At 45.5% G+C, this 71,680-nt stretch overlaps 2 protein-coding genes across 2 annotated transcripts; both read left to right on the top strand.

The window, feature by feature from the left end:
• The first annotated feature begins 15,541 nt into the window (after positions 1-15,541).
• Positions 15,542-16,562, top strand: LOC129332601 (myb/SANT-like DNA-binding domain-containing protein 7). Its single transcript, XM_054983819.1, has 2 exons — positions 15,542-16,100; positions 16,349-16,562. Exons 1-2 carry the CDS (start codon positions 15,635-15,637, stop codon positions 16,387-16,389), a joined length of 507 nt encoding a protein of 168 aa, XP_054839794.1. The 5' UTR covers positions 15,542-15,634; the 3' UTR covers positions 16,390-16,562.
• Positions 16,563-55,574: 39,012 nt separating this feature from the next.
• On the top strand, positions 55,575-70,983 carry TMEM254 (transmembrane protein 254). The gene is made up of 4 exons (XM_054983772.1): positions 55,575-55,773; positions 60,578-60,681; positions 61,005-61,064; positions 68,458-70,983. Exons 1-4 carry the CDS (start codon positions 55,612-55,614, stop codon positions 68,576-68,578), a joined length of 447 nt encoding a protein of 148 aa, XP_054839747.1. The 5' UTR covers positions 55,575-55,611; the 3' UTR covers positions 68,579-70,983.
• The last annotated feature ends 697 nt before the right edge of the window (positions 70,984-71,680 follow it).

The raw sequence follows: 71,680 nt of genomic DNA, 5'->3' as shown, positions 1-71,680 counted from the left end.
GATGAAGCACAGGATTGCCCCCCCTTCCTGCCGTATATTATAATTTCTATGCTTCTTTGGGGCTTTGTTCCTGTTTTTTTGCTTGTATGTATTAGTGTGTTTATTAAGAATTTATCATTTTTAAAAGGTATTGCAGTTTGTATACACAATTTACAAATAAACGTTGCAGAAGAATTAAGAGACTCTGATAGAAGATATTGGATTTGGAAAATCCGGCTCCCGGAAGGCAAGATTGACACACTGGCAACAATATAGGCACCAAACAAGGCAAGAGAAAGTTTTTATGAAAATGTTTTCCGATCCATTTTCATTTTTCAAGAAGATAATGATCTTCGGAGACATGGATGGGGTAATGGATCTAAGAAAATGATAGGTGGAAAAAACAAAAACAAAGAAGGCAAATTTCCCCAAAATGTGCTCTCTCCCCTCCTATCAAGAAACTATTTTTTGAAGTAATATCTTAAATAGTATATGATGGCTTCAGTGGGTTAAATGTCTAAAAGATTTTGGATCCTACAAAGGGAGCACAAAGCTTACAAACTATCAACCAAGCTTGTGTCTCTTTTACATTGTGGGCGACTGAAGCACTTGAGAGCACTTTACACACTTTTTACTTCCTTTGAGAGGGGGGCAAACTTCCCAACCATTGCACAAATATTCTCTCCCTAGCTGTGACAAAAATTATTCCGCACACTTTTTAGAAATGCCCAGATTCTCCATCCTAATCTCAATTTAGAAATGTGTTCAGCACTGTCTCAAACCACCCTCCTTAGCACTCACACCTTTCTCGGTCCACTGACTTCAATGGACATAAAACACCACCCCCCGGACATCTACTCAGAATCCTACTTGGGTCCATTCAGGGAGGTTTACTCCCAGGAAAGTGATCTTAGGAGCACACAGTTAGAAGAATGCAACTCTGTTTAGGATAGTGGCGTGGAAGGCTGTAGGAAAAACATGGATCCCAAAACCATGAAATGGTTGCCATCTTTTAAAATGGCACATTTTCGCTCCCACACAGGCCTTAGAATACATAAAGTACGTACTTGGCTTTCATAATGATGATTCCTGTGCTAGAATCGAAAGCGCTTCACGTGTCATCTTGCTGCAAGTAGATCAGCCTTATCCCCCTGCTGCAGACAGGCCTTGCCTTCAGCTACTCACACATTAGGGTACAACTGGACAGGAATACAGGGGAGCCATTTAAAAAAGAGAGATAACTTGAGGAGAGGGGGCCAGGGGAAGCAGGGCTTGAAATCCTGAAACATTTTTGCATTCTAGCAGTGCAACCCGAGCGAGATCCTTGGATACCACAATTTACTTAGGACACTTGAGATGCCTGCAACTCTGAGAACTGCACCCTCTACGTTTTGCCTTACAGAAATGAGACAGGCAGCAAACAGAGCAGGGTAGTATTTTTTAAAATCTTGCTCCACTGCAGTGAAGACGCAGCCCGGAGAGTGTGAATTTGTAAAAGAAAAATTGGGGTTTTGAAAGAAAAGTCCCGCAAGGGCACGGCTACATCTATATAGCAATAGGCTGTGTTTTTTTTAAAAGGAGGCAGGATAGTAGATGTAATATTTCTATTTTAACAGGTTTCTTAGGCATTAGGCTTTTGATTTCTCTTCTCACCAATTCAAGGCTACTTATTGTAAACATTTCCATCCCCTTGCCCATCAGAGGATGAACCCCCACCCCCCACCCTGCAACTACCTGTATATTTTAAATTGGAAAGATCAACTGAAGCTGTTCTTTTGATGTTTACCAGACGTGGATGTGGGTGTGATGCGCACATCTCCCAAGCAGTGGCTTGGGAGTAAGATACGAGGATTTGTTCATTCAGAAGGACCACCGGAAGGAGGACGCCACACCAGCTTGTGTTGCAGTAGTTGATAATGACCTCATTCTCTGTGACTTTGGCTAATGACCTCATTCTGTGGTTTGGCAACAGCAGCAATAGTTAAGATAAGTAACTAATCTTTAATGGGTAGTTAGCATTTAACTCCGGTGCCATTAGCTCAGATGGCCATAAACCCAGAGTCATCAGCCTTTTGCCCGTAGTCCTTCCGAGGGCTCAAGTGGAGACCGATTTGCAGCCAGTGTCAGAGGGAAGCACTGGACCCCCTCAGCAAACACGAAGAAGCCCCCCTTCTAAGACGAAGAGATTGATGGCAGGACAAACATTCATGGACTAGAGAATCCAAGAGCGGGGGCGACAGTTCACAGAACCTCCAGCCACGATAGGCCTGTCTAGCCTTTAAGGTGCCAGAGTACGTGTCGCAACTGCCAAGAAAATGTCAGGAAGCGACGTCCCCCCATGGGTCAATCATGACTCGGTGCCTGCACACCTTTACCTTGACCCTCCCTTCCATTCACTTTCTGATTCAACCATATCGTTGCAGGTGGGTAGCCGTGTTGGACTGCAGGAAAATAGCAAGATTTTGCCTAACTCTCCAATTGAAAAAGATCCTTGAGGAGAGGGGTCTCTAGGCAGGGATCTTCTGGGTTACACAAGACCTCTTCAAAACAAAGGGCTTTCAAGTACTTCTGATAACCAGAGACTAGAACAGTTTACCAGGTCACTGGATTGTAACCAGTGTTTGGGTTACTTGACAACTGCATATCAATTAATTTTCTGATTCAAAAGACAAGTTCTCTGCAGTCTCTTCATGACTATTTTAAAAAGAAAAAACAGCGTTCAGGTTAACACGAATGTTGCTGGCTTTCCCATACCGCCTGCCATCTTCTCTGGCTCTTTTTCCAGCATCCTAAATCAAGAAGTCCACGGTCACTGGACCGAAGCAGGCCCTGTCAAATCACCTCCGCTGCTTTCTAAAAACCCTCTGGGGCCGCTGCTTGAGAGCACTTTACACACTTTTTACTTCCTTCGAGAGGGGGGCAAACTTCCCAACCATTGCACAAATATTCTCTCCCTAGCTGTGACAAAAATGATTCTGCACACTTTTTTAAAACGCCCAGATTCTCCATCCTAATCTCAATTTAGAAATTTGTTCAGCACTGTCTCTAACACCCTCCTTAGCACTCACACCCTTCTCGGTCCATTCACTTCAATGGCCATAAAGCGCCACCCCCAGGACATCTACTCAGAATCCTACTGGGGTCCATTCAAGGAGGTTTACTCCCAGGAAAGTGATCATAGGAGCACACAGTTAGAAGAATGCCACTCTGTTTAGGATAGTAGTGTGGAAGGCTGTAGTAAAAACACGGATCCCAAAACCATGAAATGGTAGCCATCTTTTAAAATGGCAAATTTTCGCTCCCACACAGGCCTTAGAATACATAAAGTACGTACTTGGCTTTCATAGTGATGATTCCTGTGCTAGAATCGAAAGGGCTTCACGCGTCATCTTGCTGCAAGTAGATCAGCCTTATCCCCCTGCTGCAGACAGGCCTTGCCTTCAGCTACTCACACATTAGGGTACAACTGGACAGGAATATAGGGGAGCCGTTTTTTTAAAAAGATAACTTGAGGAGAGGGGGGGCCAGGGGAAGCAGGGCTTGAAATCCTGAAACATTTTTGCATTCTAGCAGTGCAACCGGAGAGAGATCCTTGGATGCCACAATTTACTTAGGACACTTGAGATGCCTGCAACTCTGAGAACTGCACCCTCTACGTTTTGTCCTACGGAAATGAGACAGGCAGCAAACAGAGAAGGGTAGTATTTTTTAAAATCTTACTCCACTGCAGTGAAGATGCAGCCCGGAGAGTTTGAAGTTGGAAAACAAAACTTGGGATTTTGAAAGATAAGTTCCGCAAGGGCACGGCTACATCTATATAGCAATACGCTGCGTTTTTTTTTAAAAGAAGGCAGGATAGTAGATGTAATATTTCTATTTTAACAGGTTTCTTAGGCATTGGGCTTTTGATTTCTCTTCTCACCAATTCCAGGCTACTTATTGTAAACATTTCCATCCCCTTGCCCATCAGAGGATGGACCCCCACCCCCCACCCTGCAACTACCGGTATATTTTAAATTGGAAAGATCAACTGAAGCTGTTCTTTTGACGGTAGGAATTGTCCAGAATATCTTTTCTCCTCCCACCCACATGTTTACCAGATGTGGATGTGGGTGTGATACGCACATCTCCCAAGCAGACGTGGCTGGCCAGGGCGATAGGGGGATTTGTTCATTCAGAAGGACCACCGGAGGGGGGACGCCACACCAGCTCGTGTTGCCGCAGTTGATAATGACCTCATCCTGTGGTTTGGCAACAGCAGCAGTAGTTAAGGTAAGTAACTAATCTTTAACGGGTAGTTAGCATTGAACTCGGGTGCCATTAGCACAACTGGCCATAAACCCAGCGTCATCAGCCTTTTGCCCATAGTCCTTCCGAGGGCTCAAGTGGAGACCGATTTGCAGCCAGTTTCAGAGGATAGCACTGGACCCCCTCAGCAAACACGAAGGAGCCCCCCTTCTAAGACCAAGAGATTGATGGAAGGATAAATATTCATGGACTAGAACGTCGGGGGGGGGGGGCTGCAGTTCACAGAACCTCCAGCCACGATAAGCCTGTCTAGCCTTTAAGGTGCCAGAGTACGTGTCGCAACTGATATGAATGAGATAAAAACAGGAGTCCCAAGGCACCCTGCAGACTAAATAATTAATCCAGCAGAGACCAGAACTCGATTGTATCTCAAATAAATTCTGACTCAAGAAACTTTTTGTTGGAGTAAGTGGGGTAACTTGAAGGTGCCTCAGAAAATCCTGTTTCACCTTGATTACTAGAGGCTCATCACGGTTGCCCACCTGAAAGGACGGATTCAGCTACCACCCTGAGCTGAAAGCCTCCGAGCGTTTAGTGAGACTCAGCAAGGGAAGGGTTAAAAGGGAATCCTTGTCTGGGGCAAGGCCAGCTAGATACGATTCTGGGCCGTTTTAAGAAGTACACATACACAAACCAGATTTCAGTTACTTTATTACAAATCAATAAATACAGAAACACCCTAGCACCTTTATTATCAATCAGTATACATGAGATAATGCCAAACGTGCAAAAAGTCACAAGCTTAAAATGTTTGATTTACAGCCCACCACCATAAAAACATGTTATCCCAGAACGCTCCCCCCCCTCAGTAAAACATTAAAATATTAAGTGCCGGCACGAACAAAACTGTTGCTAAGTATTCTTGTCATGTGTTTAAGTGTTTATTGCTACCACTTAGTGCCATTTTGTTTTATCCATAAAGTTATTGCCCAGGCCCTTCCCCTACGTTATTGCACATCATATCTCAACATATAAAAAGCTTTTGTTTTTCAAATGAGCTGGGAAGGTTGAGGTTGGTGCCATTTGGGTTGAGTTGTGGCCTCTGTTCTGGGCTAGACTCCCCAGTCCCCAACCCTCATTCCCTCCTGCCACACTCTAAGATGCTTCTAGTGGGAGGTCAATAAGGAACACCACTAGACTTCACTTCCACCAGAGCCAAGGCAGTCCCGATCGTCTCTCTGAGTGCATGAAAAGGTTCAATACATCACGGCTTGTCAGTGCTCGGCAGTCTCTGCAGTCGGCAGGCAGTGGGAAGACTAGTCAGGAATCCAAAGCAAAGGGGTGTTAAAAACCAAAAGGCCACCTGCAAAACACGGACTGAAGTGATCCAGGCGAGAGGGCCAAGGCTGAAGTGCAGAAGAAGAGGAGTCCCGGATGCCCTCATCTTTGGTAGGGTCCAGCTGGCAGCTCCAGAATGCGGAGATCTTCGCTGCTCAGCTCGGGCAGAGGGGCGCCAGGCTGAAGTCCCGCCACTGGCTGCCCAGGTAGGACAGGCGGCATGGCTTGCTGGGGCACTCCTAGATTGATACAGGGGGAGGCTGGAGGAGGAGCCATGCCAAGAGTTGAGCCAGTGGAGGAGCTGGGCATGCGTGGTCCCTGTTCCGCATGGGCTTGAGTTTCAGAAGGGCCCTGTGGGGGTGCCCCGTAAATGTAGAACTGGCCCCCCAGAGCTGGATTTCCAGGGGGCCACTGGGAGAAAGAGGCCTGGGGCTGCTGCGCTGGCACCCGGACAGGAGACACGCTTCCGTTGGCCCGTCTCAGAGCTAAAGCTGGGTCCACTGCTGGCTGGGCCTGGAAACGTCCTCCCTGCGGGTAGGGGAAGGTATCCTCTTTCTTCTTCGGGGGATCCCTGGCCCGACGGTTCTGAAACCAGACCTGCAGCAAAGAAAAGGGGAGAAGCAAAGTGTTCATTGCCTCTTAAGGGAAACGCCCACTTTTCGGAACCGACAACTGTGACTGCTCATCACCAATGCTGACCCTACATAGACACCCTCCATGTAACACACATAAAATGCCCCAGCCTGTCCTCTGCAAGTCTTAATGGACAAATAAATCAAAGATATTCTATGTGCTCCTTTGAATTCATTTAATTCCCTTTTGTGACATCAGTATTACCTATAATTCAGCATGCACACGTTTTGTTAGCCAGCTGCAGAGAGAGAGAGAAGGAGAGAGAGAGAGAGAGAGAGAGAGAGAGAGAGAGAGAATATTCCTCCTTAAACATTCAGTTTTGCAGAAAGCCAAGAGAGCTCAGCTCTTGATGTTCTGCGAATCATGCAACACTCTGGGAGGACACAGATGTTCAGCCAGATGTTGATTTTGCCTACGCCATTCAGTTATTCAAACGGCACTTAAACACAGGCTAACGAGGTAAAACAGACACAGGAATACCCGAGGAAACAGAAGCTCGTCACCTCCCTCCTCACCTGCACTCTGGCCTCGGAGACTCTGATCAGGGCTGCGATGTGCTCCCGCAGCTCAAATCCCGGGTAACGGTTCACTTCAAAGAAGCTTAACAGAACCTCCACCTGTTGCTTGCTGAACGAGGTCCGCTTCCTTCTGCCGCGGCTTCTGGAATCCGCCCCCAGCAGCCGAGGATCCCGGGAAGGGTCTTCTGCAGGGAAAAGACACAGAGGGGCATGCATCGTGAATGACCGCCCGGCTGCCTGAACCCGGCTCGGCTCATCCCCAAATGAATCTGCCCTCGGATGGCCGCACGGAACAGACACGCCCTGAAGACCCCCCCCCCCGGACCCGGCGTCTCTCCCCAAGGGGGACCCAAAGCGGCTCAGCTCAGTCTCCCCTTTTCTCTTTCGTCCTCACTGCCGCCCTGCGAGGGAGGCTAGTTTGAGAGCGCCTGACCAGCTCCCAGCTCGCCCAGCAGGCTCCCAGGGCAAAGCAGCGAAGCAGATTTCCTGGGGAGCAAACCATGCTGCGTCCAAAGAGGTTTATTTCCACGTCCCCCAATCCCAGAAGCAAGGCGTCCAAGGAACCAGCAATTTGGAAAAGTTTTTTTTTTAATTACGAGTTTTATGTAAAAAAAGAAAAACCCGTGCAATTACAAAACAAATAAGAAACAAACCAACAAACCAGATAAAGAAAAGTAATGGAAAAGATAAAGAAAAACTCTATAAACCTTGGAAGCTTCCAATTTTGTCAACAAATTAAACCTTGGAAGCTTCCAATTGAAATTAAACCTTGGAAGCTTCCAATTTTGTCAACAAATTTTAGTGTTCTCAAAATTTCCTCTCACTCTTATGTTAAAAATTAAGGCCGTTTTCCTAATGTCCACATTCCTTAGTTCCTAAGTCCACAAGTCATGAAACCATCACTGTCCATTTCATGTCAAATATGAAACAATAAAAGGACAGTGAAATCCTCAGCAGAGTCAGTCCATCTCAACTCATGGAAACTAATGGGCTCAGCCTGGAGCAATCCTGCTTAGGCTTCCCCTGTTCCCGCCTTCTCTCCAATCACCACACTCTGAAAACCCGGCCCGCCCCGCTTCCCCCCGAGGCGCCGCGGCTCTTACCGCCTCCTGGCCCTGCTCCTGCGCCGGCTGCTCCTTCCATCGCACGGTGCTGGGGGCGCGTCTCCTGCTCTGGCCGCTCTCCCGACGGGGCTCCCGCTCAGCTCGACGGGACCGTAAAGAGGAAAGAGCCAATGGGGCGGTCCAGGCCAAAGGTGCTCCTGCTGCGCCTTCCAGGCCTCGGAGATCCAGCATGAAGAGCAGCCCCGCCGGCAGCCTTTTATTGCCCCTGGGCCCTGCCCCCCCTGCCCCTGCCCCTGCCCCGCCCCGTCCTCCTCCTGCCAATGGGGCTGGCCTGGGAGGGCTTTGACGCTCTGGGCTGGGGAGGGGCTTTGCTGCCCCTTGTGGGAGCTGCTCAGAAAGGATCTTGGCCACACAGCGCAGCTGCCAGGGCCGGCCTCCCCCCCTTACTTCTGGGAGACCCTGGACACTTTCCTGGGAGTAAGCACCCTGGACTCAGCCCTGAAATGGTTCTTGCGCTCTCTCTATATTTATGTATTGGTGTCAGTTATTGTTCGCCTTTCCCAGAGGGACCCAAGGCAGATTACAGCATATTCAAAAGTGCCGCGCAGCAGCATGCGGGACCCAATGAATAATGCAAACGGGTCTAGGATGAGAGAATGAGACACGTTTGAAATGGGTCGCCCTGTTGGTCAGCGGTAGAACAGCAAGACTCGAGTCCGGTCGCACCGTTTGAGCTCCTACACGGACTTGTTGGACTGCGGTGATGTAAGAAAGTGTGCAAAGTTTGGCTTTGGTCCCTTATTTTCCCAGGGGAGAATCTGGGGCTATTCATTGTGGCAAGCGGAGCTTTTTCCCGGCCCACCCTTGCAATGAAGGGAGAAGCTTCCCTTAGACAGCCCACACCCACCCAGGGGGCTCCCCGGTATTCAGACCCGGTGCAGAAGGAGTGAGCCCACAGCCGCAGGGACAGAAATATCGAGGGTTTCTATTCTCTATGTTTACCAATATCCGATTCTCAGTGGACAGAGTGACCACGTGCTTCTATAAATACTGAAAACATTTTAAAACTCTTATAGGAATGATGATGAGGGTGTTGATTGGTCTTTGGAAGAGTTTTTCGTAAGAGCACGTAGTCACCTTGTACACTGAAAATAGACACCAGTGATATTTCCTTCCCCGCAGCTGTGGGCTTCTCCCTTTTTGCATTGCCCCTCATATGTCCTGGCAGCAGCCCCGAGGAGGGCTCCTTTCCATGCACCACCCCTTCGCAGCAGCCCTCCCGAGAGACCCGCATTGGTGGACGCCTTCAAGCAGCCCCTTTACTTTCTAGCCCGAAAAAGGCCCTGCCGAGACGGAGAACTATCGATTATTCAGCACCATGGACAACGGCCCTCCAAAGGTCCTGCCTGCACTTTCATAGGAGGTCCATACGAATAAACCGCCCGGACGAAGCAAGGCACCGTCACCCAGAGTGCCAGAATCCCAGCAGGCCTGCCCTAGAACTCTTTCCCTGCCTTTGAGATGTGGTGTCCCCCTCCCCCCCCCCCCCGCACACGGATGAGCCAACGTGGGATTCGACCCTGAGCTGGAACAGAAAGTTTCAACGAGTCTGGAGATGGCCGGGTTTGGGAAGGGCTGGAGCCTCAGAGGGGTCTCATAAATACTGGCCGTGCTTAGACTGCTACAGAGCGGCATTCGAGGGAAACGCAGCCATTTTCTCCCAGGGAACTGGCCTCTGTCATCCGGAGATCAGGCGTCAGTCCGGCAGATCTCCAGGCTTCCCCTGAAGGGTGGCAACCCCAGGGGGTGTGGAGATGCCGGTACAATACCGGTCCAACAGTACGGACTGATTTCATTTTCAGGCTCCGGTTTTAGCTCTGAAGAAGCTGCCACTCCCCCTTTTCTGTGCACGCACACACACCCCCCACAGTGAAAAAATAATACAAGCGGAATGGTTTGATTCAGCTTCTCTGGTAACAATTGTAAATATATTTGTGTCTGAATAACCAAAGAATCTGCAGATGTCAACCCTGCGCAGGCTCTCTTTCCTTGGTCCACTCATGTCTGTTTCAAGGCCCTTTCCTTGTCTCTGCTGCGATGTATTGAATGTCTGGATTCTGGCTTGCTGCTCAGAGGGTCCCCCACTGGACGGCAGGGCAGAGCAGGGATTCACGCCCAGAGCCTGGCCTGGCGCACTAACCACTGCACCGTGCAGCCTGGAGAAGCGCTTCCCTTGGCCGGGCTCAGCGGTCAGGACTCGCCTGCGCTCCCTTTCTCTCTGGCTGCGATGGAAACGAGCGCCTTGAAACTGCCACGGAGCAGCAGCGCAGCCCTGAGCTGGACCCGCCTGCAGCCCTCGCTATGCGGGCTCCAACTCCCCGGCCGCCCTGCCCTGCCCTGCCCAGGGGCGCCTTGGCCTCTAAGCGCCAGAGGGGCGTCCGATCCAGCCACGCGACCCAGTCGGGGCTGCCCCAGAAGGGCGCCTTAAAACTACTGAACGGCTCCACATTAACCTGAGCTGGAGATGTGCAAAGTGCAAAGTTTGTGATGATGCACAAACTTTGCACAAAGATGTGCAAAGTTTGCCCAATGGAGAGCGCTTTCGGTTGGATTCCAGTAATGATAAAAAAAAAGAGAACACAAAAGGGCTCCTGGATGGGGCTCTGCCGCCTCCTTCTTTCCTTTTCACTCCTCGGTGGGAGGCTTTTTTCCATTCAGGCCCTTATGACGTCTCCCCCCCCCCCCCTTTGTCTTGCATGAGCCAAAGGAAGCCAGATAAGCAGCCCAGCGTTCGTCACTATGAAAGTGTTCGAATTCAGTGGGGCAAGGTGAGTCAGCCTGGCCCATTCTGATGCTGTGATGATGGGATACACCTGGAGGGGGAAGGGAAGCTCTCTGCTTTTGCTGCTTCTGCAAAACTTAGCCCCGTTAGTCCGTCTGTAGCAGTAGAAAAGAGCAAGAGTCCAGTCACTCCTACAAGACTAACAAAATCGCTGGTAGGGTGTGAGTTGTCCTGAGCCATTGCCCAGCCCACTCCTCAGATACAGCTAGCTACCACACAGTTTGTTCGTTTTATCGGTGCTACTGGACTCTTGCTCTTTTCCGGAAAACGTGATGATCTTTCAGGGGTTCCTGGGCTCAAAACTTGCTCTTCTGCTGCAGACCAAAATGGCTCCCCTTTGGAAACTGCTGTCGATGATAACACAAGCCTAGATTTCTGTAACAATAATGGTAAACTGGCACACCAGTACTGGAAAAATCAGTACTTGAAACATCAATTTTTTTATTCCTGTGGTTTTTAAAAATTCTTTTCAAATGATTTACAAAGGTATGTCCTGCTTTAAAGCAATTTACACGAGGACATTTTAATACATTTTAAAGGCAGCAAAAGTATGTGAAAAGGCAAAGAGTGATTTGTGACATGTATTTGCACCCCAGCCTTCCCCCAAGGAATTTACGCAATCCAATCTTCACCAAACTCCTGTAAGGTGGACTGGCTTGCAAGGGAACAACCTATTCAAAGTCTCCCTCTGGCTAAGCAGGGATGTGATCCCCACCAGAGTGTCCAGTCCAAGACCGATATTCAAACAGCCGCTGTGTCCAAGAGGTAAAAGGGACAATGAAGATGAAATCTAGCCCTCAAGTCAGAGTTGGGGTTTTCTTGGCAAGAGCCAACAGAGGTGGTTTCCCTTTGCCTGCCTCACAGGCCTGCTCTTTGCTGGAGGTCTCCCATCCGGTTACTAACCAAGGCCGATTCTGCTTAGCTTTCTAAGATCTGACATGATTAGGGACTCCTGGCCTATCCAGATCAGGGCAAAAGAGACTTTATAGGACATCTAATACTTTGTAATACCTCCAATACCTATGACACATTTGACTTACAGGCCCTTCTCAGTTCCCAGGTGTGTGATGCCAGGTAAGAGCGTAAGAACTCGGACCGGCGATCCACCTACTTCAGCCTCCTGTTTCCTGGAGCAGCTAAGCAGGGTTGGGCAGTGACTGCGGCACTCGTATTTTTAAAAATGGTTTTTACTTCACTGATACCCCACCTAAGTGCGGACCCAAAGCGGCTTACATCATCCTCTCCTCTATTCCATCTCCACAACAACAACCTTGTGAGGAAGATCAAGATGGGTCGTGAGCTCTGGCTCCCCAAAGCTCCTGCCCTGCCACAAATTCGGCGAGTCTTGTCGGTGCTACTGGACTCTTCTGCTCTCTTCTGCTTGTGGGGAAGGCGAGCCTGCAAGGGTGTGACTGGCCCAAGGTCACCCAGCAAGCTCCCCTGGCAGAGCGGGTGTTCACACCTGACTTGCCCAGATCCCAGTGTAACCACTGTACCACACTGTCACAGGGAAAGGGCTTCAGCCTCCCCCCTCCCCAGTGCAATTTCCCTGACCTGCTGTGCTCCCGGCTGCACACTTGTGGGTTTCCCCACCAGGCCCGAAGGGTTTTTTTTTTAAAGTTGTGTTTCATTTATACCCTGCCGTTTTCCAATGGGGACCCAAAGCAATTTACATCATGCTCTTCATTTTTGCTTCACTACAAACCCTGGGGGACAGGTGAGGCTGAGAGTGTGTGATTGGCCCAAGGTCACCTAGGGGGCTTCCACGGCAGCGTGGGGATTCGAACCTGGGTCTCCCAGATCCTAGTCCATCACTTCATTATGCTGGCTCATACAAAGTACCCCCGGAACAGTTTCAAGTCAGACAAACGGTGGGGAGGAGAATCTGGAGTCCCCAGTTCCCTGCCTGCTGCACTCCCAGTCAAAATTGGACACTGCACACAAAGGCGTTGAGGCAGATCTCTGTTGCATGCGACTGTTACACTGAGGCAAAGGCCTTTTCGAGTGACTTAATACAGAAGCTGAAAGGTGCTTTTGAAATACCTGACCTCAAGTTCGTCATTATGAAATAGAAAGGAAGAGGATAGCAGGATCAGAAATGAAGGCACTGTAAAGCTAGGGTTGCCAACAGGCCAGGAGAAAAAAATGTGCTGTCCCTTTGAGAGAGGCAAAATATGTAGAAAGAGGCAATTGAAGCTTGTCATGGTATCGAGATAAATAACATAACTGGGTAAATAACATACCATTAAACCTCGATTTAAAAAGTAGACATTTGTTTTCTTCATGCAACCATGTAGTTAGAGTTGTGGGCAACCTTAACCGTAGCATCTTTTACTCAGACTGTAAAATGCTGCATATATCCCTTGGGATCACATTGTTTCTGGTGATCTCAGAATTTCTAAATTCTTTACAAGGCAGGCGTTTGGACAGGAAGAGAGTGCTACAAAGGCAAGCTTCAGTTCCATTAAATAGAAACTGCTGTTGTTGGATTTTGTGGAGTGGCTCCTTTCCAGTGTGATTGGAATTGCGCAGCATCAGCGGTGCCTTTCCCTCTTCCCCTCTGGCATATTGAAACCCCCAGAAATCCCCCCCCCCGTGGGCCACTGGAGGACGGCAGCAAGAGGGGGGGAGGAAGTAGCAAAAGCTGCCCCTCCCCTCTTCCGCACAAGGAAGTGCCTGCTGCAGGCAGGAAGGCATCTTAGGGTCCAAGAAGCATATTGCAGAAGGGGTGAGGGGCCGGGGGTCAGCGGGAGAGCATTTGTTCTGTGCACAGGTTCAATCTCCAGCATCTCCAAGTTGAAAGGATTAGTTAGTGTGAGGTCACGTATGAAAGACTTGAGAGTCTGGAGAGAGCAGTCCATCCGAGTACACCATAGTGACCTATTCTAAGGCAGCAGCTGGGTGTGTGCTTGAAATATACCAACAGGTATATGAAACATGGCATACCATCAACTATCAAAGATGGCTTGTGTATGAGCATAGTATGAGCCATATCAGGCCAGTTTCAGTTAGGTACCAATCTTCTTCCCTCCAGGAATAAGCCCCTGGTTGTATGTGGCTAAGGCTCAGAGCCCTCTTGGGGGAAAGAGGTGCGGGTGGTAATGGTGAATGCAGCCGGACATATCAGAGTCCCCCCAGCCCACAAGATCCTCCCTCTCATCCAGAAATTCACCCCCTGTTACTGTTAGAGCGAGTGTAAAACAACGCTGCGGAATAAATGCCGAGCTGGTTAGAGAGGCAAAAGCTTTATTTGACGAAGTTACATACTTGAGGGAAAGGGGGAGAGAGAGATTCCTTGCTATCTGACTACATCTTGCAGAGAGAGAGAGAGAAGAAGTGTGGCAGGAGAGAGAAGAAGCAGGATATTGCCCTGTTTAGCCCAATAGGAGACAAGACAAGGAAATGACCCCCAGGAAACAAGAGAGGTGCTGCTCTCACTGTCCGAACGAAGTGACCCTTGCTGCCCCCTGCATGGGAGGCGCTTCTTCCTTCTTGCTGCTGCAGTACACCAGACATTGTTATTTCTAACAAAATTCACCCCCTGTTACCAGGTAGAGATGGGTCTTTGTGGACTCGTACACAGGAAAGAAATACGGTTCCCACTGTTCTGTGGTCTTGGCATTGGGACCTGAGTATATCCATAGCTCCAATTCATTCCCAGTGCCACTAAAGAAAGACCTCTTCTTCTGGAGGGGGATGGGATGAGGTTTAAAGTCGCTGGGACATCCTGTTCCGGGGCGTGGCTTTGATTCCCAAGGGAATGGAAGCATTTTAGGAGAGCTCTGTCCTCCTTAACCCTCAATCCCCTGTAAAATAAATACGCCTGTACTCAAAAAATTCTTAGTATGATAAAACAAGCCTCTAAGAAAAAGAAGTTACTGTTTAAAATTGTTAAAGACTTAGAGCACTGTTTTTTCTGACACGAGTGACTCCAAGCAGGTGAGGAACGACAGTGAAGGACTGCTTAAAATGGCTGCTGAGAGAACAGAGATCGCTGAGGCGCAGGTAACTCCCTCAGAAATGACTCTGGATCCCCAGTTGCAGTATTTGGAACAAAGATTACTCAATCAAATGGCCAAACTGTTACAGCCTCTAGCAAATCAATTATCAGAAATAAGATTAGAACTGAATAAAACAAACCAGAAATCAGAAATGGCTCTGAATTTGTGTCAGGAATCTCAAAGCGATATAAAAGATCTTCAGCACCTGACATGGGTGCATTTCGCACTCAGTTTTTAGATCGCGTTTGCACCTGTATTTCATCCCATGTTTCTGTGGATTTCACACTCAGGAAGGAGTCATGGAATGCCAATCCGCAGCATGTCAGTGGTTTCTCCGATTTTTCCTCCTGCGGACATACTGCGAAGTTAACGTTCATTCGCTGCAAAACGGCTCCCAGCCCGCAGTATGCTAGTGTGAAAGCGTTTGTCCCTTTTTTGCATCCCTAACCCCCGATTGGACAGTCTGCCGGTCTAGCCACTCCCACCGGCCGCAGCTCTCAAAAATTTTATTCCGCCATTTTTTTTTCGGTTCAGTGGGGGCAGTAACGTTTATGCGTTTACTTCATTCCTGTCCTGACCTATTTTCCCTGACGCTCCGGTTGTGCTCTTTCCAATTAGCAGCCTTCCAGCACAGCCACAAATCCCACTTTCCCTTTTTTTTTTTTTGCTGAGGGGCATTGCTCGAGAACCGAAAATCGGGTCATTTGACCAAGGCGGACCAGTGAGAGCTCGAGCAATGCTTGGCGGGAGAGTCGTTCATGTCGTGATTGTGCGCACATGTTTTTTCCGACAATCAAACTCCCGATGGCCACAAAATCCCTTTTTTTTTTCTCACCCTTTAAACTGAACATTTTAACGTTTAAACGTTCATCACACAACAAAAACGACATCAGGAGAGGGTGTTGCGTGCTGCGAGACACGAAAATTGGGTCATGTGACCAAGCCGGACCACTGAGAGCTCGAGCACTGCTGGGCGGGAGAAGTTCATTCCTGGTCTATCTAACGGCTCAGATGGCGATGCAGAAAATGGCTGGACGAGGAGTGTCGTGGAGGGAGAGGGAGACACTGGATCTCATCGACTTCTGGGGAGAGGAGAAGGTCCAGGAGTCACTGTCAATGTGCCACAGAAACATAGACGTCTTCGAAAAGATCGCGGAGCAGATGGCGGCAAGAGGGCACAAGCGCACGGCTTTGGAATGTCGGACGAAGACCAAAGCGATGCGCCAAGAATACAAACGAGTGGTGGCACACAACTCCAAATCCGGAAATGCACCCACAACGTGCCCATATTATGCCCAGCTACATCGTATCTTCAGGGGCGATGCCAGCATCAGGCCACAACGGGTGGCCAGAAGCCTCTCCCTTCCGCGTGCCGACACTCCGAGACCAGTTCAATTTGAGGGGTCCGAGGAACTGTTTAGCCACCCGATGGTGACCCTGAATCTACAATCTGTGGATGTCACAGCAAACGATCAAGGTAAGTATGTTTCCTGCTGTTGTGGGTCAAGCGGCAGAATCCTGGGGAGGGATGTGACCACTAGGCGAAACGTTATAACGTTACAGATAGACAATGCCCATTCTTCCTATGAACTTTGCCGGTGTCAGGCCCTTGCCAAAGCAATCTATCTGTGTTGGCACTTGTAATGGTGGGTGTGTGAAGAGGGGCCTAGGGTGGGGGGATGTGGTGGGTATGGATTTTTCAAGTGATCCTTTGCTCACCTGCAGATTTATTCCGTGAAAAACAACTCAAGCAGAAGCGACCCTGAAGTCACAGTAATCAACAAGTTTGGACATGCACCGGTGACATTAGATGTGTGGGAACCTGTTATCCTGTGACATCGTCAAGCCACTTGGGAGTTCACATCACTGGACAATACATGTTATTCTGACAAGAGTCTTCCATTCATACTCGCATCACTAATATCCAAACTTTCCTAAATATAACTTACGCTTATGTTTCTCCCAGGGGCTGCATCTGACCAGGAACAATTGATGGAAGCATGTGATGGGGGAGAGGTGGGAGAAGAAGGTAAGATCGAGTGCCATGATCCTGTTTGGCAGAGTGGACGGGGTGCATAAGGCAGAGACACCGTTGGCGTGAGGATTTCTGTTCTTTCTAGATAAAGGTGGTCTTAGAAGGGCATTAGGATCATACTGTCAATGAATTAACTTAATTGATTTGAATTACTTTGGATGATTGATTTAGAGGGCCTCCACAGTAGAGAAGACAGTCAGCTTAAAAATGATGTTTGCCAAAGTCATTACAGAAAGAAAGCCACAAAACTGTCTCTCGCTTGACGGTGCACGTGGGTGCGCCCAACATTCACAGTGGAAGGTTGGGCACCGACAAAGCACATAACTCAAGTTCTGCATTGTCAAAGAACATAATTGTTTTCTATTACCTTGCTCTTACTTGTATGCCACTTCAACTGTTCGAGCATTTAAAGTTGCCAGTCTCCAGAAGGGCTGGGAATCTTCCAGGAATTACGGCCAATCTCGGGACTGCAAAGGGGGTTTTCCCTGGGCACAATGGCATCTAAGTAGGACAGATTCTATGGCATAACATCGCATGCTGTGGCTGAGCTTCTGCCATGCACAGGCACTGCACCCAAATCTTTATGGATTTCGCAAACCAGAGCTGGCAACCACACATGAAGGTTTGGGAAAAGCAATAATTTCTTTGATCACATCACAGCCTCTATTTTTCAGAAAATAAACTGAAGGCGGAATTGGCTGCCTTGCCAGTCCCACCTTTTTGGGGGGGGGAAAAACCTGCTTTTTCATGATCAAAGAACTATTGCTTGGCCCAAACATCCATGTTTTATTGCTTGAATATATCTTGCATTGCCTTTGAGAACATGTGCGCTAACTTCGTGATGTTCCCTCTTCTGAGTGCGGATGGTGTCCCCGGAAACCACAAATGCTGGTTCATTGACATGTGAAGTGGCATAACCCCAAGTGCTGTCACTCATTATATTGCTTTCTGGGCTGGTGACATATCTTGAGGTTCTTAGACAGAGAAATGTCAGTCTCAAATTCTGTCTACAAGACTCTTTATCTGGAGATGCCAGGGATAGAATCTGGAACCTTTCACATGTACAGCATTAGCTATAATAATTTGGGCTGAATTGTGGCAGCATCCACACACTGTGAGACTCGCCTCCGCACTTGCCCTTTCAGTCCACCTCGCTCTAGTTTTGTCTGCTCTCACTGGCTGCCGCTTTCAACTAGAAAACCAGATTCAACCTCTGGCATCTCTATTCTGACACAATCATCAGAAAAATTTTTTCCTTTGAATTCCCACAGATTCGGACTTGACTCAGGTGGATGAAATCCCGGAGGAGCATGAGGACGGCGGTCGTCAAAATGTGGGTGAGTGTGCTTTTGCGGTCGTGATTCCTTCAACCCTTTCTAGAAACAAATTTCTCTCTTACAATCACACCAATTTCTCAATTCCTGGTTTCAGTCGCTGAAAATCAGCCCGTTGAAACCGCACCAAAAACCACGGCACAGATGTCGCCTGCATCTCGGCTAGAAAAGGCTAGAACCCGAAGCAGACGTGTGGCCTTGCTTAGCACCGTGGCAGAAAAGATGTTGTCTCAGGCAGAGAGAGAGGAGAACAACAATGCCAAGGAAAGAAAACAGACATTGACGGAGAGCCGAGAGTGGCGCATGCAATTTCTGGAAGCGGAGCAGAGAAGGCATGAGGACACTATGAGGGAGGCACAAGAAGACAGAAAGGCTTTCATTGAGGCGCAGCAGCAGAACTTTGAGGGCATCAACAGAGCGGTCAGTGCCTTAAGCTCCCTAACCGAAATTTTGCTGGGGGGAAACCGTGAGCAGAGTCACCAAGCCATGCCAGGACCATCATGTGGAAGGGGAAGTGTGCATAGATCTTCACAGGAGAACCCACCCAGAAAGAGGTGCCGTGTGATTAAACCCAGCAAGAAATTTGATTTGTGAAAAACCTTTGAAATGTGAAATATTACTCCTTTCTGGGGAAGTTGAGCAGGGCATGGGCCACGGCCAAATTCATTTCCCCTTTCCCTTTTTTCACTCTCCCACAAACCCGCTGAGAGTGTGGAATTGCCTGGATCAACCCATCACAGCCCCAGGGACACAAAATTGGAGGAGGGAAGAGGAGGAGAGGCAGGGGGAAAGAACAACTCAATTGCATTGAGTCATCAGAAAAGGGAGATTGTTTGGTCCCGGTCACTTCATGTGAAAGTTGACTTCGGCAATAAATAAACATTTCAGATAGGTTTCACAGTTTGATTGTGGATAGGTATTATTTGGTCTGAGAAATTTTAAAACATGACTACCATATTTATTGTGTGTGTTTTTTGAAAAATTTTTAATGTTAACTGCTATAACATAACCAAACTATTTATTGTTTGTGCCGTTTAAAACTTTTTACTGTTAATCATTAAAACATGATCACTGTTCCTTTGATTGATGGATTATTTTGTCCAGGTCATTCCTCAGCTTGCCGATATCCTCCTTGGTTTCCTGTCTCAAAATCCTCAGCTGCCTCTCAAGGCCGTCAATCCTCCTGTTGGTCTTTTTCACTGGGAAAATAAAAATCACAGTCACTGAAAGGTAGATCACTAACCATCACCTCCCATTGAACCCTGTCTTTGGAGGGTGTCCAGCACGGTAATTTGTAGTAGCTGGTTTTTTTGTCATGACAACTTTTGCCGAAATCAAACACCATTGCAGTGCAATCCTTTGACTGAAATGGCATGCGTCAGGGGAAATTTGTGGTTGTTCCTAAGGCAAGGAAAAAATTCTACTCTTCCCCAGCCATTTCCCTTTCCACCCCAATTTTAATCTGGCAAACAATGCCCAACACATTGGATAAGTCATGGTTGATATGGTGCCTTTAAATTTTTTTTTCATTTAAAATAAAAACTCACACACACGGAGACATGTTGCCACCACCTGCTTCACTTTCCCAGCAAGCTCGACAACATGATCCACTCTGAGGGAGGAGGAAGCACCCGCAGAGGGGCTGTCTGTGGTCGTTTGGGGTTCCTCGGGAAGGTCACCGAGCTCGGCCACTCTGTGCTGTGATGAGGTTCCATCTGAAGCGGAAGTTTGGGGTGCCTCTGCAAGCAGGGTTACCGGATCCACTGTGTGGGATGATGAGGTGCCTTCACCGGGGCTATCTCTGCCAGTGGTGGTTTGTGGTTCCTCAGCAAGGTTTGTGATCTCCAACGCTCTGTGGGAGGATGAGGTAACCTCTGATGTGTCATTTGTGGCACCAGAAGCTTGTGGTTGTTCAGCAAGCTCGGGAAGATGTTCGACTCTGTGGGCTGCTGAAGTGCCTTCAGAAGGGCTGTCTCTGGCCCTTGTGGTTTGGGGACCCTCAGCAAGCTCCATGAACTGCTCAGCTATGCGGGAGAATATGGTGCCTTCTGAGGGACTATCTCCGAGTGCAGTGGTTCGGTGTTCCTCCGCTTGCACGGCTAGCTGTTCCACTCTGTGGGAGGAGGTGGCTCCATTAGAAGGGCTGTCCCCGGCATCATCATTGCGGGAATCCTCTGTCAAGTCAATGAAGGGTTCCATTCCGTGGGTGGAGGAAGTCCCTTCTGAAGGGCTATCTGCTGCCGCGGTGGTTTGGGGCTCCACAGTGAGATCTATGAATGCGTCAATGCTGTGGGAGGACGGGCTGCCCTCTGACGGGCTTTCTCTTGCATCAGTGGTTTTGCATTGCTCTGTGTGGGGGAGAAAAAGCAAGCAACGTCTAAAAGAGTCCAGTGTCACCTTTAAGTCTAATCAATTTTATTGTTGAATAAGCTTTCGAGAACCACAGCTCTCTTCATCAGATGCCAGATCAAAACTGTTTTTATCAGGCATCTGATGAAGAGAGCTGTGTTCCTCGAAAGCTTATGCAACAATAAAATTGGTTAGTCTTAAAGGTGACACTGGACTCCTTTTTGTTTTTGCTACCACAGACTAACACGGCTAACTCCTCTGGATCTGTAAGCAATGGCTGTAATTGTGGGTGAGAGAAAACATACACCCTCCACGCATGAGAGAAACATGATAACACTAAGCATAATTGATGGCCCACCTTGGTCCTCAGACGAAGAAACCTCAGAGGGACCTCCCATCATCGCACCTTCACTGCTGCTTTCCTCCTCCATTGATTGAATTTCCTCTTCCTCGTGCCCCTCATGCTGGCGTGTTTCGCTGGCCAAGATGGTCACCTCATCCTCTCTGCGGTATGATGTTGCTGCAGAAAAAAAAATTTGTGGTGTGTTTCAGCCCCCAAAATGAATAGGCGAAGTTATGAAATCATCCATCCAACAACGCAATCACTGTTCTCGACCAGGAGTTGGTGGCTTAGATTAGGGCAGAATTTCTGTGGGTTTGCATGTGTCTGGAATCCAACCCCTCTATACGGGAAACAAGGCTCTGCTTCAAGGGAGGGGATTCATCAGCATATATGCACTACTTGCCAGGCTAGGACTTTGGCACATGTCTCCCCAAACAACTCTGCCATCACTTTCCTCCTACATTGCTAAGAAGACTCCGACCTCCAAAAAAGGAGGGAGGGTTGCCAGCATTGCAACGTTACCACTTTTCCTGATTTTGTTTTTGTGTTTTTAAAAAAAAAGTTATAGCAATGTTCCAACATATGATGATACTTACCCTCATGATGGCGGTCCTCCCAACGAGGACGGCCAGCAGCAACCCAAAGCCGCATCAGGGAACGGTGATGAGGTATCTGCCCGCTCCGGCGCGGCAGACCTTGCCAAGCCTCGAGGGAGTCGTAGAAGTCGCACTTCAGTCTTTTAAATTTGGTGCGGCACTGGTCTGGTGTCCTAGCATAGCCTTCTGCCCGGAGCTCCCTCGCAATAGCAGCGTATGCCGATCTATTTCTCTGATGCGTGCTAGACATGAGGTCGGGCGCGAAGCCCAGACGGAGCACAATATCCAGCAGCAAGCACACCTCTTCGTGCTGCCAGAAGGTTCCCCTTCCTCTCCGGTACGGCATTCTGACTGTCCGAAACTGATGAGAGCAACGCTGAAACGTCTCGGCAGAGGGCTCCTTCAACGTTTCCTTGCCCCTTCCCCGAAAACAGTTTCTGCCAGCAAGGATCAGGAGGGAACACTCTCTCAAGTATCGATTACCGATCACCCGCAGGAAGTAACGCACGCACGCACAGAACATTGGGCCGAAAGTCATTGGCCGTCCAGGATCTGGGCGTGGACACGTCGACAGGCATTTTCTTAACTGCCTGGCCTTGTGACTAAACGTTTCAACGTTTATCCCTTTTAGATTTAAAAAAGAGATGGTTCATACACGTCCAAACACGCCACGAAAAAATGTCATGCAGACAGGGGTGCGATCATGGGGGGAAAAACCATGAACATTGCGGGAACAATGGGGCAAAACTTGAACAGTGGGGAATGGAGGAAACCACACAGGTGATTGCACAGCAACCTTGGGTGACAAGGCCAACTGTCAATCCAAACCTGACATTCTCATGCTGCCACTGCTTTTTTGAAGGCCACCGCCGGTGGCCCAAAAAACCGCCCAAAACAATGTACCAATTTGTTGATTATCAAGATCAAATAACAACTACAGGCAGTCTGGATGGACAAAGGATTTTGTTCGTGGCAAGGAATACTCTTGACATGGAGTATTTATTTTTCTTATCACATTTAGGACCGTATTGCTATGGTCCCCTTCCTCAAAATGTATCTTTGTAGCAGTGCAGTAATGCGGCCCTGAAAAGTACTTTTGGGGTGACTGCTGCGGTCCATTTAAACTGCCTCTTGGGCAAGCTGCAAATTGTCACCCACAATTATCGATCACCTCTGCTTGCCACTGCATTTAGGCAGGTTCGGTGTGTGTATTGGTGGGTGGATGACCAGTTTAAGAAACTTGGCGACCCATGCAAATTTGTTCACTTGTCTGCCACTGTTGGCCAAGCCACTATTGACAAATGACACTTGAAGGGCAAGTGTGTTTCTCCCAGTTCACTTGTCCTCCACTCAATCCACCTGCAGTTCAAGCGTCATTTGAAAATTTTTGCTTCGTCCTGATTGTTGAGGAGAACGCGCATTCAGTGGTGGGAACTCAAAAACAGCAAACAGTTTTGAAAAACTGTTCAACATCACTCCTGCCAATCTTTGCATGGGAGAGAAAAACCACACACTCAATTCAATCTACAGTAACTTGAAAGAACCAGACCTGATTGCTCATGAATTAAAATGTTCAAATCAAATTTATTTGTCATTTCTTGGTGACGTTACAGAACATTAATTCAACACTTCACAGCAGCACGAGTCAACCTTTATTGCTGTGATCGATTTCGTGATGATTGCTCAACATCAATGCTTGATGTCTTGGTGAACATTAATCACTCGAAAGTCACAAACTGAAGCCCGCATCCAAGCATGCGGAGCAAACCTGGAGGTGGCACAAGATGCTCTTAAACAAACTAAAGCTCAGCTACACAAACATAAATGGCTGTAAAAACAGTTTCGGTTATAAGAGGAATTGAGATTGCACACATGACATCCGACGCTTAAGTGGTGCACTAATCCAGAAAAAACAAAGCACACCCGGGGAACATGCAATGGCAAGTGAATTACTGATGCTGCACTTGACTCAACATATGCCAGGCGAGGACATCGCGAACCACCTTTCCCTGCTCCAGGTGACGTCTAGGCCACACGGGGACTGGTGGTTGGTCCTCTGTGAGTTGCACCTGCTGCAATGGTGCATCGTCCTCTACATAGCCATGTCCCTTTTGCTCGCACAGATTATGGAGGACAACGCATGCCACGGCAATGCTGGTGACATTCTCCTCTGCAACCAGCAGGCATGATCTAAGACACCTCCAACGGCCCTTCAGCCGACCGAAAGCATGTTCGACCACATTTCTGGAGCGGGTCAAACATTTGTTGAAGTGCCGCTCCGCAGGGGTGGATGGTGTGCCGTAAGGCTTCATCAGCCATCTTCTCATGGGGTATGCCGCATCCGATATTATTAGTGGAGGCACAGCAACCCCTTCCAAAGTGAGACATGGGTTCCCCGGCACAAATGCCCCAGCATCCATGGCTTCACAGATGGCAGAATTGGCAAAAACAAAGGCGTCATGGTTGCGGCCACTCCAACCGACCTCCACATCAATGAATCGCCCTGTATGGTCCACTGTTCCCTGTATCAGGATTGAGTTGAACTTTTTTCTGTTGCTATACTCATGACCTCTTCCCTTGAATTGGCAAATGGCGATGTGCGTGCCATCCACTGCCCCAATGCAGTGTGGAAATCCAAGCTGCTGAAACCCAGCCATGATCTGTAAAGAGAGTTAAGTTTAAAGCATCTAGAAAGTTTCAATCAGCACACAGACAGTCAGACAGAATCTTGAAAATCTAAACACGAGTATTGGTTTCAATCATATTTATAAATTTAAAAGTCTTCATATCATATTCATATTCCTTGTTTTAAACAGCCGAAACTTAAACAGGTTAAAACATGCCGCCAAGGTCCAGGCATGAGATAGGGGGAAACTTACCTTTGCCACATCTTGTCCCAAGCAGACTAGTTTGCTGAGCAGCTCTGCCTCGATAGCAAAGCAAACCTCCAGAACTATCCCTGTGACTGTAGACAGTCCCACGCCGAACTGGTTCATGCAGCCCCGGTAGTGGTAGCAGTTGGCCAGGTACCAGATAGCAATGGCCACTCTCTTCTCCACGGGGATTGCACGGCGAAGTCTGGTATCCTGCCTTGCCAGTCTTGGGCCAATGCATGCCACCAGCTCATTGAAGGTGGACCGGGCCATGCGAAAGTTCTGTATCCATAATTCGTCATCCCATATAGCGGTGACAAAATTGTCCCACCAATCATTGCTTCTGGGATAGACCCAGTAGCGTCTTGGAACACGGATACCTGCCAGCGCGATCCATCGTGCTCGTGCTCTGCTGCTTCGGTGGACTCGCTGTGGTTGTTGGTGTATGTCATGCAGAGCCCACGAGGAATGCCTTGTCCTCCTTCTTTTGACCACACGGAGCCAAAAGCTGTTCGTGGCTTCAATCGATCGCCTCAGATAAATGAGGATTATTTGAAGCCAGGCCAAAATCAGAGCTTTCACAGCAAACATCGTTGCACAATTTCGAAACGCGGAAACGCATAAACGTTACCACGCTTGCGCAAAATTTAAAAAAAAAAAAAAGAGAACATTCCCCTCCCATCGGAACACTGCGCATGCCAGCCAAAAAAGAGCGCAACAAATGCGAGCCAATTGAGGCGGGTGTGAAAGCGGTGGGTGAGAAGATTTGTCAAACGCCAACTCGAAACTTTCTATAAGTGTGAAGAGCGCAGGTGCAAATGCGATGCAGACGCGATCGCATTTGCTGCGCAAAAAAGGCGCGGTAAGCTCCTAGTGCGAAATGCATCTGAGTCTCACCGGGAAAGAATTCTCAGTCTTGAGATAAAGGCCCGGCAGAGGAATTTAAAGATAAAGGGGGTGGAAGACTCATTTGCCCCCAGTGAAAATCTGAAGGCAGCCCTGACCATGTGGCTAGTCAGGCACTTCAGGCTGGGAGAGGAGGCCCCCCAGCCCTTCATCAGCAAGGCCTACAGGGTCGGCTCAGAGAGGCTCTTCAGAAACAAGCCAGGCCCGAGGGACATTATAATCGAGATTACAGAGGAATCAATGCGACTGAAAATACTGCAAGAAGCCAGAAGTAAGGGCTTTATCCCTCTTAAAGGAGCCTCAATACTCATTTTTGAAGACCTGCCTAAAGAAACCTTGACAAAACGAAAAGAACTGAAACCTACAACTGAAGCTCTTAGAAAATCCAACATACGCTACAAGTGGCTGAATTACTGCAAAGTGTTAGTGATTATTCAAGGCAAGCGATACACAGCATCGGATTTCGAAACGGGGGTGGAGCTTCTGACTGCTTTGGGAATAGAAACACCCATGGAGGTCAGCAGGGACAGCAACAAGAGGAAGCAGCCGTTAACTCCGTCACCCCCACAAGGGATCCCAATGAGAGGCTCTTGAAGCAGCATTTATATATAAAGAATGAGAGACTGATAGTTGTGATTTAATAGGAGTCAGGGGTAGTCAAATATTGAAACGGGTATGATCACAGGGGTTTGGGGGAGGGAGGGTAGAGTTCTGCTAAGACAGCTCCGGTTTTGTTTTTTGTTTTTTTAATAGCTCAAGACTTGGGGACTTTTCCTCCTCCAAAGCTAGAGTCTAACTCTAGCTTAAGAGCTATTTCTGGGGATATTGGGTAGTTTTTTGTTCTTAAAGTCATTAAAAGTTTTATTTAAAAAAAAATTATAACTAAAGATCTCAAATTAATATAAAGGGGAGGGAGGGTGTGGGGGGGGGAGTTAACGTTTGCATCTTACAGGGCTTTGAATAAGTTTTCCAGGCTATACAGGTTTACAACTAAATAATTTTAATACTGATCAATTGTTATTGATTGTTATTTGAGTAATTGCAGGATTTAATAATTTGATTAATAATCACATAACTATTGTCTTAAATACATTGATTAAGAAATTGATTAATATTTATATACCTATTAAGTTATTTACAGTGATTAATTACTTGATTAATTGTTATATATCTGTTTGAGTAAATACAGAGTTATTTATATTACCAAAGTACATTTCTTCCATATTATAATATTATATTATATATAGATATATATTTTTAATATTTAAATAGTAACCAATCAATTTAACATACTATTCAATTGTAATATTGTTATCAATTGTTGTAATAGGAAACATTTAAGGGTTGTTAACTACAAGTTAGGAGTTAATATTAAGTTCTGGGGATATTCAAACAAGTTTATAAACATAGTAAGACAAAAGATTCAGTGAAATACAAGAAGGGTTAAAGAGATCTTAAATATTTGTGTCAATAGTTTTATAACAGGGTGTTTGCCATTTTGGCTTTAGGCATTCTATTTTTTGCTTAAACTCTAGCACATATTTATTGGATTTGTGTTTATAACAAACAAGGTTAGCTTTGCTAATTTTTGACTTTATTATTAGAGGGGATTGTTTTTAAACTAGTTGAGTTAGGGTAGTTAATTTGGACAAAGTAAGACAAAACTACTGCCTCAGTTTACAGTCATTAGGGTTGTAAAATAAGAAACAATTGTTATCACAGTTAGGTAGTTTCTCATTAGACAAATTTGAATAATTAAATAAATACATTAAGTACAATAATAAATAAATACAAAATAAGATCCCCTTGGTGGGTTAGAATAATTCTAGATCCTATCACTTTATAAGGGTATTTTAAAGCATAGTATACTCTGTTACAAGTACACTGGGACTAATAAATAGAAAATTGTTTAACTCTTTAAAAGAGGACAAGAGTGCAGGATGTGCACTAAACTTAAAATAACATCTTTTAATGCTAGAGGATTGGGAAACCCCATTAAACGTAAGCGCATAATTTCCACTCTAGCAAAAACAAACTCACAAGTCATTCTACTACAAGAAACTCATTTCAGACCAGGAAATTCCAACATATTAAAAGCCAATTGGATAGGTTCGCAATTTCATGCAGAAGGATCATCCAAATCTAGGGGAGTTGCCATTCTAATAACTAAAAACCTATCTTTCCAAAAGAAAAAGCTTCTCAAGGATCCCAAAGGGAGATTTATTTTTGTTAAAGGTATGATAGAAGGACAAGCATACACTTTTGCTTCAATATATGCACCAAACAAGCAACAACTTGTCTTCATAGAGGAAACTCTTAACACCTTATCCTCCTTTCAGGAAGGTCAGCTGATAATAGGAGGAGACCTGAATTATATCATTAACCACTCTCTAGACAAAACAGTGCTCAATACCAAAACAGTTAAAAGCAAAAAGAAAAAACAAAAAAGGAAATCTATTACAAGGCTTGCCACATTGCTTCAGAATAACAATCTCCTAGACGCATGGAGGCACACTCATGTAGGAGAAAAAGACTTTTCATATTACTCCCCCAGACACAAAATTTATACGAGGATAGATTATATCCTTGTTTCTTCCTCTCTAGGTGATAAACTTTTAAGTTCTGAAATGGGTAATATATTAATATCAGATCATGCATGGGTCAGCATAACGTTTGAAAATAAGTGGTGCCAATCTCAGAATAGGCGGTGGTGCTTTCCTAAAAAATTATTGTATAATCAACAAAGTTCAGCAGAAATAGAAAAATTTTTAGAGACAATCATAGCAGAGAATAGTTCGCAAGAGGTAGACCCACACATTTTCTGGGATACTATTAAAACAGTAGCTAGGGGACATATAATTTCACTAACTTCCAGAATTAATAAGGAAAAAATAAAGCAAAAACAGGAACTCTTGGCCGAAATTAAACAGTTGGAAACAAACCATAAAAAAACAGGTAATGAAAAAAACTATAGAAAACTGCTTAACAAACGTAAGGTTTTGGAAACATTAGAAACAAGGGATATTCACAAAAACTTGTTATATCTTAAACAGAAATACTGGTTCAACTCGCCTAAGGCCCTTCGTATGCTTTCTAACAGAATAAAAAAGAAAAGAGGGTCTACCATGATTAATAGTCTTAAGGCTAAAAAAGGAAATGTGCAAACTACTACTAAGGAAATCTTAAACATCTTCACTGATTTCTATTCTAATTTATACTCCTCAAAGGCCCCGGATGAGGTTAGAATTACCAACTTTCTAGGAAAGATTAGAAATTTTACTAAATTGACTATGGCAGATAGAGAATTTCTAGAAAGACCAATTGCCCAACAAGAAATTTTAGAAGCTATAAAAAATGCCAAAAATAATAAAACAACAGGTCCAGATGGGTTCCCTGTGGAATTTTATAAAAAATATGCAAAGTTACTAGCCATTCATCTAACAAAGACATGCAACGCCATAGTAACATCAGGGAAAACACCACCTACTTGGGAAATGGCTACGATAATAATAATTCTAAAGCACGGTAAAGATCCATTAAATCCAGCTTCTTACAGGCCTATCTCAATACTTAATCATGACTACAAACTTCTTACTGAAATAATGACAAAACGTCTTAATACTTTTATAGACAAATATATCCACTCAGATCAAGCAGGCTTCATCCCAAAACGTGACATAACTAATAACATTCATAGAACTTTAAATCTCCTGGCTCATTGTAAACTCAATAAAATAGAAGCGGCCTTTCTGTCCTTAGATGTGGAAAAGGCCTTTGATTCGGTTGAAATCAAATAACTAATTAAAACTATGCAAATGATGAACTTTGGCAATAACTTTCTATCTATAATCCAATCTATCTATAATCAACCAAAAGCAAATATCAAGGTAAATGGGCAGTTATCAAATTCAATCAACATTGGACGTGGTACTAGGCAGGGATGCCCGTTGTCACCTATACTGTTTGCCATCGCCCTTGAGCCACTAGCGATAGCGATTAGAGAAAATGACTCCATAAATGGTATAGATATAGGGACATCCAAGTATAAAATCAGCTTATTCGCTGACGATATGTTGCTCTATCTGAAAAACCCCAATCAGTCTTTAAAGCATTTACATCACCTTTTAGAAATCTTTGGTAGAATTTCAGGACTGATAGTAAATCAAGGAAAATCCCAAATTTTGTCAGTGAATTTGCCTAGTCACAGGATAACTCAGATAAAAAACTCATACAACTTCCAGTGGACTAATAAACAGTTAACTTATCTAGGTATTAAAATATCAGTGGATGTTAATGATCTTATTAAAGTTAATCATGATAAAATAATTTCAGACATAAAATCAGATATGCAAAATAAGAAAAAAACTGAACCTTTCTTGGTGAGATAGATTCCACATAATTAAATCCTTCTATGTACCAAAACTTCTATTCCTGTTTAGATCTATTCCGGTGAAAATATCAACAACCCAATTGAAAAAATGGCAATCAATTCTGAATAGATTTTTGTGGCAAAACAAACCTCCACGGGTCTCTTTTAATATCCTCTCGTTGAAACATTCAAAAGGAGGTTTAAACTTTCCTGACTTGGCAATTTACCAAAAAGCAGTTAGTCTGTTTAACATTCTACAACTCTTATCAGCGCCTGAACTCTCTAGTTGGAATATACCATTGTGTTCACTCCCAAAATCATTCTCACTTGGTGACTTGATTTGGAATCAAAGAAAGGATCGCCCTCCATTACATAATAACATATTCCTGTCAGCAGTACTATCAGAATGGGATTTAATAAGAGATAAAATAGTTCCTAAGATTTCAAGATTCTCTTCTTTTCACAATCAAACATGGTTTCCACCAGGAAAAAACAGTAATTATAACTTGGTCCTCAAAGACATGCAACTCAATAGGCTTATAGACATAACTTCTGGGAAAGATATTATGTCAAAACAAGAACTGGAAAATAAAACGCAAAAGAAAATTCATTGGTATGTTTACATGCAGATTAAAAACATGACAGAGAGTATAAATCTTTAAAAAATTATGAGTACCCCTTTGACTGATTTTGAACAAATTTTAAACTATACACAGAGGGAGAAAAAGGGGATGGTATCTAAAATATATGCTATTCTGCTCTCTTGTTTAAAAAGTACTGATTTACCTTGCCAATCCAAATGGCATCAGGATTGCAATACTGAAAAAAACAGGAAAAATGGGAGGAAATCTGGTCATCTTCAATATTTACATCAAAAGTAATTTCTATAAGACTCCAAACATTTAAAATTATTCACAGGTGGCACTTGATGCCTAAAAGATTGTCTACAATGTCATCCTCTTGCTCTCCCCTGTGTTGGAAGGGTTGCAATGAGGTAGGATCCTTCTCTCATTGTTGGTGGGGTTGTCCGCGGATAGCCACATTTTGGAAAGAAATATTGGAAGTAATAAAACAGATTATGAGTTACGATATTCCATTATCACCTTCAATTATATTTCTAGACCAATGGAATATTCCGCAGATCCCAAAAGCTATCAGGAATCTTATAGCAATATTTTTAGTTGCAGCGAAATCAGTGATAGCTTCAGTCTGGAATCTGAAGAAAGTGCCAACTAAAGAGATGTGGCTCTCTAAGATATGGGACCATTTCATCCTGGATAAAATTGATGACAATCTCCTCAATGCTGAACGCTTTCCCGCCAGGTCCAATTTCTATGACAAATGGTTCCCTTTTCTTGAATTTATAGACATGCACGATTTACATCCCAAAATAAGAATTGCTCAGACGTTGACTCAGTTTTCTGATATTTGGTAATATTATGTATGCTTTGTTTAAAAGTTATTGTAATGTTCATATTCTTCAAAACTTGTAAACTATTATTGATTAGTTGTTGTGTTACAGTTGATGTTCATCGTTGATTTCTATTTGTTGTATGTTATAAAGCTTAATTAAAAAAATTATTTAAAAAAAAAAAAGGACATCATGTTCCTTCAGTCCCGGGGCCCTGCCTTGAGCTGCCTTGAGAGGGTCCGGGATAGGAGACTGCCTGAACCCGACTAGTCTTCAGCCCAGTGGATGGGGAGGGTGACTTGACTATGGCTCCTCAACGGGAATTATTCTTTGGTAAATTAAATGTGAAGGAGTCACTAAATACTGCACAAAGGAAGAAGGGGTGACAAATACCCACAGAAGAACTTTGAACAAGAGACAAGAGCTATCTTCAATAGAAGCCGAGGGGCTGCAAACCGATATCTCAAAACTGGGAGAGTTAAGTACATGTGTAGGAATATGCAGGGCAAGTTTTTTGGGGGGAATTGGAACAGGGAGAAAAGAAAGATGCTCTTTCCTTCATTAGTGATTGCTAAACAGGCAGAGGGAGATCTCAGGTTGGGGGCTCTTTAATGAGGTCCAAGTACGGCATGTGTGACTTGTGAGGGATCTGAGAAGATTATGCGTAACATACCATTGTGGTTTTCCCCCTATATTAATTGTCAATTGATTAAATGTGTTATTACCTAAGGAAAAAACAACCAAAACAAATATATCAAAGAGCGAACCATTTTTTTCTTCCAGCACAAGTATGAAACCATTTACAATAGTAGCCCAAGTCGGCAATATATGTCATTATAACTACACTAATCTTTGGCTTAACCGTGAACCCCAGAAGGCTGAGGGACAAATCAAGTCGATTCTGAACATTTGTAATCCAAATAAGTCAAATATCCTTTATTTGAGAAACAAAAGATTCATAATTAATAAAGCATTCACATAAACCTAAGAGAACAGGCATGTGAGCTCTAATTCATAAATGAGCTATTCTTTCTTTCTCATTCTTTTATTTTCTCGTCACACACACACACACACACACACACACTCAAGGAAGAGACATTAGAAATATCAACATATAGTCAATACACTGCCGAACCACATCCTTTAACATATTTCTTTACAGGCCTTTCTGGAAACGGAAGTACTTTGTCAATGTCAGAGATGTAGATACCACTGACCACAGCAATAATGTACATAGAATGCTCTTGGCTGACCAGCTGGAATGAATTAGGGTGGTAAAGATCAGGTGCTCACTCTGGAGTTTAGGAGCTGTGCCGTAGGGTCATTTCTGTCTCAACTTCTCATACGAAGATATCCATTCACAATTGTTCTGGAGGGAAGTTCTGTCGCTTCCGTATCCATTCTGGCTCCCCGTCACCTTTCCAGGTCTGCAGTCTACTTGCTCTAAACTTCCGCCCTTCTCTGGTATGAAAGCAGGCAAACAGATGAATAACAAGCTGTTCCTTCTTTGTTGCAGGGTTAAGAGCCCCAAGGAGAGCCAATGAACCACTAAAGTTGCCAATTTCTTTATTAAGATAAGTCTCAACTTGTGGAACCTGCAGCTACTGGTTGGCATTATGGCTACTTGCATAAATGGCTGGAAATGGAATTTGATAGATTCATGGAGGAGAGGTCCACGAATGGCTATTCACCCTGCGGACTGAAGGGAGCCTCCCTCTTTCAAGCCAGCAAATCTCTGAGTGTCAGTTCTAAAAGGTGACAGTAGAGGAAGGGAATGGACCTTAGGCCCTGTTTGTTGGCACCCAGGACAGCTGGTTGGCCACTGTGTGGAAAGAGGATGCAGGTCTACGGAGCCCACTGGTCTCATCTAGCTGGGCTCTTCTTATATTTCTCAATCTGTTTTTATTCAACTAGTTCCTGTCAAAAAGATACTTGGCAAGTTCTCGAACGCGACTTGCAATGTGCGAATAAACGCAGGATCAGCCGGGGCGCTCATTTCCGTCTCCTACCCTCCCTTCTCTTGGACGGGGCCATCTTCCAACACTACCCATTTCTCCACACTGCCTCTCATTGATGGTGAAGTTTACCAAAAAACCATTAAAAAAATGATATTCTGTATCAGGCTTCTGAGGAGTCTTACAAAACAGATAAATACTAAAGCCCCACTAATGTATAACCACTTACAGTGGCTAGTTGTTCAAAATGAAGGATAAAACTCACGGGGGGAAAAAGATTCAAGGAGCCTGCAAGATAACCCAAAGCTTGAGCCAACAGAACATTTTGCAGGTTTTTGTAAACTTCAGCTTGGTGCACCAGCAGCTGCAGGGAAGGAATTTGGCAATCCAGGATAAGAAGACAAGCCCAGGTTTGTTGGTGGTAATGTACGTCTCCTCTGCTTGCCCAAGAAAAGCCTAGAGGGGAAGAGGTACCAGACTGTGCGCTTCTTGCAGGGGTTATATCATGCAGAAGACTCTCGAAAGTTGAGTCCAGTGGCAAACGTTTATTTCAGCAGGAGCTTTTGTGAGTCAGAGTTTGAAACGAGCCGAAAGGAATAGACCGGTATAGCTCATCGCCACCTTGGAGCTCATAAATCTTGGACGCCACCGATTAACTTCAACTGGCACCGTTTGCAGCCTGTGATAAAGAGGTTCCGTTAACATATGGGACTTGACTCTTTCAGTCTATTGGAACAAGTTTGCAGCCACATTGAATTGAATGGAATCGAAACTGTTGTGTTTATATTGATTGTATAATTTACTTGTCCTTTCTTCCTAGCAAGCCAGGGGCACAAATGGGTACCAGCTGACCATGACCTGTGCCCATGGACGTCTGCCAGAGCACCCCACACAGAATGTGGGACAAAGGCCTGAACCTCAGGGCTTGAAGCAGCCTTTCTTTCACACACTCCCTTTGACACTTAGCCCGATGAAGAGTTGGCTTGAAGAATAAAAAAGCCTGCCGTGGCTTTTGTTTTCAAGCATGCTGTGTTATCTCCTGGCAGGTAAGCCTACTGACAGACCCTGTAGCCAAAGGAGGACCCTACGCTGAAGTTGACCTCTCTGGGGCTGTGATTAAACCTCAGGGCACACACTGTCGCACTCACACCTCTGTCCTGGAATACTACAAACTGTCAGGCCTTTTTGCAGCTTTGTAGAATGAATCTATAGAATTTACAGAATCTGTAAGAACAGGTTGAAATTAATTAATATAAAAGATTCAATTCAGATCCCGTTTGCCTGCCAGAACTCTATCCTGCAAGATGGATGCTCAGCTAGCGTTTCCAGGAAGTCATTTTCCTCCTCCACCCCATTTTCCTTTTCCTGAAAAACTGCTATTCCACTGCCCTCAGCCTTCTGTGGCTCTTGGAGACAGGGGCATCTTGCATGCTTCTTGGGCTGTTTTGAGTGTGGGCACATGTTTGTAAGAGTAATATTTTTCTGCAAATGTAAGGGTTCTCCCCTGAGTATGCGGACAGCTCTACTGAGAGGCGCAGGATGGTGGGTTAAAAGGAGGATTTCCGAACACAGTGTAATGGAAAGGGAAATATTCCTGCCGTGGAGCAGAATGGAAGGTGGAGGAGAACTCTCAAGGCACAGGACATGTTTTTAAATGCTTTTCCCCAGACAATCCCCAGGATGCCTCACCTGTCGGCCAGGCCAGTGTCATGGAAGCAGGAACACTGGCCTTCCACGAAGGTCCCCCCCTCATGGGAAAACGCACCGCCCTTTGTTGTGTTACTCTGGTCTCCCCTCCGTGACTCACCTGTGACCCTGGATGCTGAGGAGGACACCAAGAAGATACGGGCAGGTTAGAGGCAGCAATTGTATCTCAAAGGGCACAGATTTCCCATGCAATAGCGCCAGATCTGATCAGACAACACAAAGACCCCCACATTATTTTGCCAGGCCTCTCCTTCGGATACCTCTTCAGCAGGAATAATCCCAACAATATGTGTTTATCCTCCCCATTTCCCTGGCATGCCTTTTCTCTTTGCGCAAAGAACATTTTGGCACGGAGAAGCATTAAATCATGTCAGTCCACAGCAAGAGTCTGCAAGGGCACAATCTCAGAAGAGTCCCGCATTTGGCAATCATTTATTTATTTTATTTATTTATCATATTTGGGATAACTAAATTGACAGCTCAGTTTCCCATTGCTAAAAAAAGAATATTTTGCTAACTACCTCCTTTGGTTTGTGGGGAGCAACAATGAGCTCCCCACCTCTATAAAGCTCTTTGCATACAATAAATGTCAGAGAAATAATGAAAAAGCAAAAAAAACCTCAAGACCTTCGTCTAGTGAGAAGAAGCTGCTGCCATAAGTTGCACATCTGCATTATGTTCCCACTTTAGCAAAGGGAATGAACTCACTCTAGGAGAGTTCCATATTTGCAAAGCTTTTTCCTTCACTAACCTGATGTGCAACTGCCCAAAAGCAAACAGAAATATCTAATGTGGCGAGATTCTTTTGTTTAAAAGAATTTTTCATGTAAATTAAAAAAAGCAAGAGAAAACAAAGAAAAACAGCTCTCTGCCAAAAAAGAGGGGAGAAAAACACAGCAGAAATTAGGAATAATTACCAATTTTCTCTGTCATAATAAGATATATAAATATTTCATATTAGATCCTAACTCCAAATTTACCTTTACCATCAATATCATACCTTAACTCCAAATTAATCCTAAATGACTGCATCTCTTTCCCCTCCAGAACTTTTTTCTCCGCCTCCTAATCTTCACACAAACAAACCATCTGTGAATTTCTCTCTGTTTTCCGCAAAAAGTCTCAAAGGGGCTTCCTGGTAACAATATATTTATACAGTGACTTTTCCCTTATCAAAGATGTAAATTTGGCCATCTCAGCATACTCCATCATCTTCTCCAGCCATTCCTCTGTTGTAGGTAATATTGTAGCTTTCCACTTTGGAGCATATAACTGTCTCACTGCTAACGTCACCCCCCAAAAAGTGTACCATGAGTAACTTCCAACTGTTTGTCCATTAGTCCCAGCAAGAAAGCCTCTGGTTTCATTATCAGTCTTCAAAATCTTCTGGATAATTGAATGTATTTGTATCCAAAAAATGTTGGCTGTTGCATGTCCACCATAAATGATAAAATGTCTCCTCCTGCCATTCACATTTCCAACATCTACTCAAAACATCCTTATACATTTTTGCTAATTTCTCCGGTGACATATACATCATTTTATAAAAGTTCTTTCAAACCCGCATTTAGTGTAAATTTAAGGCCCTTCAACCACGTATGCTCCAATTGTTCAAGTTGTGTATTATAACCAAAGTTCTTCCACTTTATCACCCATTCTTCCACCTCTTCGTCTTCTGTTTCCAATCTGAACAAAAATGTATATATTTTAGCAATAACGTGTCCATCATTCATACATCATTCTGTTTCAATTACCATCATAATCTGATCAAATCATACACCCTTTTGTCAACTTTAAATCATTCAAATCAACTTTAAATCATTCTGTTAATCTCTCAATTTCATTTTACATTCACCTTAATGTGGCAAGATTTTTAATATGTGCTTGAGTAGGCAATCCCTTTCTATAAGCCTCCTCTCTGTTTTTCTTTTTTCATTTGGCCTTTTCTGGCTTTGTTTCGTTTGCAGCGGTATATACTTTCAAGAACAAGAGATGTTTTGACCAAGTGGCTGTGATCCTGCATCCACGTCCTCCAATGTGGCAGAGCCATCTTCAAATAAGATTTGGGGATGGTTTATTTATTATAATTTATTCAACATTTCTTTATCTTGCCTTTCAGACAAAAGGTCCCCAAGCCAGTTAATAATAGCCTTAACATCTTAGCAAAACAATCAAAAATCAGATTCAGTTAAAACTACAAAGCAAAACACAATAGATTAAGCAGCCTACGAACAACAAAAATAAATCCGTTCCATGCCTGGACAAAAACACTGTTTAAACCTAAACATGTATTTATTTACTTCATTTATACCCGGCCTGTTTTGCTGAAACTCAAGGCTCATTACAAAATGTAAATTCAATCAGAAAGCAAGGTCCTCCAAGAAGCAAGGCAGTATGACTGGGATTACAGAACTAGAAAACAAAGCACGCCGCAAAACAAACAACACAAAAGTCGTTTTAAGGTGTGACAGCATGCAGAAAATAGGTTACAACGTAAAAGGCAATACAGTAAAAGCAAGACGATACACACAATAAACAATGTAAGAGGTTACGAAATCCTTCTCTGTTGTAAAAGTGGCCTCCTGAACATTCCACTGTACCTCAGTTCTAATCCCTTTATAAAAAGGCCTTCCTGGAAATTTCTTTTTTATGCATTCTCTTTTGCAAAACGATAGAACGGTGGGATCCCTCCTGGCCTCCTCAGGCAAGCTTCCAGTGACTGTAATAGGAGAGGCGCTTTCCATGGTCATAGATGCAAAGGAGTTAGCCGTGTTAGTCTGTAGTTGCAAAATAGTAGAGAGTCCAGTAGCACCTTTAAGACTAACCAATGGTATTGTAGCATAAGCTTTTAAGAACCACAGCTCTCTTCATCTGACGATGCATCTGACAAAGAGAGCTGTGGTTCTCAAAAGCTAATGCTACAATAAAGTTGGTTAGTCTTAAAAGTGCTACTGGACTCTTTAGGAGAGGGTTTCCACAACTGTGGCACTACTACTGAAAATCGGTCCTGTCCCTAGCTGCCAGTGCCAACCCCCTCATTTTAGAAGGGGTGTGTGTGTGTGTGTGTTATTCTGAGCAGCTACATGTCTCAGCTAAGAGTCTCCACACGTGGACAGGTTCATACGGGAACAGGTGGTTCTTCATATAACCTGGATTTTGATGTTGGCCAGTGAAAATCCATAAGGAGGACAGGCTAAATTCTGCTAGCCCTAGTAAGCAGCCTAGCTGCTGTATTCTGGACCAGAGGAGATTTCCAGACACTTTTCATAGGCCTTCCACAACTAGGGTCGACAACTCCGGGTTAGGGATTTCCTGAAGATTTGGGGGTGGAGCGTGGGGAGAGCAATATTTGGGGAGGGGATGAACCATAGACGGATATAATGCCACAGAGTCCGCCCTCCAAAGCAGCCATTTTACAGTGTAATCCTAAGCAGAGTTACTCCTGTCGAAGCCCATTGAAATCAATAGGCTTAGACTGCACTAACTTTGCTTAGGATTGCATTGTTAGTCTTGCTACCTGTTGTAATTCCAGGTAAACCTCCTCACAACCTATATACACTGCCAACATTACACTAATAATAATAAATAATAATAACATTCGATTTATATACCACCTTTTAAGACAACTTAACACCCACTCAGAGTGGTTCACAAAGTGTTGTTAATAACAACAACAATGATATTAATAAAGTGTTTTTAACAACAACAACAAAAACAACAATAAGATTTATATACGGCCCTCCAGGACAACTTAACATCCACTCAGAGCAGTTTATAGGCTTGCCAGCCTCCAGGTGATAGCTGGAGATCTCCCAGAATTACAACTGATCTCCAGGCGACAGAGGTTAGTTCCCCTGGAGAAAATGGCTGCTTTGAAGAATGAACTCTGGGGACCTATGACCCGCTGAGGCACCTCCCCTCCCCAAGCCCCACCCTCTTCAAGTTCCACCCCCAAAATCTCTAGGGACTTACCAACCTGGACCTGGCAACCCTCGTGGTTTACAAAGTGTGTTGTTATTCTCCTCAGGACAATCACCCTGTGAAGTGGGTGGGGCTGAGAGAACTCTGGAAGAGCTGTGACTGACCCAAGGTCTCCCAGCTGGCTTCAAGTGGAGGAGTGGGGAATCAAACTCAGCTCTCCAGGTTAGAGTCCCGTAGCTCTTAACCACTGCACCAAACCGGCTACACCAGGCTGATGTGGATATTCCACCCCCACCCACCCCCCGACAGAAATGCACTTGATGTGCCAACTGAACAAACACTCGAAATGGGGGCACTGTCAAAGAGGACAGTGTTTTCAGGGCAGAAATCAGTGATTCCTAATATGGTGCCTGCTAATGTGTTTTCTGGTGCCATTTCCTTCCTCCTCAAAGCCAACGGCCCGTCTTGGTTTTCCTCCACCTCAGTGGAGAAGGAGGCGCTTGAGAAAACCCCAGGAGGCATCACCTTTGAGTACACCTGCACCCCCTTCAGAAACAGCTGCCCCATCACAGAAAGTCATTTGGCACCAGACTCCATGGCAGCCACTACACGACTGGCTGTGTCCTCCATCACGGCAGCCATTTTATGACGGCACTTGCTCTCTGCATTCCAGATTCCAGAAAGGCCCTCCGGCTCAATAAGGAGTCCTGCTCTCAATCATGTGAAGTTTCTCAAGTCAACAGATTGTGTTTGAACAGGGCACTGAGGTTCAGCGTTATATAAACAGACTCTAGAGAAATAATCACAACAATAATCGTAACTCATATATATATACACACAGTGCTTTGGTATGTTCACATATCCTCAGGAGGTCTTACAGAAACTTTGGAAAGAAGATAGTTTCAGGTGTTGGTCTGTAATAGAAGAGCAAAATTCAGGTCCAGTAGCCCTTAAAGAGGAATTAGGTTTTCCGGGTATGAGGTGTCGAGAGTCAGATCTCCCTTCGTCAGACAACGGTTACTCCTTTAAAGAAGGGCAGCGTTATTATTGAGAGAACCTATCCAGTGGGTTCATGGCTTAGGCAGGAACTATCTATGGTACTATCACCTATAATTCCTGCTTGTACCATGTGGAGATGGAGAATCCACAGTATTGTGGTACCTTTCACCCCAGAATGCTGGAGCACAGAAGTCTGGAAGAGACACCTGTCTCTTCCACTGAGTAAAGATTCTTTTAATTTGCAAAGTTACTACTGTACACAGGCTACTATGTGCCACTCTTTGGGCCTGGAGGAGAGTTTTTAAGTCCTCTGTAGAAGCTTCAAGGTTGGCTGAGAATTGGGGCTCTGTGTGTCTTGGAACCAACCACCCTCTGCCATTCCTAAGGTGGGATAGCCAGTCCACCTTCCTCCCAGTTATTGTTTATCTACTGATTTATTTAAAATGCCTATATTCTTATACACATATCCAAAGTTCTCAAAATGCTGAGTGAAGAAGTAGCTGCTCCATAGAGGTGAAAAAAATATCTAATTTTTTAAAATAAAAATGGATAGCAAAAAAAAATAATAATGGAATTTTTGTGTGTGCACAACAGCTAGAAATTTGTCCTGTGGGATATGGAACTATAAAGAAAGCATGTATGGTGCATTATTGGCTGAGAGGCAGTGTGGTGCAGTGGTCAGAGTAGGCTCTGAGAGACCCAGATTCAAATCCGCACTTGGGCTCCAAACTCATCGGGTGCTCTTGAAGAAGACGCTACCTGCCAGCCTCACAGGATTGTTGTGTGGATAAAAGAGGGAAGGGTTTTTGCCACCCCGCGCTCCTTGTAAGACACAAGGGGAGATACAAGGAGCACTCACAAGGAGGTCTACTTGGAGCAAGCCTCATTTTCTTCAATGGGGCTTACTCCAAGGCAAGAGGCTTTAGGATTCTGGCCATGGTGCATTAAACGGAGAGAGATAGTCATCTTGAACTGCTTGGTTGGGCCTGGGCCTGTATTTGTCAAAACTTGATTAGTGCGATTATAAGTTATTTCCTACATTTGGTACTTGAGAAAAAGAGAGAATGCCGTTAACAAATAAAACGAGGCAAGAGCCTTCTTCCTTGAACTGGTCTGTGTCACACAGAAGGACTGACTTAGCTCTGGTCATGAGAGAGCCCGTGGGGGTGAACTCATGAGAGTGCGGGAGAAGGTCATGGGGGGCTGGAAGCTCTCTGGGGGACCTGGGCCAGTCACATGTTCTCAGCCAGCCTACCCCACAAGGTTATTGGGCTGTGAGACTCACTGCCAGCACACTCCCTCCTACTGCAAAGTAAAATGGTGCCAACAGTGACAGTCTCAGACACGGATCTGGGAGGCGCAGGTTCGAGTCCTGTCTGTGTTCTGAAGCTCCTCTTCACCTCTCAGGCTCTGGCAGATTACTCTGCCTCACAGGCTTGTCGTGAGGAGGAAATGTGGGAAAGGAGAAAGATCTCCACCACCCCAGTTCTTTGAAGGATGGTGAGGAAAACATGCACTAAGAGCCAAGCTACAAGTGACGCCTGCCACAGGTTGGACACTTGTCAGCTTCCCTCAAGTTTTGATAGGAAATGTAGGCATCCTGGTCTTGCAGCAGTAATGGAGAACCAAGCTGTAAAATCAGGACGCCTACATTTCCCATCAAAACTTGAGGGAAGCTGACAAGTGTCCAACCTGTGTAAGGTGTCACTTGTAGCTTGGCTCTAAGCTGCTTGTATTATCCATTGTCTCTGCCACAAGCTTAGAACTTGCTGGAAAACTGAACAAACCCATAAGTATTTTGTGTTGCATCCTGGTCCCAGCCTGTGTCAGTTGTTGCTTTGATGGAGAGGTCACCTTTTCACTGACATGAAAAAGCATGAAAAATTAGTCCCCACCTGGCTGAGTATGGAAAAGTTGTTGATGTTTTTCACCTGTTAATGAAAGTCTTGATCTTGGTAGAATTGCGGCTCATTCCACATGATGAGAATTTTCTCCGTTTGCTTTTATGCCTGTGCCTTGGTGAGAGGCATGGAAACTGTGTGCAGGGAAGCTTTCATTGTCGATGGTGGTGATGATGATTTGATATAAACTGCCCTTCAGGACAACTTAATGGTTTACAAGGTATGTTATTACTTATTATCATCCCCACACAATTGAGGTGGGTGGGATTGAGAGAGCTCTGACAGAGCTGTGACTGACCCAAGGTCACCCAGGTGGCACTCCATTGAAAGTACCTCTCCAGTGGAGGTGGGGCACTGTTCTGAATTTTTAAAAAAGCCTTTTGGCACATAAAAAATGCCTGTTGGATCCATAATTTTCAAAAGTCATACACTCTGCAATGACATTGAATGAAGAAAACCTGGCTGCATCCAACCATACACCTTTTATTGTAGAGGTTCACTTATTCCAACAACTTCCGAAAAGATCTTGGGGGGGGGGGTTGTGTGTTTTATTTGTGAGAGGGGGAGTCAATAAAGAAAAATGTTTTGCTTCAGCCTCCTGAATTTGGATTCAGAGAATATCAGCCAGGATGAGTGAGAAGCTCTCAGCTGAGAAACGTGAAAGCCAGATTACAAGCACAAATGAGACATACACATGTGTGGGGGTGGGGGGACATTTCTGTTTCCAACATCAGTTACTGACTGCTCACACAGAAATGGGCTCTTGCGTACAAAAAGTGTCCTTGCCAGCTGAAAAAAATCCCACTTGGCAGTTCTTACCTGCACAAAGAGGATGCTGGACAAGAAAAAACCTCGGGGTGGGGGGTGGGAGATGACACCCACCGGGCATTCCTCTTGGGAGTAAGGAAACCTGTAACAGCCCTTGACTGCCCACAAAACACAATCAAAATGCAAAAGACGCCCCATGGCAAGAGGACTGGTGTGGTTCTTGTCCTCCCCCCCACCCCGCCCTTCAAGCCATTGAACAGGAGGACTGGCATTCAAAGAAAGACCCGCCCCCTGTGATTAGGTTAGGGTCCCTGGAGATAGAGAAGGCGAGAGCCTCGCCCCCTGGAAGTTAGAGGGAAAGGGAGGTGGAAGAGTTGGCACAAAGGGAGCCTCTCCATTACCCCCCTCCCATTCTAGTCCAGGAATTACACAGGGCCACCTGGCCAAGACCCCAAGATAAGTGGAGAGACCATGGCAATATGACCCACCCCCTGAAAAGGGAGGTCAAGAAGATAGATTTCAGGATTTTTAAAAATTAAATTTATTTAAATAAACATTTATTTCTTTATTTTTTAAAATGTGGCTCAGGAGAAGCAGATGACAAGAAACAGATTTGCACCCATGCTCAGTGGTGTCTCCCCTCCCCCTCGTGAAATGCTCTGCCTGGGGAGGGTCGGGAGGCCCCCCCCCCATTTCTGTCCTTCTGCAAACTGTATAAGCCAAAATGTCCAGGGGGGCATTAGAACTGGCCTGACCTGGATGGCCCAGGCTTGCCTGATCCTGACAGATCTTGGTCAGCCCTAGTTAGTACTGGGATGGGAGACCACCAGCACTGAAAGGCTAAACAGACTTACTCCAGTCTGGTGGGGGAGAGTGCCTTCAAGTCACAGCTGACTTCTGGCGACCCCTAAGGGGCTTTCATGGCAAGAGACTCAGAGCGGAACTACAAGTGACAAAAGGCACAGGTTGGACACTTGTCAGCTTCCCTCAAGTTTTGATGGGAAATGTAGGCAGCTTGGCGGAATGTTGGACAAGTGACAGCTGAAAAGCCCCTTGGACAGCAGTCAAAGAGCCAAGCTGCAAGACCGGGATGCCTACATTTCCCATCAAAACTTGAGGGAAGCTGACAAGGGTCCAGCCTGTGCCTTTTGTCACTTGTGGTCCCGCTCTAAGAGAGATGGTTTGCCATTGCTTGCCTCTGCAGCCCTGGTCTTCACTGGAGCTCTTCTGTCCAATTACTAAGCAAGGCCAACCCTGAGATCTGATGGGATCAGGCTCACCTGGGCTATCCAGGTCAGGAAATCGATGGGCTTAGACTGGAGTAACTCTGCTTAGGATTTCACTGCAGGGAAGCCTAGGGTTGCTACACAGAGGCAGGCTCCTGAAAACCCCTGCAGGGGTCACCATAAGTTGCCTATGACTTGACAGCACTTTCCACTGCCCGAATTGCAGCGGAGTGGAAGAGTCCAGGAGGGCACTTTTCGAAAGGAATAGGAGTGACTAATAGGACTGTGCCTGTGATGGTTATTGCGGGTACCGTCTTGCTTTTGCTGCACTGTCTCTTGACGTAGGTGTGATGCCCCTAGCACTTCATCCGTGACCCTACCTGAAAAGAGAAGAAGTAAGTCGCATTGATGTACCCAGAGCTGGAACTCTGACAACTGGGTCCCTCCTTACCTTCTGCTATCCCAGTCTTTGGAAGAACAGCTTATCTTGGCATGTCTGCAATACAGAGGGGAACATTGACATCATTATTCTTGTGGCCAGAATGAATTCTTGTATGTTTTATTGATCGAATCATCTATTGAAATGTATATTAACAGTGTAATGTTTGTTGTTTTGAAGTCTTTTAAATATTTATTGTGAGAATCTTGTAGGGTTTTTTTTTAGAAGCAGATTTGCACCCATGCTCAGTGGTGCCTCCCCTCCCCCTCGTGGAATGGTCTGCCTGGGGAGGGTCGGGAGGCCCCCCCCATTTCTGTCCTTCTGCAAACTGTATAAACCAAAAGGTCCAGGGGGGCATTAGAACTGGCCTGACCTGGATGGCCCAGGCTTGCCTGATCTTGCCAGATCTTGGTCAGCCCAAGTTAGTAGTGGGATGGGAGACCACCAGCACTGAAATGCTAAACAGACTTACTCCAGTCTGGTGAGGGAGAGTGCCTTCAAGTCACAGCTGACTTATGGCGACCCCCAATGGGGCTTTCATGGCAAGAGGCTAAGAGAGATGGTTTGCCATTGCCTGCCTCTGCAGCCCTGGTCTTCGCTGGAGGTCTCCCATCCAATTACTAACCAAGGCCAACCCTGCTTAGCTTCTGAGATTTGATGAGATCAGGCTCACCTGGGCTATGCAGGTCAGGAAGTCAATGGGCTTAGACTGGAGTAACTCCGCTTTGTCGTTTGGAAGTCTTTTAAATATTTATAGTGAGACTCTTGGGATGTGACGTGGCATATCTGTCGAGAGGAATTTGGAGAAGTGCTTGGAGCGCTTTGCACTTTCCTTCGTGTCCTCTTTAAAGCTATATATATAAAAAAATAAATTCTTAAAATTCCTTATTGATTTGGGATACTAGTTTTGCTTGATTGTTTAACTACAATTGAGAAAGCCAATTAAGGCCCCCCCCTGGAATAGAAACAACAAGGAAAGCAAAGGAACAACCTGCCAGAGGGCAGAACACAATATTACTATATATAAGGCTGGGATACGTATTATTTGATTTTTTTTCTGTTTTATTTTTGTATATTACTTTCTGATATGAAAAGTGCCAAGTGCTGTAAGTACAATCAAAGAACAATAAATATCATAATTACTATAAATACAAATTATTACAAAGGTCCTTATCAACAATAAATACACTACTTAGAACCACAACTGGATTCAATAATCCTACACAGTACAATTTTTAAAGTCCAACTGGTAAAGACACAATCCAAAGGAACTTATGAAGGTAAGCCACTATTTCCAAATCTTTGTTCACTGTTTTTTCTTCTTTTGCAGGTATATGGATGTTGCTCAAACCACTAGGAAAACTTTCCAGGGATTCTCCAAGATGAAAGAAATCTTATGAAAAATTCATAGTCACAGATGGGCGGAACCTAACAGGCATTGCCAGTACCTACTTCCCGTTTTGTGATCAAACTTTATTAAAGGCTCACAAATAACAGAACATCCAATAGAACTTTCAACCACTCAGTCTCATGTCACCAAGTTGGTGAGGTGTGGATGGAGTCATTCCCGTAAAGATCACAGTAGGCAGTAGCCCTGGGAGGGCAGATCCCCTCCTGCTTCTAGCATTGTCTTTTCAGCTTTGTAATTCCACTTTTTGCTTTGTTTATAGTATACCTTGCCTTAGACAGTTTGTGTGTCATCCTTGTCCTATGGCATTGTTGGTCTTATGGTGTTTGATTGTATCATTTTATATTCTGTAATCTGCCTTGAGTGTCAGCAAGAAAGGCTGAATATAAAGCAAGTAAATAAATAAATACATGTAAGAAGAGAGGCAGGCAGGGGGGGCACTACATTACAGAGCACACCCAGGTTAGGCCTGTGTCAGATACAACAGAATTGCTCATGAATCCTGTGGGTGCCCCTCAATTCCTGTGTGCACAGTAAGCAAGGACGATCAGGAACATGATGGACATGCAGAAGCAGTTTCATTTCCCAGCCTGAAATGGTAACTCGCTTGTCCCCCAGTGAACATGTGGATTTCTTCAAATAGCACACCCTGTCTCAGGTGAGGAAGATGGTGTGAATTGCCTTCTCCATGCGCATTCAGGTCCTGATCCTAATCAGACACCACACATTTGGGAATGGAAGAGGACCCACAACCGACATGTAATCGTATCACGTCGAACACTGGGTGGGGTCTCCTAGATCCAACCTTTGTATTCCATAATGTGTGAAGAGGCCCCCTTGGGCTTCTCCACCATTGACTGGGGTCATCCTATAGTATGCAAGAGATATGCACCAGGATGCTTTGCAGCAGCTGATCAAATCAAGGGATGGCAGCTGGGAATTGAGCTTGGCAGTACAAAGGAGGAAAGAAGCAAATAAACTGGAGTGGATGAATCATCGAGTCATAGGGTTGGAAGGGACCTCAAGGGTCATCTAGTCCAACCCCGGCACCAGGCAGGAAATTCACAACTCTCCCCCCTCCCCCTCCGTGACCAATGCTCCATGCTCAGAAGAGAGGAAAACACCATCGTGATCCCCAGGCCAAACTGACCTGGGGGAAATTGCTTCCTGGCCCCCAAATGGCCATTGCCATTACCCTGGGCGTGTAGGAAGGGGCCACAAGAACTAAGCCCCGATGTGATTCTTCCCGCCCTCCCTCTCACCCTCTGCCTAGGTTCACGGAAGCAGCATTGCTGTCCGATGGCCGTGAATGGAGCGTATTCCAGTAAAAGAACTAAGGAAATGTTGCTCAGGCAAAGTTATCAGGTTTTGGGCAATCCGGTGCATCAGGAGATTTGAACAGGGCCATCGATTAATGAAGTGGCATAGTGCTTAACGTGACCGTGATCGGATCAGTCTGGGAGGAGTCAAGGACAACAGAGGGAATGACGAAGTCTAATAATAAAGGGCAAATTGCCAGCCTCACATGCTCAAGGAACCACGGCTGGAGTAGGAAGAAACATTCTTGTGGGGATACTAATGATATACTTTGTAAACCGCTCTAAGTGGGCATTAAGTTGTCTTGAAGGGAGATATATAACTTGTTATTGTTGTTGTTGTTGTTGTTACTGTTACTGTTACTGTTACTGTTACTGTTACTGTTACTGTTACTGTTACTGTTACTGTTACTGTTACTGTTACTGTTACTGTTATAATATGTTGGACCCATCCAGCTATGCAGGAAGTATGAGGAACTCAACCTCAAGTATGAGGAACTCAACCCGTGCGGGGCTGTAGCAAGGGTTGCCAACAAGGCTGGGGAAAATGCCCTGTCTCTTTAAGAGAGGCTTAAAGTGTCGAAATGGGCGGCGGAATTGCTCCCTGGTGTGTCGGTCAAGAACATTCCCTTTGCAGCCAGGGGCAGAGGAAACGAAGGACGCTTAAGCTTCAGGGCCCCAATCCTGGGGGGCCCTCAAGCACCTTTTTTGGAAATGAGTGAATGTTTCAACAAAATCGATGGCGTTTTTCTAAGTGTTTGTTATTAAAATAAGGCTATTTGAGTGACAGAATCCTAAGCCAATGGGTAGAAGTGCTTAATATTGATCATAGAATATTCTCTGACCCCCATTTCCTGTGGCCTCAAAACGGCCCGGCTAACTGGTCAGGTTTCAGAATTTTCTCGGGGGCTTGCAGCATCGGAACCCGCAGCTGTATGGGCTCACTGTGCTGGCCAGAATCTATTCACAGCAGCCTGCAAGGGCGGATGTTGCCCTGTTGTTGCTGGCTGAGAAGGGGGCAGGCCCCCCCCCCAACACTTCAAGCTTCAGGGTCCCCAAAATGTAGGCCCACCACTGAGTAAGCCTCCTTTAAAGGGACGGGGCATTTCCCCCCCCTCCTTCAAGGCAGTTTGTGACCTTAGCTGTGGTCTGCCTTCCTTGCTAGGTGCAATTACCACATTTCCAGAAGGGGTTACAGAGAAATTAATGGGGAAATCAGTGATTTCCTCCTAGGCAGGGGAAACTTCCCTCCAACTTCTATCATAACTTAACATTCATGTATCATTTGTATCAGATATACATAAGCTGCGTGAGATTTTTTTTAGCAAATCAGAAGCACTTAACTACCATTAACTCCATTAACTATCATTATCTCTTTTCTAAAATTAATGTTTATTTTTATACTCTCATGCCTTCCTTTCTCAGGACAGGTTATGGAGGATTCCCATTGGATTTCCCATATTGACCCTGACAGAGCCGCTCAGTTCAGGTGCCTGGTGAGGGGGGATCTTCTTGAATGGGATAAATGAAGGATGGTATTTTACACCTACTCTGGAGTGAGTAATCAGCCCTCCTTCCCTCCTTTAAAATGCTAACAGCTACGCAGGAAGGGTTGACGCCCTTTTTCTCCCCCCCCCCCAACAGCCCAGAGGTGAAGGGAAGCCAGTCATTTGCATTGGGTGAATGGAACCAGACAGTGTGATCTAGATTTTTGCCTCCTCTGTCTGAGCCCTTCTGATCAGAAGTCTTCTCAGATCCTGAGCTGCTAAGGGACAGCATTTTTTTCCAAGTCAAGAAAAGATCCTCGCTAGGTTTGTACCCAGGAGAAGAGAAGCCCGCCCTGATGCTAAATAGAGAGGCAGGTTTGGAGAGACCCAAAGATAAGGCTTTATTGCTCGACTAAAGACGCCTACCTTTTGTCCCCCCCTCTTGTTTACATTTTAGCCAGGCTGCGATGGTTTTCTTTTGTGAGCCCTCTTAGGAAACACTGCCCTCTACTGCTCATAAGCTAAAGCCTGAGATTTCTGTGCTGTATTACTAAACTTCAGCTTTATTGACTTCATTTATACTCCATTTTTCTCCCCAATGGGGACTCAAAACATCTTACATCATTCTCCTTGTCATCTTCACAACAACCCTATGCAGTAGATCAAGATGGGTTAGGGTTACCAGCCTCCAGGTAGTGGCTGGAGATCTCCCAGAATTATAACTTCTCTCCAGGCCACAGAGATCAGTTCACCTGCAGAAAATGGCTACTTTGGGAGGTGGACTCTATGGAATTCTGCCATGCCAAGGTCCTTTCCCTCGCCACAACCCACTTTCTCCAGGTTTCAACCCCCAGATCCCCAGGAATTTCCCAACTTGGAGCTGGCAACCCTAAGATGGGTAGCTGTGTACATCTGTAGCAGTAGAAAAGAGCAAGAGTCCAGTAGAGCCTCTAGCACTAACAAAATTTGTGGTAGGGTATGAGCTTTCATGAGTCACAGTCTGAAGAAGGGAGATTGGGATAAGAGAGAATAACTAGTCCATGGTGGTTGTGAGGAAAAAATGGTTGGGATTTTAACCCAACACTCGCCAGCCTGGGACCTCTAACCACTATATCGTACTACCTGCGTAGAGATGGGTGATGGTTTTCTTCTCTCAAGAAGTGAGCTGTGACTCACAAAAGCTCAGACCCTACCACAAATCCTGTGAGGGAGGTTAGATAAGACAGCATCCACGGGTTCGATCAAAACAGCTGTCGGGTATGGGTGTTGCAGCTGTTTTGGCAATTGAAAAGGCACATGGTGGTGGTGGGGAGACTCAAGAGCACCCCATCCTAATGTGCTGTAGGCCCAATCAGTATCAGGCCCTTATGGCATTTTTCAATCAATTGGAAATGGTAGCAGCATTCAAAGGTCATGTCTAGTTTGGCCCTGAGAGGGTGTGTAACTGTCCCAAGGTAGCCTAGCTTGCCTTTTTAATAATAATAACAACATTCAATTCATATACTGTCCTTCAGGATGACTTAACACCCACTCAGAGCAGTTTACAAAGTATGCCATTATTATCCCCATAACAAAACACCCTGTGAGGTGGGTGGGGCTGAGAGATCTCCAGAGAGCTGTGAGTAGCCCAAGGTCACCCAGCTGGCTTTAAGGGGAAGGGCTGTGGTTCTAAGTGGGCAGAACATCTGTTTTGTGTGCAGAAGATCTCAGGTTCAATCCCTGACCTCTCTACTTAAAAAGGAGTCGAGGAGTACAGGCTGTGAAAGAACTGCCAGTCATAATAGACAATATTGACCTTAATTGGGGGGTGGGGGTGATGTTATAAGGTGATTTGGGATAAAAGTACAATAAAGTAGGTCAGCTAATTTCCTTGATGCTGCAGTTTTATTTCTAGTAATTACATCTCTGTACAAGTACCACAGGAAAAAAGCTGTTTTTCCCTCAGTAAGTAGCCATTAAGTGTTTGAAGCTGAGAGAGAAGGCATTGTGCTGAGAGGTTATTTGACTGAAAACTGATGATTCATTTGGCAGTTAACACCAAGAATAGTGGCGTTCCTACCTTGGGCAGTATTTCCCCATTTATTTGCATAGTTGCCTGAAGTGTGAGTCTGTTTGTGGATGCATCTTTCCCACCTACACCTTTTGTTTTGCTTCCTTTCTTCAGGAACTCACCTGCTGATGCTATCCACCCTCTCCTCCTGAATTTCTGAAACTGAATGTCTGAAACTGAATTTCTGCCCCTCCATGCAACTTTTTAAAAGTTGTATTGTCGAAGGCTTTCACGGTTGGAGAACGATGGTTGTTGTGGATTTTTCAGGCTGTATAGCCGTGGTCTTGCCAAGACCACAGCTATACAGCCCGGAAAATCCACAACAACCATCATTTTAAAAAGTTGTTATTAGATTATCTTATTTATTGTGTATTATTGATTTTGCTTTGTTGTTATTTTTGTTTGTGATTTATATATTTTGAGTAATGAAATTTGTGGCTGAATCCACACATACCGGCATAGCGCTAAACTGTCGGAAGGCCAGCGTCTTCCTGGTGCGATCGTGCCACGATGCCGCTCTTGTGGTGTGATGATGTCAGAAATCGCGCCAGGAAGACGCTGGCATTCCGACAGTTTAGCGCTATGCCGGTACGTGTGGATTCAGCCTGTGATAGGGTGTGACCTTTTGTGAGTGACAGGTCACAGATGCCTGAAGAAGTGAGCTGCGACTCACTGGAGCTCAGACCCTACCACAAATTTTGTTAGTGTTATAGCCGTTACTGGACTTTTGCTCTTTTCTACTGCTACAGACAGACTAACTCGGCTACCCGTCTTGATATATTTTGATGTTATTTTGATGTTTTTAATAGTAACAAATATTTACATTTTAAGTATTTCTGTAGCCCAGAAAAAGGGGTGTTTGGCAGTTTGATTGGTCACATACATTTTTTATAGCAAAGCTTAACCTGTTGAATTTCTGTAGCAGGTTCTAGAGTCCAGTCAGGGAACAGAGTGGAGAAGCGACCAATAACTCTGTTAGTAAAACCAAAAGGACTCTTGCGGCCCTTTAAAGATCAATGAGCTCTATTGTGGCATAAATGTGGGGCGCTGTGGGGGGTCCCGTTCATCAGAGGCTGATGCGTAGGAAGATATGGATGGGATGAAAGAGGATCTAGTCCACAAACAGAATCTTCAGGCTTCACGTAGCTTCTTGTTTTTGCTTCAACCAATGATTACCTCTCTGGAACCCATTGTATTACCAAGTAAAATCAAAAAGAGTCCAGTAGCACCTTTAAGGCTAACCAATTTTATTGTAGCATAAGCTTTCGAGAATCAAGTTCTCTTCGTCAGATGCATGGTACAGAAACTGGTCAAATATAGAAGAGGAGGGGGGAGGAGGGGAGGAGAGAGAAGATGCAATTAGGGGGGGAGAGGGAGGGTGCAACCAAAACATTCCTTTGCTAGTAAATGTAAACATCTCCTCTTGGTATGGAGATTAATTGGCTTGTGTGAGGCTTCAAAGGAGTTGGCCGTGTTGGTTTGTGGCAGAAAAACAAACCAGACCATCCAATTCCAATGCAGCATAAGCCTTCGATAACCACAGCTCTCTGCGCCAGATGCATCTGACAAAGAGACCTGTGGTCCCCGGAAGCCCACGCCAGGTGCCACTGGGCTCCCCCAGACCCCGCCTCTGTAAAGGAAATCTGTTACCTGTGATAATGTGATAACCATTCATAGTCCCTATTCAGTCCCAGCTTGACAGAGTCAAATTTGCATATGAATTCCAATTCAGCAGCCTCCCGTTGGATCCCCCCCTAATTGCATCTTCTCTCTCCTCCCCCCCCCCCTCTTCTATATTTGACCAGTCTCTGTATCAGGCATCTGACGAAGAGAACTTGATTCTCGAAAGCTTATGCTACGATAAAATTGGTTAGTCTTAAAGGTGCTACTGGACTCTTTTTGATTTTGCTACCACAGGCTAACTCCTCTGCATCTATTACCAAGTAAGACTCATATGATATCTACACAGGTAGTATGGTATAGTTGTTAGAGGGCTCAGACTGGCGGGTGGTGGGTTCAAATCCCAACCAATTTTTCCTCACAAACACCTCGGTCTAGTCATTCTCATCCCAATCTACTTCGCAGACTTCTTGTGAGAATAGGTTTGGTGTGGGGGGAGGAGAATCCTGGACACCACTATATGACTTATATTCATGGTGGAAAGTTTCTTCAATGGCTACTAGGCACAGTGACTAAAGAGAACCAGGAAAAAACAAACTTAGAGGTAAAGACAGTTTGTTGTCACACTAACAGCTGTGGCTTGCAGCAATTCTGTAAAATTAAATGCCCATTGTACCAGGCAGTTTAACATTTTTTGCCCATGAGAGCCCCAAATATAAATACACATATAAATACATATTTATAAATATATAAATTTATTTATAAATATATAAATATAAATACACATGCAGATGATGTGAATGAGACAAGACATTGTAAGTGTGGGCACTTCTCCAGTGGATTGAAGGTTTATCAATTGAAACAATTCAGTAATTGCAATTCGCAATACATTGTCTATGTTATCATATGCCTTACTAATCTCTTATGTGTTGGGGCAAACTTCTAGATCATTATGAAATTGGATTTTTAAATATAAGAGGAAAATTTGCAGGGGCACTCTTGAGGCTTCTTTAACAGAACATTTTCAAAATACCTACCTCAACAGACATAAGATTTTTTTTGCTCTAGAGGAAGTATTATCTAATCCCTTCAAGTTTATGCCTCTGGAAAAATACACTTCTAAGATGTGAGACATACTGGATGTACATCCTTAACACATTATCTGATAAGAGACTTAATGATAAATTGGAATTTTGGGCATTTAAGTAAGATATTAATATGTTGGGGGGGGGGTTGGAATATGGATTGTAATAATGCATCTTTAGGTTGTGCCTCAGTATGTTCCGTAGGGGAGCAGCTGTAATTCATTATTATTGAAATTCCTTATCTGGGGACTAGGCTGCTTGCATGTTCGACTGCAGTATTTGAAAAAAAGTTTTAGTGGGAAGATTTATCTGCATAGATTTGTTATATTTATTATGTGATTAGAGATCCAGTATTATTTCATATAATTTGAATTAGCAGTAGAAAAGAGCGAGAGTCCAGTAGCACCTATAAGACTAACAAAATTTGTGGTAGGGTGGGTATGAGCGTTCGTGAGCCACAGCTCACTTCTTCAGATACAGACAGAATGTGAGTCCATCTGTCCTTATATCTTGGAGAGTGAGTGATCACAGAAGCTGTTATCAGTTGATCATTGCAGAATTGCAACTGATAATGAAGCTCAAGACAATGTATCCACCTGGACTGAATTGTGACACAGGCTTTCTGTCTCATTACCAATGCTGATTTCTCCACGCTCAGTACCCCTCTGCATACCCCACCCTGTTTAATCACGACAGCTATTGTCATTCACCTGCTATTATCATTCGGCTTCTGTAATCACTGCACTCTCCAAGATATAAGGACAGAAGGACTCACATTCTAGCTGTATGCCTGTATCTGAAGAAGTGAGCTATGGCTCAGGAAAGCTCAATTTTTCCTACACAATTTTTCCTAGTCTTATAGATGCTACTGGACTCTTGCTCTTTTCTACTGCTACAGACAAACATAGTTACGCATCTTGATCTATCAATTTGAATAAGGTTTATCAGGTCCCCTGGGGCTGAAAGCAGGAGGAGATGGGGCGTCATGGCAAGTGTGCTAGTGTATCCTTACCTTGCACATACATGCTGCGCCCACATGCTACAGAACACTCCTGCATCATGCTGGGAATTATGTCATTCTCAGAGTGACACTGGCGAATGCTGGAACATGCATGCGCCTAAGTTTCCAGCCCTGTTCCAGTGCTGCTGCTGGCCAGGGGAGAAGTGGCAGGGGACAGAGGTTAGGCGCAGGGGATTCTTGCCCCCATTGAGGGACTAGTAACCCTAAGTTGAATTGTAAAATGTAACTTGGTATCATGGTGTGGTTATTATTTTAACTTTTATATAATTCTCTGCAACATTGGATAATCTTGTGCATTAAGAATTGTTGAGCTCATCATGGTATGTCCAAATAAAAGATGTGAAGTCATTAATGAAGGAGTAACATTTCTGGCTGTAGCAACAGTAGTTAGCTCTGATTAAATTCTCTTCCGTATAAAGTATAAAATATTTATGGTTGGTATTCTCATGGCCAAAATATGTTAAACTGCCTGGCAACAATGGGCATTTAATTTTATAGAATTGCTACAAGGCACTGCAATTAGCGTAACAACCTATGTGTAGCTGTCCTCGTTTCCAGCATTTTTGGGAAGTCTTTAAGTCTTGGTCAGATGTACTGAAGAAGATGCCTTAATTAGAACTGAAATGAGTCGTATTTATTCAAAATTGTATAGGTTTCACGTGAACACCCTGTGGCACAAGTATCCCGTGTTAGATACATGAACATTTGTTTGCACTCACTTTGTATATAGTTCATTGGAGGTCTTTATTTAAAACATTGGTTTGGTTCCTTTCTACCCAAAACACGGTCCCAAGGAGGTGAACACTAAAATACTAAAAACGATTTAAAACCATTTAAATTTAAAGCAATATTTAAAATAGTATGAAACAATTCTCTCAATTCACACACAAAATAGGAAGGAGGCCCATTTATTTACTTCATTTATGTCCCACCTTTCTCCCCCATGGGGCTCCGAAGAGGCTTGTATCAGTTGCCTGTTTTCCATTTTATCCTCACAACCACCCTGCGAGGTAGGTTAAGCTGAGTTTGTGGGACTGGCCCAACGTGACACAATGAGCTTCCGTGGCAGAATGGGGCTCTGAACCTGGGTCGGCCAGATCCTAGTCGGACAATCTAACCCCCCACCCCCCCAACCAGGCTTGGTCTCCCAGAGTTGTGATCGTAAGGATAAAATGGAGGCGGGCAGTAGATGCTGTAAGCCGCTGGTCCCTATGGGGGAGAAAGGTGAGGTTAGGGTTGCCAGCCTCCAGGTAGTGGCTGGAGATCTCCCGGAATTACAACTGGTTTCCAGGCCACAGAGATCAGTTCACCTGGCGAAAACGACTACTTTGGGGGGTGGACTCTATGGAGTTATGCCATGCCAAGGTCCTTTCCCTCCCCAAACCCCACTTTCTCCAGGTTTCTCCAGGTTTCACTCCCCAGATCTCCAGGAATTTCCCAACTTGGAGCTGGCAGCCCTAGGTGAGGTATAAGTGAAGTGAATATGAAGTGAATATTTACAAATAATTAACAACAAGCCAAATTATTAAATATAGCCGAAGTGCAATCGTCGCTGTGGAATTATTCTCCGTAGTCTGGGCTTGGGTTCTACAGGGAGATCTCCAGGCACTGCCTGGAGGTTGGCAACTGAAAAAGCGCGGGCTGAGCGCTAAGGCATCAAACTCCGCCGAGGGCAACGCGAGCGACGCTGCGCCTCCGCCGCTCCCACCGCAGAGAGCCCGCCCCGCCCCTTCATTTGCATACTCCCTTTTGTGCCGCCAGAGGCCGCCGCGCAGAGGGGCCGCGCTCTTGAGAGGAGGCGCGCGGCCTCCCGCCCCTTCCCCGCGACCACGCCCTCGCCCGAGTGGGCGGGGCCGAGCCGGGGCCGGCATGAATTGCCGCCGGTTGGCGGGGAGCTTCAGCAGTTCGGCGCGAGTGCGGAGCGGCGCGGCCATGGCTCCTCGCGAGAGAGACCCCAGCCACACCACCTACTTCCAGCGCACCCACTGGGCCTGGATGGCCGCGATCATCGTCGGCCTGACTTACTACGGGGTGAGCGGGGCCGGCAGGGGAGCGGGCGGTGCTCAGCGGGCGCTTTCAGCCCCATTCATGCCAATGGGGGAGGGCATTGCCAGGGGCACGGAAACGAAGGCCTGCCCTCAAGTCACAGCTGACGGGGGGGGGGTGTTGCCCTTGCCTGCCTCTGCAGCCCTGGCCCCTCCAAGCACTAACTCAGGCTGACCCTGCTTACCTCATGAGATCAGGCTGTCCAGGACAGGGCCTACAGTTTATATTGATTGATGATAAGCTTCTTGATAACCATAAATGTTGATTCACTGGAGAAGTATGTACTCTCTGTAAACCCACCTGCACAATGCTTGTCCAGAATACTGATCTCTGGCCTGTAAAACTTGAACATCTAATGGCTCTGACCAACTTCATGTAAGACCTAAGCATAACAGCTCGCTGTTTAGGTCATTTCTAACCTGCTTTTCGCAAAGCGGATCAAAATATAAACTTCCATGCCCAAATAAAAGTGAAATAAAAAACTCCACTGTAGCTCTAAAGAAGCAGAAAACAGAGTTCCCTAAAGCAGCACAAACTGTGCGCAAGGACAGCGCGCTTAGGTATGCCCACCTGGACTAGTCTGCAGCAAAGAGGCTTTTCCCCCATTGCCTGGGGTGCCATTCCACAAGTGAGGGGCCCTCCTTGAGAACCTGGAGCAGGCAGTCCCAGAATCAACAGTTGCTTTTAAGAGAGAAGTGAAAACTTGCAGGCGGATTGCCAGTGGCTGGCAGGTTGCAATTTGTGTCAGCTTGCTTAGCAAATTATTGCTTTATTTGCATTCCTTCAGTCTCCAAAGGAAAGCAGGTCGGAAGATCTACTGTTACCTTCCAGGCTCTGGTGTTAGGGGAGTGATGTATTAAATGTTTTTGTATTACAGGATACATTAAAGCAAACTTTCTAGACTCGCCAGTTTGTAGTGCAGTAGCTCTTTACCTACTAACCATTATCTAATTTTCCCTTTGTGTTGTTACTAGAAAAACACATACACACATGTGGTGCGTCTGTGATTGACAAGAGTGCCCACGGGCTAATTCCTGTGAATCCCTAACTTTAAGTAACTCGCTAACTTACTTGGGGTTGGACTAGATGAGCCTAGAGGTCCCTTCCAACCCTATGATTCTATGATTCTCCTTTTTTGTGTGACTATAAAACCTGTGTTCAGATATAAGCAGGGCTGAAGCTGCCTAGTCTCAGGGTAACATACAAACTCCCCGCCACAAAATCCTCCAGCTCTGAGTGGTAGGCTCAGTTAAATCATTTTAACTATTCTTAGTTTGCAAAACTGGGGTTTGGCATGCAGACATTCAATTAAATCCTGGTTTTACCCAACAACTGTTGGTTTGATTGCCTTTGTTCCAGCCGCTGACTCAACTTGGATGGATTTTATGGAAGAACCTTGTCTTGTCCTTTAACTACCAGCTCTCTCTAGAAATTGGTTGGCACTGAAGTCTTCAGATAAGTCATTTTGCTCAGTATCTCTGCAGATATACCATGAGTGCCAAACAGCAATGAGAGAGTTTCTTATTCTTATTTTATTTCTGCGTGGCTAGTTCTCTAGTACCAAAGGCATGTAGCTCCTCACTTCAAAGGTTTTACTTTGGTCAGTATGCCCTGAGCTGGATAGGCCAGGACAGCCTGATCTCATCAGATCTCAGAAGCTAAGCAGGGTTGGCCATGGTTAACAATTGGATGGGAGACCTCCAGTAAAGACCAAGGTTGCAGAGGCAGGCAATGGCAAACCACCTCTGTTAGTCTCTTGCCATGAAAACCGCACCAGGGGTCGCCATAAGTCAGCTACGACTTGACAGCACTCTCCACCACCACTCAAAGAAGAGCCCTGACCTGGATAGCTCAGACAAGCCCAGTCCCATCAGATCTCAGAAGCTAAGCAGGGCGGGCCTTGGTTAGTATTTAGATGGGAGACCTCTAACGAAGACCAGGGTTGCAGAGGCAGCCAATGGCACACTAGTCTGTTAGTCTTTTGCCGTGGAATCCCCACCAGGGGTCGCCATAAGTCAGCTACAACTTGAGGGCACTCTCCACTACACTTGACCAGACTTGACACCTGTTCCTTTTGACAAGGAGCTCTCCCTTTTTATTTATTTATTGGTATTTATTTACAGTCATGGAAGATGAGAGCTGCACCTGTAAGCAGAGAGTCAGTGTGGCATAGCAGCTACAGTGTTAGACCGAGGCTTGAATCCCCATTGAAGCTGGTTGAGTGACCTTGGGCCATTCACCCTCTCTTAGCCTAACCTACCTCACAAGGTCATGGTGGGGATAAAACGGAGGGGGTGAGAACATTGTTGTAAGCTGCTCTTGGGTCCCCATTGGGGAGAGAAGTGAGATATGGATGTCCGAATAAAGAAATAAATACCTGTGCAAAGCCACTTTAATTCATTTCAATGGTGGTATTTTCTAATGAAGCACGTGTAAATGTTCTGAGGTAGAAGATGTTGCTTTCTTCCAGTCTCACAATATCTTTATTTTGGACCTCTTCAGATGGCAACTTTGTACAAAAGACTCCTGTGGCATTTCAAATGTGTGTGTGTTTTTTTTCTTGCTGTCAATGCCTATTGTTGTGCGCAGGTCTTAAGAAGTGTATGAATTATAAAACAGCTGGATCGAAGCAGCTGTTGAAACTTGGGGAGGAGGAGGACTGGAATCAGCAACAGACTTCTGTGATCCAAACTGGGCAATCGTGGATGGCGATGTCTACTTTCTTACGCACCTCTTCTGCTCAAGCGCCTGAGTTAGAATCTCCTCATTTGCAATCTGGTCTGCTTTGCAGCACTTTCTCTCCCCGTCCTGAATCTGTCTCCAGTCCTTTCTTTCACCATCAGCTAAATGCTGAGCTTTCACAGACCTGCTTGTGCCAGCTGTTTCTTCCAAGAAAGTGATTTTGACTGTGACTTTACTTACGTGTGTCTTTTGGTTGGATGCAGCCACCCAGGATAAACTCCAGGGAATGTGGAGTGGAGCCTTAGCTGCCGGAGCCTTGCTGTGTGCTCTGGGGACTGATTACTGGTTGTTTATATAGAGCAGAACAGCCCAGTCTGGGCCCTGACCCAAAACTGGGTCATGAAGTAGGTTCCAAGCTTTGGCAGTTTTGTTGATTTGTGCATGCGCTTTTTTTTTTTTTAGTGGGTTACCATACCCAGTAAATTTGGACTGGTGGACCACGGTACACCACAAGTTGAAAACTACTGATATGGAGCACAGGTGCATAGCATTTCCTAGACTAACATTTAAAGAAAGGGTACATCTTTGCTTCCAAGGAGCTTACAATCTAAATTTCTGTCTCTCATTCCGTTTTCCCCAATGTCAAGCTGGCAGAGCTCACCGAGTACAAGAGAACAAGAAATTACTTTCCAGGGGTTGGTGTGTGGGTGACCAAAATGATGCTTGCAGGGTACTATATGTACGCATTCCAATAATGTTGACAAGTTGTGGCGTCTTATCTGACTCCTGTGCTACCTTAATGGCTGGGTGTTTTCTGTTGCTCACAAAAGCTTGTGCAGTCATAAAACTCATGATGTCCCAAGACTCCTTTCTGTGGCAGCCTTGGATCCTTTGTGCTCTTCTGTTGAGGGAAGCGTTTCTGCCCAACAGAATGCAGCTTTCTCACCTCTTCCCTCCTGATGCTGCTTCTAGGGGGTGACACCCCCCCCCCACTTCCCAGGAGTGATATCTTGTGGGGGATTTTGAGCTGAAGAAGGAGGCAAAAAAGTTATGCTTTATGAGCAGCAGAAATCCTCTGGAGGATCCAACCCCTTGCCTGCATTACAGTCCTGCTGCCACTTCAAATACGTTGGTATATTCTTTTTTTGACGTGAGTCTTGAGGCACCACCAAGATTTTATTCCAGCCTGCTCTTGCTTCAGGTGCTTTGTCAAGACTCCTGGAGCAGGCAGATAGATATATTTGAAATTATAAATAGTATAAACAGGACCAAATGCTATGGAATGCAGGAAGTACAAGATGAACTGTAATTACATAAAATTCCAATGAATCCAGAGAAAAACAGACATAAGTAATTGGCCACTTTGCTGTTTTTGCCAAACTGGTTGCTCCTGGCATAGCTGAATACTGAGCAAGGACTTGGGACTCCTGAGGCATTACAGAGACACTAGTTTAGCAAAACTAGAGAGAATGCTGATTACTGCTATTGACAGCCAGTGTGGAATAGTAGTTAGAATGTCAGGCTATGAGCTGGGAGATGTGGCTTCAAATCCTGACTCTGTGAGCTTGGTGACCAGTTGCACACTTTTAGCCTAACCTACCTCACACGGTTGTTGTAAGGATAGAATTAAAGAAAGAGGGAGCAGGGCATAAACATCAACATAAATGTAAACAGTCGTAGTCCCCTCCTGTTGGAATAGCCATCCCTTCAATTCCTGTGTTTAGTATAAACTCTGATTCTGCCATTATTTTCCAGTCTCAAAGGCTAGAAATGTTTACCTGTGATAATTATTTTGGGATTCCTAAGCAGCTGTTAATTTCTGCACTGTGCCCCATTCTATACATTGTGTTTCTAGAGCCAAGCTAAAAAAGATGCTGGTTGACCAGCCGATGGCGGTGTGCTGTGTGGGCACTTTTCCTCTCTTCTGTTGTGCGAGAAACACGTGTCCACACAGAAGACATTGAGAACCTGAGACTTCATTGTTTCAGGTCTCCAAAATGCATTTATTCTTGACAGAATTTTGTTTAAAAAACCAAGAATGAGCTTGACAGGTGATGTGGTGATGTCTGATCATGAAAGCACTTCTCCTTCTCTTCCTTTGTCCTAGTGGGTAGTCTTTTCACCGGAAACCATGCCTCACGACTACCTGGGACCATTAGGCACCTTCACGAAGTACCTGGTGGAGAATCACAAACTCTACCTTGATGTTGGGTAAGCTGAATTTGGAAACGAGCTCAGGCTTCCTTGTCCAGTGACTTTTCCCTCTTCTTTGTCCAGTAGTGGGGACGGGGGAGTATGAGGTGGAGGTCAGCAGCTTGGTGAAAAAGCAAGATCTTGACCAGGCTGGTTTGAGAATGCCATTTCAGGTCCCATGCTAGGTGTTTTAGGTCTTGGAGCCCCCACCGCATTGTCCCCCATTTTAATCACATTGCAGTGAGGAATGCACCGATCAGATTTCCCCCCGGGCACTGGTATGGCTTGGGATATGAAGCAACATAATCCAAAACATATGCTGTTTTTTTCCTGATTTTCAGATACGCTGCTACTTGGGCAGTTCATGTCTTGGAAGCTATTTATGCTGTCAAGCTGTGCTGGTAAGTTGTCTTTCTTGTCTCTTTTTAACCTCAGATTGTCTTTTAAGGTCTCCCTGACATGCTTGTTTTCTATGGAAAGGGATCTGTGGAGTGGGTAGAATGTTTAAGCACCCAGTGAAACAGTCCAGCCACAGGCTTATACCTCATCTGCTAGACCTATGCCTATATTAAGTTTAGCCTAGGATAGACTTGGGAGTTCTCTTACCATTTTTTAAAAATTGAGATTGACTGTAAGGATTAACACAAGCACACACTATATGCAAATATATGCATATAATAAATATAATAAATAATGTATGGTTGGGGAAGGAAATGGCACACATCCCCAGAAATCAATCCCCCTTGAATCCTTTTTCACTAGCAACAGGACCTTTAGGGGAATGGGGAAGAGCGAACAATGCACAGAGAACATCAGTCTGGTGGCTTGTGTCCTATAATGACAGTGTGCCTCCAACGTGAGAGATAGGGGCAATCTCCAAAGAACCCTTTGTTTTGAGAGGGGGCTTCATTGGGCTTGGAAGCACATGCCAGTCCAGTTCCTTCCAGCCATTTCATTGACATGATATTCTCTGACTCTAGCCCTGCTCGCATGTTACAGTGAATGAGCATACATCCTGCATCTAAATGCATAAATCTGTTTGTAAGAAAGAGTCAACATGTGTTCCCCTTACAAATGAAAGTGGGACCAGTGCTTTGATCAATGTGGGGTTTAAATTGTATGTTCAGTTGTACGTGCATTGAGAATTACTCAGCCCACATGCGAAGAAAAATGTGTATGCTGTAGGGGTGTGCAGTTCAGGTTTTGGAAAACCCGAAAAAACCCGAATCACCCCGATTCGGGTTGATTCGGAGAAACCCGAATCGATTCGGGAAAACCCAAATCGATTCGGGTTTTCCGAATCGCCATAACCCAAGTTGATTCGGGTTAGCTTTTTCAATGGGAAAAAGCCTCCCCCAGGCTTCTCTGAAGCCTGGGGGAGGCATTTTCCTACAGAATCAACCCAAAATTGGTGGGGGCCTTCCTCTAACTCCCCTCTAACAACCCCCCAAGTTTCAGAATGATTGGACTTTGGGGGGCCATGTTATGGCCCCCCAAACCAGGTCCCCCTATCGCCTACCTCGCCTAAAAAAAAGCCATAGCTTTAGGTTGCTGCTGCTCATCTTCATTTTTTCCTATGGGGAAAAAATGAAGAGGCAGGCTTCCTTTGCCAGGGGTGGCATTTCGCATGCAAAATGCCCCCCAACCCTCAGGGGCCCTTCTCCCACCTTTCCTCCCACCCCCCACCAAGGCTCAGCCTGCTCCCACTTGGGGGGGCATTTCATGGCCTCCCCAAGTAGGTGCTCTTTTCTCTACCACTTACAGCTGGGGGAGGCTTGTCTTGCCAGGGGTGGCCTTTTGCATGCAAAATGCCCCCCTACCCTCAGGGGCCCTTCTCCCACCTTTCCTCCCACCCCCCACCAAGGCTCAGCCTGCTCCCACTTGGGGGGCCATTTCATGGCCTCCCCAAGTAGGTGCTCTCAGCCCCCAAAGTCCACCCCTTACAGCCCCACATAAACCCAATTCCCCCCCCAGCTGCCACACACAGACCCAAATCCCCACATTAGCCCCTCACAGACCCAAATCCACCCCCAGCAGCCCCACACCCATAACCCCAGGAACAGGCTGGCAAAGGCCAGCCCTCTCCCTTTGTTCCCTATGCTGGGAACTTCTAAACTCTCTTTCCCTGGGCAATTCTGCACAGCCCAGGGGTGCCACAATGGTGGGCACACTTCTGAGTGCCAGCTGGTCCCTGTGAAAGAGCACCTGAACCACAGACACCCTCCCTCAAATTCCCCCACCACCTACAGAGATGGCTGGCCAGCCAGCCCCATTGTTCCCTATGATGGGAACAACACAAAATAAAGTTTAAAAAAAATTATTTTCTCCCTTTCAAAGTACAAGTAGGCAAAGCATTATGACACATTACACCAGCAGTCCCCCACACAGAAAAATAACACAACTCAACATCAGAGAATCACAAAAGCACAATTCCTGTCAAAACCACTTTATTTCTTGAACAGCTTTAGGTTACACAGCAGGGGGGCACACCAAAGGGCATTCCAGCATTCCACCTCACAAAAATAACACAACTCACTTAACATCAGAGAATCACAAAAGCACAATTCCTGTCAAAAACACTATTTCTTGAACAGCTTTAGGTTACACAGCAGGGGGGCACACCAAAGGGCATTCCAGCATTCCACCTCACAAAAATAACACAACTCACTTCACATCAGAGAATCACCCAAACACAATTGCTGTCAAAAACGGTGATGTGGGTTGTATTATTTTGTGTAGTACACTGCTATCATGCCCTGTTGTGCCCTCCTACTGTGTAACCTAAAGCTGTTCAAGAAATAAAGTGTTTTTGACAGGAATTGTGCTTTTGTGATTCTCTGATGTTAAGTGAGTTGTGTTATTTTTGTGAGGTGGAATGCTGGAATGCCCTTTGTTGTGCCCCCCTGCTGTGTAACCTAAAGCTGTTCAAGAAATAAAGTGTTTTTGACAGGAATTGTGCTTTTGTGATTCTCTGATGTTAAGTGAGTTGTGTTATTTTTCTGTGTGGGGGACTGCTGGTGTAATGTGTCATAATGCTTTGCCTACTTGTACTTTGAAAGGGAGAAAATAATTTTTTAAAAACTTTATTTTGTGTTGTTCGTGTTTTATTCTTTGTTGTGCATTTGGTTCCCATCATAGGGAACAATGGGGCTGGCTGGCCAGCCATCTCTGTAGGTGGTGGGGGAATTTGAGGGAGGGTGTCTGTGGTTCAGGTGCTCTTTCACAGGGACCAGCTGGCACTCAGAAGTGTGCCCACCATTGTGGCACCCCTGGGCTGTGCAGAATTGCCCAGGGAAAGAGAGTTTAGAAGTTCCCAGCATAGGGAACAAAGGGAGAGGGCTGGCCTTTGCCAGCCTGTTCCTGGGGTTATGGGTGTGGGGCTGCTGGGGGTGGATTTGGGTCTGTGAGGGGCTAATGTGGGGATTTGGGTCTGTGTGTGGCAGCTGGGGGGGAATTGGGTTTATGTGGGGCTGTAAGGGGTGGACTTTGGGGGCTGAGAGCACCTACTTGGGGAGGCCATGAAATGCCCCCCCCAAGTGGGAGCAGGCTGAGCCTTGGTGGGGGGTGGGAGGAAAGGTGGGAGAAGGGCCCCTGAGGGTAGGGGGGCATTTTGCATGCAAAAGGCCACCCCTGGCAAGACAAGCCTCCCTAGCTGTAAGTGGTAGAGAAAAGAGCACCTACTTGGGGAGGCCATGAAATGCCCCCCCCAAGTGGGAGCAGGCTGAGCCTTGGTGGGGGGTGGGAGGAAAGGTGGGAGAAGGGCCCCTGAGGGTTGGGGGGCATTTTGCATGCGAAATGCCACCCCTGGCAAAGGAAGCCTTCCTCTTCATTTTTTCCCCATAGGAAAAAATGAATGAAGATGAGCAGCAGCAACCTAAAGCTATGGCTTTTTTTTAGGTGAGGTAGGCGAGGATAGGGGGACCTGGTTTGGGGAGCCATAACATGGCCCCCCAAAGTCCAATCGTTCTGAAACTTGGGGGGTTGTTAGAGGGGAGTTAGAGAAAGGCCCCCACCAAATTTGGGGTGATTCGGTGGGAAAATGCCTCCCCCAGGCTTCAGAGAAGCCTGGGGAGGCTTTTTCCCATTGAAAAAAAACCCGAATCAACCCGAATCAATCCGAATCAGTAAACCCGAATCGGCTGGACAATTCGGGTTTCTGCTAAACCTGAATCGGCCTCTCGATTCGGGTTTAGCAGATTCAGAAAACTCGAATCAGGGTGCCTTTGCACACCCCTAGTATGCTGTACACAGATCATATCTGCATTCACTGTAACTTTAGAACAGGGCTAGTATGCCTATGAAATTCTCACCCTTGGTTAGTTTTATGCAGCTGGAGAGGAGAAGAGATTGTTCAGGAGTTTGACACCTCTGTCTTTGGGGCACTGTCCTGCCATGCTTTAGGCTTCCAGATATTCATCCAGTTCACAGACATGGAGTGATAAATGACATGGCTAATTAGAATTGTTGTGAGGGAGGCCATAAAACCTCTGAAGCAAATTTCTTCATATGCGAGATGCAATCTTGCGCGTGCTTACTTTGGAATTAAGCCCTGTTCAACATGCCGCCATTTACTTGTAAGTATGCCTAAGGCTGCTCTATAAAGATGGGTAGCCGTGTTAATCTGTTTGTAACAGTAGAAAAGAGCAAGAGTCCAGTAGCACCTATAAGACTAACAAAATTTGTGGCAGGGTGTGAGCTTTCGTGAGCCACAGCTCACTTCTTTGTGTCTCACGAAAGCTCATACCTGACATTGCTCTGTAAAGCAGCCTTTCCGAGACCATTGATAACTGAGGCCTGTTGTTTTTTTCTGGGGTAACATTGAAGCCTCACTTTCACTCGTTTCAAAAACAGTGAATTCTAAATTCTGAATTTTTACACACAGATTTGGGTGGCCTGCAACTATTTTTCACAGGGGCAGAAGGCAAGTTAGTTAATTTGTGTAGCTGTTATCTTGAGGTGTGAGCGTGCACTGTTTGGGGAGAGGCCGAACTCTGGCTTCTCCCATCTCACAGAAGTCCTTGTTTATTTGAGTTGATGCTCCCAATTTTAAGGAGCCAGGTCTACAATAGCGATTTATGCCTTCTGAAGACAAAAAGACCTGGCAAGTTTTTGCCTGGGGTGTGATTGTGTAATCCTTCACAACAGAGATGCAATAGAATTAATGAGGCTGATTAGAAGGAGACCTGTTTGGAGCCTGCCGTTTAATTAACATCACTTGTGATTAGATGGCCTAGGGCCATCCTGCTGACAGTCATATTGTACATAGGCTGTGCAAAATCTCTTCACATGCACTTGGTTGCAGTCAAGGCTTGGCTCAGCCCCTTATTTCCCATTCCTTTAAAACTGGTTATTGTTTAGAATATGGGAGGGGGCAATATGCTAGTTCTCAGGGAAGTGCTAAGCCCTGTGTTTGGGCTGTACCCCTTCAAAGTGGGTCATATGAAAATTCTTTCAAAACAAGTCTGTTCCAGAGAAGGCTTTGGGCCTAGTTTGCTACATTTCTATTTCAAGAAGGGTTTGGGATTTCTATTTCAAGAAGAGTTTGGGATTTTTTTTTTGTAAGATGAAGGTTCATTTGGCCATAAGAGCCTCCTTGTGCAGGTTTACCACCTTGGAAAGAGTTGGCGCAGAGGTATGGGAATGGGAAACAGTTGCCAGTAGCTTGGCTAACACTGAGCTCTCTTTAAGGGCATGAATGTCTTGTTTGTTTCCCTACAGATTACAAATGTGAAATTAGGTGAAGGTTTTGACTAGAGATGGGCACGAACTGGGGAAAAAACCCGAACCAGGCAATTCATGGTTTGTCGCATTTCATGAACCACAAACTTTCATGAACATGCCCCGGCTCAGTTGGTTCGTTAAACATCACTTCTGGGTCAGCAAATCATTATTTCTGGGTCAACAGGTCACTTCCGGGTCAACAGAAGGTCACTTCCAGGTCAGCAGAAGGTCTGCGGAAAGCCTATCCCCTGTTGCCTAGGAAACTGATTGGCGCCAGGCTGTCTGCAGTGACGAACCAAAAAATGAACCAGCCTAAAGTCTGTGGCAGTTCATCAGAAATGAGCTCTGATGAACCGCCGGTTCACGAACTGGCCCGGTTCGTGCCGAACTTTGGTTCGTATTTTGGTTCGTGCCCATCTCTAGTTTTGACCTCCTGTGTGACTGCTACAGTTGTGTTTAGTGACACCTTAATGATCCACAACTTAATTGTGGCAGGAACTTTATAAGGCACATGAAGTGGAATGTGAAGCTGTTTGTGTTTAACCTGAGCAGAAGCCATTGTTCATGAGATGTTGATTCAAATATACACAAATAGCATTGCTGGGATTTTTCATATTCCCTTGTCTGTATACTTAAATCTCGAAACAATGAAGAATGTGCAGAATTCACCCATCACCTATATTTCACACACTGTCCAGTCAATATTCATATTTTCCAGTTGCACACAGTGCAAATTCCCTGGTCAGTGCATGTCAACACAACTTGGAGGCGCTTCATAATAACCATAATATACACAATTTCCACGCATCTGATGAAGAGAATTGTGATTCTCGAAAGCTTATGCTACAGTCAAATTGGTTAGTCTTAAAAGTGCTACTGGACTCTTCGATTTTGCTACTACAAACTAACATGGCTAACTCCTCTGCATCTATGACAATTTCTTGGGGATGGGGAAGAAGCCATGTTCCGTCTCCCAACCGATCCGTCCTTATGCATACTACTCTGGAGGAGATCTTCCAGAGTAGTGTGTGATATGGTGGTTGGGTGCTGGCCAGAGGAGGATATTGTGACCCCCTGAACATTTTGTGTATTATGAGTCAGTGTGGAATTGGTGGGTGGAGGGAATAGTTTTTGGCTCCCAAGTTATATATCATAGATACCCAACATGGCTCCTATCAATGAGTATGATAACCATTTGCTTCTTCCCAAAAGCAAACAGCCAATCTTGGTTTTCCTCCATCTCATTAGAGCAGGAAGTTCTTCAGGCATCACCTTTGGGTCTGCAGCAGGGGGACAATTTAGAAACCAAGCCACTCCTATCATAGGAGGATACTTGGATGGAAGCTTCCCAAAATTTTGTAGTCGATCCACCGTGGCAGCCAATTTGTGACTGCTCCCTGCCTACGGGACTGCCTCCCTCCCTATGCTCTTACATGGCAGCTTCGCTCTTCCAAACAGGGTCTCTTGCAGGTGCCATCCTGCACATGGGCAAAATCAACAGCAGCCCGTACGTGGGCTTTCTTTGTGGTGGCCCCTACCCCGTGGAATGGCCTGCCTGAGGAGGTCAGGAGAGCCCCCACCCTCCTGGCTTTCTGCAAACGGTGCAAAACCAAATTTTTCAAAAAGGCTTTTTGCTTAGATAAGAGGGATGTATTGTAGAGAGGGGATTTCAGATGATCCACAAATGAGTTAGGAACCAGCGACCTCACCACTATATTGTATTGGATTCCTACTAGTACTATGTCTTTGTGAACTTGTTTACCCTGTGGCATTGTTTATGGAACGTTCCTGATATTGACTGTACTAATCTCACACTGTGTAATCCGCCTTGAGTCTCAGTGAGAAAGGCGGACTGTAAATGACATAAATAATTAAAATGGTGATGGCTCCTGGAGTCCTTTCTCAGAATTCCTAAAGTGCCCATGGCTTATCACAGTTGAAAAAACCAGCTATATATATAAATTTCAAACTCTGCCTTACCTTTGTTGATCTGAGGGCCATGTATTCCCCCCCCCCCCGAGTTGTGCAATATGAATAGCAATTGAAAGTTGGTTGGTTTTGTCTTCCATACAGGGACAAAGGCATCACAGATCTTTCAACCCAGTTTTGGTGGGGCGTTCAAACATTTTTATTTGGATTTGCTTCCATTATGCACTTGCTACTTTATGAACCACCAAAGGATAAACGTGAATGAAGAACTCTGCCAGAAAATGCAGCTGCCACACCTTTGCAAATTGTTTTCTGCCTGAGGGTGAACATACTGCAAAATACTTACATGCTTGGAAAAGGCTGCCAGCTTCTAGGGGGTGTGTCTTGGTGTTGCAGTTCTAGGGGAAGCCTATAAAATTATTCTTGATAAACAAGGAGCCTTATTTGATCAGAAGAAGAAATCCGAATGTCACTGTCCATCAGTGGAGTATGAGAGCCTGCCACAAAAACATTTCTGAGGCACTCGAGAGTGGCTACTGGCTAATATTTCCCCCCAACCATTAATTTATTTAGTGCATTTGTGTCCTGTTGTTCCTTCAGGGAGCCCAGTGAGTCCAGCATCAGTCCTATCCTCTTCTGTTTTACCCTCACAACAAACCTGTAAGGTAGGTTAGGCTGAGAGAGTAAGTGGGTCAAGATCACGTAGGGAGCTTCCAAAGCAGAGTTGGAGTTGATCGATTGCTGCTGTTTATAGCATTTTTCATTGTCTCAGGGTCTGTGGTTATCAGCGCATGGTTGGGCCTGCTTTTATCTCTCCTTGTGACTTGAGGAATTACACCTCTGACATCCCAAGAATCTCCATATTTACTCCAAAGGAAGTCCCACTATGTTGACTGGGACCTCCTCCAAAGTAGCTCGGAACGCATGCTCAGAAGCTTGCAGTCTTTGCGCCAGAGTAGATGTGGTGGTGTCCTTGTGGTCGCCATGAAGACGCCATCAGCATTTTAAAGTGATGTTAAACTGCCAGGCGGTCCTGATCCTCCGAATAGGGCCTGCAGCATGGTGGGCCGTGGGGGTCTTGTTTCCCTCTCTCCCCCCCACATCTTTTCATGTGCCCAAATGCCCCCCTCCAGCTTTTCAGCACTTGAAAAGGTGTGTATGGAAGGGATGAAAGTGCTGTGTTGCAGGCCCAGTCAGGATTGGTCCCTCGCAGCACTTAAAAATCAATTTGAAATGCTGACCGCATCTTCGCGGCGGCCACACGCATTCCATCATGTTTAGTTTGGCCCTTTCTCACACTCTTTCCCCCAGCACTTTAGTCTGGTTACTGTAAAATGATAAACCTTGCACTAATTATTCAGTATAGTGGGTAATGAACCCTCTTTGTGGTTTGGCAGCTAAACTTTTGGATCCTAGGACCAAATTGGATTTAGACAGAAACCGGGACCAATACAGAGTAGTTATTTTCTGAGAGATGCCACCAGGTGGTTGGAGGGAACCCACTTGCTCCAGTTGGAGGGTTGTGCCCAGGGTTGGGGAACCCTCCCCAAATTGTACTGAAGGGTACGTGTTACTTTGGATGGCGGCAAAGTTTGCAGAGCCGGCTTTCTTCAATCCTTTAAAATACCCAGCCAAACTTGCTGGGATCTGCTGCTGATCATAGAAGCTCTTTCCTCCCTGGATACTACGCTGTCTCCTTCCGTCAGGTCTACTTAGACATGCAAACATCCCATCCACCCTCATCAGAGAAGCTTCCTGGAGATGTGGCCTAAACCACTGAGTTAGGACACAGTGGGGAAAAGTTCATGGAAGGGGGTAACCCACATAACTCCCATTCAGTAGCAGAAGGAGCTGGATTAACAGCTTTCAGTAGAACCCATGACAGAGGGCACTTGCAGTTCAACACCTGCTTTGTGATTAATAAAAAACCAATTGCAGGGGCAGTGCTGCTAGGCATTGGGAAGCAACTTGCCAGATCCTTCCTCTCTGAAGAGACTTTCCACTACTACAAGGGCCGGAGCAGTATGAAGCTGGTGCAGAGAGCTACATATCCCAAGCGGAATTTGAGCATTCCTTCTTTTTCCTTCCCAGCTTTCCATCTTCTGAAAGTGTTTTCCAAGGCTTAGGTTGTTACCTGTTTCAAGACCTGTAACTGATCTACCCTTTGGATTGCTCCCCAAAGCTAAACTGAGATAGGGGTGCAGTGTTCACACTATTACAATATACTGTGGTGCTAGCCTTTAGGCAATTACTCTCTAATCTGTACTATAGATATTAAAGCTCTGTAATGTTTTTGGAAGCTCTCTCTGTATCTTTGGATAAGGGGCAGCCCTTAAGAACACCAAATGCCCTTCTGCTGTTTGCAAAAATCCTTTTGCCTTCTGAAGCGTCGTCTGTCTTCCATTATAATCCATCTCTTTAACTCAGTCTGTTTGCCTGGGCGTTGAAAGATGTTTGCTATGCTCTGTACTATAAATATCAAAAACAAATCTAAGTAGCTTTTGGAGGTTGTATCTAATTATTATTCTATTAATTATCATTATTATTCTTCTATTATTATTATAAACACTTGTGTTTGGGGGTGGGTACTTTCTGGGACCTGTTTAACTGTCAACTTTAATTCAAAGAATCAATCTTTAAAAAAATAAAATGACAATATTGCAAAGTATAGTTGCTGCTGCCGCCACTGTTGTTATTTGCCTGCATTTAGTGTAAAAATGTTAAACATTGTCGGCCAGAGAGCCCTCTTTAGGATCTCCAAAAGCAATCTCAGTCTCCACCGCCATCCTTTTTTTTTTTTTTTAAACTCTCTTCTTGGCAGGGACGGAATGCCCAAAGGCTACTCCTGCCTTCCATTACCCACTTCCTTCCGCCTCTGTAAATTAGCAACATGGGGGATTGTAAATGTGCTTTGGTAGGGCCAAGCCCGTAACAAAATCACATGAAAGATGCCTTGCCTGGGGTCAGAATGTTGGTCCATCGTGTTCAGCATTGTCTACTCTGGCGGTGGCTTTCCAGGGTCTCAAGGAGAGAAAAGTCTTTCCTAGGCCATTTCCCTCCCTCCCCTTGCGCTGGAGGGAGAGGGGGAGGGGGATCAGCTGAGCGGCAGTGGGCCGCCGCGGCAGCGGTGTCAGCAGCATTGCTTGCCGGCGGCGCACAGCGGTGGCCGCATCGGGCGGCAGCGGTGGCGGCCTGGAGCCAGCCAGCTCCTCTGCTGCTGCACTGCCGCCTCCACTGTCCCATGGGCAGCGGGGAGGGTCGGAGCCACCACCGGCCGTGGGGCCAAGGTAAGAGGGGTGGGGGACTGTTTGGATGATGTTTAAAGGGCCCAGCCACTGTTTGCAAGCAGCGGCAGGGCCCTTTAAAC

This window comes from Eublepharis macularius, chromosome 6 (assembly GCF_028583425.1).
Source record: "Eublepharis macularius isolate TG4126 chromosome 6, MPM_Emac_v1.0, whole genome shotgun sequence".
In the NCBI taxonomy this organism is placed as follows: Eukaryota; Metazoa; Chordata; class Lepidosauria; order Squamata; family Eublepharidae; genus Eublepharis; species Eublepharis macularius.
This window is presented reverse-complemented; position numbering and strand designations above follow the sequence as displayed.

Bases quoted from the DNA above. Each gene is read 5' to 3' on its own strand.
- LOC129332601 (XM_054983819.1), top strand. From the start codon at position 15,635: ATGGCGATGCAGAAAATGGCTGGACGAGGAGTGTCGTGGAGGGAGAGG. The intron at 16,101-16,348 runs GTAAGTATGTTT...GCTCACCTGCAG, and splicing joins TGTCACAGCAAACGATCAAG to ATTTATTCCGTGAAAAACAA.
- TMEM254 (XM_054983772.1), top strand. From the start codon at position 55,612: ATGAATTGCCGCCGGTTGGCGGGGAGCTTCAGCAGTTCGGCGCGAGTG. The intron at 55,774-60,577 runs GTGAGCGGGGCC...CCTTTGTCCTAG, and splicing joins TCGGCCTGACTTACTACGGG to TGGGTAGTCTTTTCACCGGA. The intron at 61,065-68,457 runs GTAAGTTGTCTT...TCTTCCATACAG, and splicing joins TATGCTGTCAAGCTGTGCTG to GGACAAAGGCATCACAGATC.